Source organism: Mus musculus, chromosome 1, assembly GCF_000001635.26.
Source record: "Mus musculus strain C57BL/6J chromosome 1, GRCm38.p6 C57BL/6J".
NCBI classification, from domain to species: Eukaryota; Metazoa; Chordata; class Mammalia; order Rodentia; family Muridae; genus Mus; species Mus musculus.
This window is the reverse complement of record NC_000067.6, coordinates 174,398,259-174,470,347: the sequence shown is the minus strand read 5'-3', so window position 1 is coordinate 174,470,347 and position 72,089 is coordinate 174,398,259. Positions and strand designations below refer to the sequence as shown.

The following is a 72,089-nucleotide window of genomic DNA, read 5'->3' as shown; positions in this document are numbered from 1 at the left end:
ATGTCCTCATTGCTGCCAATTTGGGGTTGGAGGTGGAGGAGGGGATGGGGCAGGAGACCCATATATAACATTGAGCTAGAAGACCCGTGGTGTTGGCTTCAACCATTTCTGACTTCCACTAAAATGCCTTTAAGAGACCTTTAAAAGTGTCCACTAAAAAGAATGAATGTACCTTTTACTGACAGCTGTAGGCTCTGCATATGTAATCTCCTTACAGTCTCATATGGAACAGGTGAATTTGCCTTCTCCCTCTTAATATAGAAAGTGGATCCTCAATGCTTCGTTTGCAAATAAGCATCACGTATTTAAACAGTGCCTAGAAAGTCAGACTATGTCACCAAAACATCAGTGACTGTAGCTGTTTTCCACCCTGTACTCTCTTCCACCTAGCCAGGCTTTGAGGGAATGCAGTGAGCACCCTCTAGTGGTACCATAGGGCAAATGTCCTGTATTTGCTAAAGGAACAGACATGCTTTGATTTCCAGGACTCAATGGGCACCCACGAGTACCAGGGACTCTGACACTTCTTGAATCATGTTATAACACACACACACACACACACACACACACACACACACACACACACACGTGCATGCACGCGCACCAAACATTCTGCATTTCATTGAGGTATCTATAAAGGCAGACTCATCAATACATCCTGTCAGTGCTCACAGACCAAGTCATTACTCATTGTTCTCAACTTGGCCAACTGGTTGCTCTTTCCTTTTTCTCCTTCTGCCACATAGAATGACATTTATTTATGTGGCTGAAACTACCTAATCCTATTTGATGCTCCTGCCTTGCTATCAGTTTACCAGGACACAAGATGGATAGTGTCCCTTTCAGCACCCCGTATTGATTTAAATACTGGGGGAGGCGTCATGACTCAAAAAGAGACTGGTTCTAGCCCAGCCTTTCGGGCATCAGTAACAAGGTTTGGAGACAGCTTACCATATTGCTTTAAATGTGTATTCCACTTTTGTGGCTTGATTTCGTGACACTCCGGAAAAAGTTTGGCCAAAAGCTTCTTACTATACCTTTTCATTGGATAAGCTGTTTTTATTGTTACTGAAATGAGATCAGTACTTTCTATGACTAGCAATTGCTATTCTTGTATTGTATATGGGACATGCATCCTAATCCATGTTCAGAATGAGAACCTTACGGGAGCTGTTGGCTCAGACACTTTCTGCCACAGCCTGTAGGGAGCAATCTCGGAGCTTTTAGTAACTCCCAGCACAGAGGAAACTGGAGTCCTAGAGCACACACCTGCAGGACCAGTCCTACTTAGTTGGCTCAAACATCTCAAGTTTTTTTTTCTCTTTCAATTCCAAATGTTCTCCCACCTTCAAAACCAAGTCATAGAAAGGACTGGCAACTTGTGCAAAGTGGAGTGAGTATAAAAACACTGCAGAAGTCTCCAAACACCTAGAGATCTTTGCATCCACAAGCAAAGGCTGCTGTGGATTCCCCACAATGGTAGACAATACCCATGAACGAACTAGAATCCCTGGGGAATAAACCAGGAATGGGTGGAGAGCAGTCTTCCTCTGAGATGGATGGTGGCATACATTGGGGTTTCAGTAACAAAGAAAGAAAACTTTAAAAGGCTGTAAAGGGTGAGACGGGCTACTGAAGAGTGTTCAATTCCTTGTAGGGTAGGTTCAGCAACTTTCAGCTGTGTGTGTGCAAATGCAGAGGGTAGTAACTAAGTCTAGAGACAGAGAAAACGTCAGGAAATAACAGTAATTGAAAGCTGAAGAGAATAGAGTGGGAGGAGAAGAGAAACACCACCAATCCTTGAGATGTAACCACATTACCAGCCTGTCATGCCACTGATGCTTTAGCACAGCCCATCCCTCTCCCCCCTTCCACCACAGTCTTCTTCTTTTGCTGCTGTTGTTGTTGTTTTGTTGAGTATGTATGGTGATAGCAGTTGCCTGTTAGTTAGAAATAGAACCCAGGCGCTTTATCTCTCTCTTTCTCCCCCTTTCTTTCCTTCCTCCTCCTCCATTCCCCCTTCTTTTGTTGTTCAAAGTCTGGCTTTGTAGACCTATCTGGCATCAATCTTTAGTTTCTTCTGGAACTGTAAGTGTCTACTACGATGGTGCTGCCCTTGTCTTTGGAGATAGTCTGAGATGTAATATATACCTCCAAGACACACGTTCAGGATGTAAGGTTGCATGAAAGAATGGGTCAGGCCATAGAACAGATAGTGTTAACTTTCACTCAGTAGAAGTGGAAAGCACAGGAGAAAGGTCCAGGGACAGCTGTGGAGGAAGAACTGGGTGTTAGTCTGTGCATTCATGGGTCATAAGGTCCTTTTGGATTCAAATGTCCTGGGGTAGACCAGATGTGATTAACTTGTGTTCTAGTTGTCTATATTTTCTTGTGATAAACACAACAGACAAAAGCAACTTGGGGGCTCTCATGAATAGAAGCCAAGTCAGGACCTGAAGCAAAGAACATGGAGAGCACTGCTCACTGGAGCTGAAGTGCTTTAAAGGAGTAACCACAGCAGTCTCATTATTGAGAGACTGAGGATTGTAGCTATTTGGCTCTAAGTCTGGGAGTCCCAGTGGTTCTCTCACATTGGAGAAGAAGACAACTCTATAGTTGCTGAGTTCTCACAGCTGGTGCTTTGTCTGTCCCAATCCAGTGCCACCAAACAGGAAGGTTCCTGGAGAGGTGCAGGTCACTGGAAGCCTGGTAAGGCTACCTCTGATATCAGCTAAGGAGACATTATTAACAGCAACATTATATATAACTCAATGAAGCCTGGAGGAAAGCCAAGCAAGCAAAAGATCAGAGATCAGCCCTTTTCTGTCTGGGCTGCTACCAGAAGTTGGCGCCCACACTAGGCTCTTCCCACATAAATTAAGGGAATGATGTCAGCTCATCAGGTTGATGCCACTCAGGTGATTCTAATTTGTGGTAAGTTAACATTAAAACCAATCATCAAAAACTGTTTGTAATTTCCAAGGTAAAATGAGGCATTATCTTAGTTAGGGTTTAACTGCTATGAAGGGACACAATGACCAAGGCAACTCTTATAAAGGAAACATTTAATTGGGGCTGTTGCTGTTAATTTCAGAGGCTTATTCCACTATCATTATGGTGGGAAGCATGGTAGCATCCAGGCAGACATGGTACTGGAGAAAAACTGAGAGTTCTACATCTTGATCCAAAGGCATCAGAAAAAGATTGTGTCATATTGGGTCTATGTTGAATGTAGGAGACACCAAAGCCTGTCCCCACAGAGACATACTTTCTCCAACAAGGCCACACCTCCTAATAGTACCACTTTCTGTGGGCCAAGCATTCAAACATATGAATCTATGGGGGGCCATTCCCATTCAAAGCATCACAGGCAGGTTCTTATCATAGTTTGTTTGGACTCAAGCTGCCTACCCATCTCCAAAGCCCACCCTGCCTTTCAGTTGGGGACAAATTCCATGCATCACCCACCTTTATCAGATCCCATTGATCTCGCCCACCAGGAGTCAGTGTCATACCGAAGAGTACTAAGGTTATGATCAAATGGGGGGTTCAGAATGAAAATTAATATGATGGACGTGGAAGAGGGTGGGAGAGAAGAGGAGTGATGTGTTTATGGTTTCTTGAAGTAATATGTTATAGGGAAGGTAAGGAAGAAAGGAGTTTACATAAAGCCCAAGCATCCCACTGGTTTGTTTCTGAGAAGTCCAGAGGTCTATGGAGAGCTTTAAAAAAGTCTTGGCTTAGCACGTGGATGTTTTATGCTTAATCTTATCTCACAAACCTTGCTTTTATACTCTTTTGCCACTGGTAACTAACTTTGAAGAAACAAGAGTTAATAGCAATTTAAAATTCATAATCTTAGTAGTTGCAGCAAATGGACACTAGGTGTCACTCATTTACCTTAACATAAGAAGTGGTTAGCATTTGTGCATGCTTTTTTTTTTTCTTTGCATCAGAAAGATCACTAAATTCCCAAGTTTTCAGAAGTTATGCCCATGAAAGTGTCACTATGGCATGTCCGATAAGTACTTCAAAGGGCCATCAGCAACAGTTTCATTTGAAACAATTGAGAAAAGGGAAGAGCAAAATAACAGAGTGAAAAAAGTGCCTTCAACTTCTGAATGGAAGAGTTACAGACAGAGTCAGTACGTGAAATGTTCCAGCTCAATGATAAGGTACTTGCCACGCTTGCATGAGGTCCTTACCTCAGATTCTGCAGAACACACACGAAGCCTGACATGGTAGCACATATATGTAATTCCAAAACTCCTACACCCAGTTGGGAGGTAGAGCCTGAGACATCCATTCATGGATGTTCATGACAGAAGCACAGGTGAGCAACAAGGAATGTTGCCTCAAACAAGATGGGAGATCAGGGAGGACAGGCAGGGTTATCCTTTGATTTCCAACATATATGTGCATTGTGGTGGGTGAGAATACATGCACACACACACAGACACACACACATTTGCATATATATGCATCTGTATAATTTATACACGTTTAAATTTAGATTCTGCATACGTGAGAAAATATTTTTATCCTTTGAGGCCTGGTGAAGTCTGGTAAACATGTGGTCTTTCCTTCTATTCATTTTCCTGAAAATGTCTTTATTTCAGTGTTTGTAACAGTAAAACTTTATTATATATAAATTAGTTACTCAGCTACAAAAGCCACTTATGGAAGAGGGGATGCATTTTGCCTCCTGGTTTGCAGGCACAGTGCATCACAGCAGATAAGGCATGTCAGTGGAAGCCAGCGTGGAGTGGTTTAGTCACATGGTATCCACAGTCTGGAAGCAGAGAGGGAGATATCAATGCTGGTGTTCATTTCGAGCTCTCTTTTCAAACCCTTTGCATTCAGTTTGGGATACCAGTCCATGGGATGATGCTGGGCACTTTCAAGGTGGGTCTCCGTCTTTGGTTAAACCTCTCTGAAATCCTTGCATAGACATACCCAGAAGTGATTCCAAACCTAGTCAAGTTGACCAAGAAGAACACTCATCCTGTGTACTTCATTTTCTTTATCAATTTATCTGCTAACACAGCCTTCTAGCTTGGTTTCAAATCAAGGAACCTGTCAATAGTGCACCAATATATGGGGCTACACAAGTACTCTATGCTGATTTACACAGAGTCGCTCAGGTATACACTTCAGGTCCAGTAGAGATGGATTTTAATGGTAGCAGCACCACCAGTACATAACAGTTTTTCCCTGCTTTCTTTTCAGTATTTGCTCCTGCTTTCTTGTTAATGGCCACTATAAACAGGGGAAATAGACCTCAGATCAGTCTTTTTGTGTTCACGAGATGCTCCAATAGTTGTAAAAATATTTATTGAGGCAGGCGGGAGGGAGGAGGGGGATAAAGGTCTTGTGTAGGGGAAATTGGGATGGGGATAACATTTGAAATGTAAATAAAGGAAAAAAAGGAAAAAAGAAAAAATATTTATAGTCCATCTGTGCTTCTTTCCTTAAGGACTGTCAACTAAATTCAATAATCCATCTTTTAAAAAAGATTTATTTTATTTTATGTGCCCGAGCATTTGTCTGCATGTATGTCCATATAACATATGCATGCCTGGTGCCCACAGAAGCCAGAGACCGTGTTGGATCACCTGGAACTGGAATTACAGACAGTTGTGAATTGCCATGTAGGTGTTGGAAATTAAATCCCTGGCCTTCTGCAAGCTTGGGGATGCTCATGGAAGAATAGGATGAAGGATTCTGGGCCCTGAAGAGAATAGGAACTCCACAGCAAGACCAATGGGGTCAACTAACCTGGACCCTTGAGACTCTCAGAGATTGAATCACCAATCAAAGAACATACTCAGGCTGGACCTAGGCCTCCCCACAGATATGTAGCAGATCTGCAGCTTGGTCTTCATAACAATAGCAAACAACTAGAAAAGAGGGGTGGGTATCCCAAAAGCTGTTGCCTGTATGTTGCTGTTGTTCTTTTAGCTGGAGTTATTTTCTGTGCTACTGGAGATTGTTTCCAAACGCCACCACATAAGCCTCAGCCATGAAGTGTTTTACATATATATTCCCCTATTATTTTCCAACTTATATTAAGGTTTATTGTCATTTTGCATTTTTTTGGCAAAGTGAGACAAATGGGTCTAGATTCATTCTTCAACATGCAGACATGTAATTTTTCTTATTACGAGTTCCTGAAGATACTCTTTCTCAAAGTACGTTTTCCATAACATTGTGGCATATTTATAATTAATATTTTAAATATAAAATTTAAATATTATAATATTTATAAACCACAAATTACGTGTAGTATTTATATAGTATTTAATTAAGAGACAAGAAGATGGACTTGTGGATAGAGATATAAAAGGAGCAACATAGGAACAAGAAAGAAAGCACATAGTTAGAGGGATAAGAAATAATAGGACAACGAGAACAAGGAAGGACAGCTATCCAGCCATTACAAACTTTCTTCTCCCCTTTCTGCAATGTTCCCTGAGCCTTAGGTCACAGTGAATATTGGAACTGGATTCCACAACTCTGCATTTTGATGGGTTTTGGATTTGGGGAACAGTCTCTGTTGCAAAGAGAGGTTTCCACAATGAGGGTAAAGATTACATTTATCTGTGAGCATAGGGCAAAAAAATTTATTGATTGCTGTAAGGGATTATGTCTTGCGCGCGCTCGACTCGACCAGCAAGAACGACGCTGCAACAGGATCCTTCTGCACACGTTTATTTGGAGAGCTTGATTGCAGAGGCGAAAAGACTTTTTGCCCAGAGCTGGTGCTGCTTTTATAGGCCTAGGAGAGGCGTGTCTCATACCCTGATTGGTTATGCACTAAGCCTCATTTGCATGTTCCTCATCTGATTGGCTACTCTCTCTCAGTACCTCACAGAGCCTCATTATCATACCTCATTTGCATGTCTCACATCTGATTGGTTATACTCTCAGTACCTTACAGAACCTCATTATCATGCCTGGGCCAGGCAGTGTTTTTGCAAAAAACTTTACTGCATATGTACACATTGGTTGTTTGTCCAATCTTATGCATGGTGGCCAGCAGTAGTCAGTGCCACTCAGCAACGGCACATGTGGCTTCCCACATCTCCCCCTGTTTGTTTTAATAAAATGAGGCTGGACTAGGCCTGTGCAATTATGCCCATCCGCCGTGGCTCCTGTTTTAGGTCGTTCCTCTAATGTCACAGCCTTACCCGTCATAGGGTAACCCTATCGCCACCGGGCCCCATGTCTTAGGTTGGACTGTGCACGAGGAAAGTTGCCCGTCTCTGGATACCGCAGTGCTGTGTGACAATAACTGCTAAATGACCTAGGGCGAACTCTGCAAAAGAGGCCAGCCAAAAATTGAATTAGTGGGGAAATCATGATCACCCTATTGATGAGCAAGGGCTGATCAATGATCGTTGAGTCTCTCTCATCTAATCTCATGCTGACTAATTCTTGAGCATAGATAACCAAATTTCAGGGGAGGAGCCGTTTTCAATAGCTAAAAGTGCCTGAGTTACAATCACCCTGTCACGTTTTTGTTGGGTTCTGAATTTGCATACCAACCAGAGCATGAACACCAGTCCACAGCATATGGCAGCACCAAACAAAATCACTCCCACCCATTCCTTAAAGTAAGAAAAAGCAGAGGTAAACCAAGAGGTAAAGTCTCCGAGGGTCACTGGTTCCACTCTGGTCCCATTAAGGTTCAGGATCTGCATCTGCAGTCTCGCCTGCAACCTCTCCAGCTCCTGCGACCAGTTCCCCTTCAGGTAATTCGATAGGTTTGTACTTTTAATAAAAGAATTATTAATATACTTATTGGGAGTAATGCACACATGCGATGTGGATGCCACACAACTCATTTGTATGACATCCATCATCCGTTCCATATTATGTTGTAAGATATCCACTCTCTGATTCACTAACATTAACCCTGAGGCGATATGAGAATCCACCTTTTGCAGGGTAAGCAATGCTTCAGACGATTTTTCTGCTATCTGACTTATGGTGTCAGCAGTATTAATTTGATGGGCCATTGCAGTTCCTGCGGTAACTGCTGATGCCGCGGACACCACAATGGCTGTAACAATGGCAGCTGTGATTCCAAAACCTCTCTTTTGCCGAATAAGACTCGTTATTGGGAACTTCTCTGGATCTGCCTCAACAGGCACAGGGACAAAGGTTGGTAGATGAACCACTAAGGCTAAGAATTTGGTTCCATTCCAGCATTGCGTCAAAAAACAAGTAACATTTGTACAATCTAACCATTCTGTATTATTTTGAAATTCAGCCAATATAAAGAAAAATGGAGGATTGACACAAACTTCTACTGGAGAAGTAGTCATATTTTTGATAATTCTATTAGTTGTCACATTATCTAAATGAGTAGAGGTATTGGAAAGAGTGGCAGAAACATTCAATATCTCATGAGAGGTTCCAGTCAGCAATGCAAAGGCTGACAGACTGGTACTAGCACCTGCCTCATTGCTTAAAATCCATTGGTAATATGGCCAAATATTTTCTTTCCCTGTAGCATCTCCTTTATCGTTCATTATAGCAAAATCTAGTGGGGGTGACAAAACAAAACCCTTTGCTATTTCATTCCGAGGAAAAATTTTTGATTGACAAGGTGAAAAAACTATAGGAAATGCGAGGTCCGGATGACACCAAGGCATGCTGCGTATAGCAGTAGCATTGCCAACAGGCCATCGTGATCTTTTGGGAATGGTCACCTTTCCCTTTATCATAATAGTGGTGATGTTTATAGGTGAAATTATATTATTTTCAACATCACCTGAGCCTGATTGCGCTCCTTGAGCAACTTGCATTAAAGCATTAAACAACACTCCAGAGCTCACCTTATTTTGGCTAATGGGATCTGCCCAATTAGAGATAATCTTTTTCTTTAAAAATATACAGGGTGTAAAAGGTTTATCCACATTATGCACAAAGCATAGTGTATAATTCAAATGAAAACTAGTACTATTATACACCCGTGGCTCTTGAGGAGTTTGTCGTGCACAAGGCGCATCCAAAAAACATTCCGTTGCAAAAAATAAAGGCAAGGTAGAAGAATTGGAATGTACCAGTAAAGGTACTGGCCATGATCTTACTATGGCCCACAAAGGTATACTTATCCCGGTCTCAATCATCAGGAGCAGGAGAATCATCTTGGGGTTCATCTTGCTCTTTCACGGTCCTTGTCAGTCGCGTTGGGACCCAAAGTGGATTTTCTTCACCCTGTGGAAAAACACAAATAGCTCCCCGGGATCTGATTAAGATAGGATCCGGGCCATACCATTTATTATCAAGGACATTTTTCCATTTGACCATTTCATTGGGTGATTGAGGCCATTGTCCGTGCCTTTCAGCTGGTGATCTTCCAGCATCATCCAATTTTAAAAAATTAAGAGTAAATATTGTAAGGGATAGAGCCATCTTTGGCGTCATAGCCTCTATTCCCCCTTTCTGTTTTTGCAAATATTGTTTCAGGGTGCGATGGGCTCTCTCAATTATGCCTTGGCCCTGTGGATTATAGGGCAATCCAGTAATATGTTTTACTTGCATTTGTTTGCAAAATTGGCTAAATTTAGAAGAAGTATATGCAGGACCATTATCTGTCTTTAACACTAGGGGCTTGCCCCATGCAGCCCAAGCCTCTAAGCAGTGAGATAGGACATGAACTGCTTTTTCCCCTGTCAAGGGAGAGGCATGTAGGACACCAGAACTGGTATCGATGGATACATGTAGATATTGTAATTTCCCAAAAGATGGGATATGCATGACGTCCATTTGCCAAACATCTAGGGGTTGCAATCCGCGAGGATTAGCACCCACGGAAGGTGCATTAACAAATTCTACACATTTACCACACTGTAGGACAATATTTCGGGCTTCGGATCGTTTGAGTTTAAACTTTTGTCGTAATGTAGAAGCAGGGACATGATAAAGTTGATGAAATTTCTTTGCACTTTCTATAGAACTTTGAATTAGGAAAACCACGTCTCTGGTGGCTGAGTCAGTAATTGCATTTCCCTTAACCATAGGTCCAGGTAAAGATGTATGTGCTCTAATATGTTGAATATAAAAGGGATGCTCACGCATCAAAATACAATTTTGTATTTTCATCAAAATTTCAGATACAGGACTGGACTGTTTAAAATTTCCGGCAGTCTCTAATGCTAGAACCGCGTTAACCACATAAATAGAATCAGAGATAATATTTATGGGCATAGGAAATCTTTTAAAGACTTCTAAAACCACCAAACATTCTACCAATTGAGGGGCTCCTGGTGTAAATTGCAACCTTACAGCCTTTTCATTGATTACATAACTTCCAACTCCTGTTTTGGATCCATCTGTATAAATATCAATGGCTCCCTTTATAGGGGTATTAGCTGTTACCTTTGGAAATATTACTGGATGCAATAACATAAAATGTAATAACGGATGTTTAGGATAATGATTATCAATTAAACCAGAATAACTGCATCTAAGAATGGCCCATTCATCTATAGTAGCACACAATATTTGCATTTGTGCGACAGTATAAGGGACAATTATGCTATCAGGCATTTTTCCAAAGTGAGTGATTGAAGTTTTTATCCCTTTATGGGCCATATTTGCTACCATGGTGGGATAATGCTCTATAGTTTTATTAGGGGATATATGTGGATGTATCCATACTAAAGGACCATTTTGCCATAACACAGCAGTTGGCAGATTGATGGTGCGTAATATGCATAGGCACAAAGGTTCTTGCTCATTTATACGAGTTAACTGTGCTGTTTGGATCGCCTTTTCCACTTTCCTAAGAACATCAGAAGCCTCAGGTGTTAATTGTCTCAATGAGGTAATATGTGAGTCTCCTTCTAGAATTTGAAATAAAGGTTTTAATTCCGAAGTAGGGATCCTTAAATAAGGTCTAATCCAATTTATATCTCCTAATAATTTTTGAAAATCATTTAGTGTCTTTAGATGGTCTTTTCTAATACTAATCTTTTGTGGGGTGACACATTGTAAAGTAATAGTGGCTCCTAGAAAATGACTAACATTAGACTGCTGTACCTTTTCTGGTGCAATACTCAAACCATTATTTTTTTAAAGTTTCATTAAGCAAGCCATAAGCTTGCTGTATACTTTCTTCTTCAGGTCCACAGATTACAATGTCGTCCATATAATGACAAATTTTTAAGGAGGGGAAACCATCCCTAACCGGTTGTAAAGCTTTTCCTACATATAACTGACATATGGTAGGGCTATTTGCCATTCCTTGGGGTAAAACCCGCCATTGGTACCTTTTATCAGGTTCCATATGATTAATAGAAGGCAAGGTGAATGCAAACCTAGGTTTATCTTTCTTATTTAATGGAATTGAAAAGAAACAATCCTTAATATCTACTACTATAATTCTCCAATCCTTAGGTAGAGCTGAGAGTAGGGAGAGTCCTTTTTGTACAGGACCCATAACTTGCATTTGTGCATTAATGGCTCTTAGGTCATGTAACAATCTCCATTTACCTGACTTTTTCTTTACAACAAAAATGGGGGTATTCCAGGGTGATTGAGTGGGTTCCACATGTCCCAGGTCTAATTGTTCTTGTACTAATTCTTTAGCTGCTTTTAACTTCTCAGAGGGTAAAAGCCATTGAGGCACCTACACCATGTCCTCCGTATGCTACGGAATGGGCAAAGGCTCTTCAGTGGCCCCTAGAAAAAACCCAGCCCTTTCTTGTCTGCCTTTTCTGTGGCTTTAACTGGTGAAATTCTACCTTGCAAAATTTTTTCCAAGACCTAGTCCAGGTATATATCCCATTCCTTTCATCATCTCCTTGCTTTTCTGAGAGTAATCATTAGTCAATATAAAGTTCATAGCTGATAACACATCTCTCCCCCATAAGTTTACAGGCAAAGGGAGTACATATGGTTGAAAAAGCCCTGTCCTTCCTTCTTTATCTTTCCATTGTAAGGATTTTGCACTTATAGTTGGGGTAGCCTCATATCCTAATCCTTGTAAGCTATGTGACGATTGATTAACAGGCCAAGAAGCAGGCCACCACTTACTAGATATAATGCTTTTATCTGCTCCTGTATCCATTATACCTTGAAAGGGTTTTCCTTCTATTTGTAAAGATATGTACTTTATTTTCAAACATACTCTTTCTACCCTTTGTACACTGCTTTTGCATATTACCTGTTTTCTTATGTTGTTTAGAATAACTCCAACCTTGGGTTTCCAATTTTAAGCTAACTTTCTGTTACAATCAAAAGGCTGCCTGCCCCTTTAAAAGCTCCATTTGCAATCAGCCTTCAGCAGGGCTTTTTCAGCTGTACTTGACTCCCAGCCACTGTGCAGCTAACTTGTCAATTTTTGCTGTGCAGACTGAGACTGCTTTTTTATTTTTCAACATGAAACACAGAACAACAATCATTCAATCATCCAAGCAAAAACAAACACGAGTTGACAGACATATAGACAATTTGGTGCACCAAAAAACAGAAAATAGAACACAGATATCCTATTCGAAGCTAAAAATATTTCCATAGGAGCCAGAGAGGAAGCAGGACGTCTCCCGTTTTCTGTCTGTCCCTAGGAGGGCTCTGAAATAGCTTATTTTCATTTTTTTCTCCTTCTTCTAGGAATTCTGCACAGTGGCTGCTTCTAATAGTTACTCCTCTTTCCCTGAGAGCTATCTTTAAGCCTTTGATGAAGGCTGCCTCTTTAGTCAAAGTCCTCGAGAGGAGGGTAAATTGACTTAATTTTTTGTTCTTCATTTTTTATATTATCCTTTATATCTTTATATTATCCTTTGTATCTTTACATTTTATATTATCCTTTGTATCTTTATATTTTAGCTTCCTTTCTTTTTCTCTTTTTATATTTCTTAAGTTACTTATTTTTCTGCGCGCGTCTTCTTTTTTCTTTCTCTCTGTTTCTGATATGCCTTCCTGGTACTCCTACAAAGTCGCTGCCCTTCCTTAACAGCTGGTCCCACACAAACCCAGCAACAACTACCAGACCCACTGCGTAAGAAAGCATACCTCTCAGAGACTTACCTTAATTTCTTTATACTTACCGGTACCACCGTTCCTCAGCTGAAGAGTTCTGAATCCACGCAGTTGAATCCTTCTCAGCAGTCTGTTTTGCAGGAACCTTTATTAACACCGCTCCCCAGCTGAAGAGTTCTGAATCCACGCCGGATCCTTCTCAGCAGTCTGTTTTACGGGAACCTTTATTAACCGCTCCTTCCCCGCGATGCAGTTCTGAATCCTCCCTGTAGTAGGGGGTCTTCGCTCGTGCCTGAAGATGTTTCTTGTCCCGGGTTTTCGGCACCACTTCTTGCGCGCGCTCGACTCGACCAGCAAGAACGACGCTGCAACAGGATCCTTCTGCACACGTTTATTTGGAGAGCTTGATTGCAGAGGCGAAAAGACTTTTTGCCCAGAGCTGGTGCTGCTTTTATAGGCCTAGGAGAGGCGTGTCTCATACCCTGATTGGTTATGCACTAAGCCTCATTTGCATGTTCCTCATCTGATTGGCTACTCTCTCTCAGTACCTCACAGAGCCTCATTATCATACCTCATTTGCATGTCTCACATCTGATTGGTTATACTCTCAGTACCTTACAGAACCTCATTATCATGCCTGGGCCAGGCAGTGTTTTTGCAAAAAACTTTACTGCATATGTACACATTGGTTGTTTGTCCAATCTTATGCATGGTGGCCAGCAGTAGTCAGTGCCACTCAGCAACGGCACATGTGGCTTCCCACAATTATGCTGGTTTAGTAAACTAGTGGTCATAGATACTCCTTCAATGACCATAACTTCACTAGTACTGAGTGGTAGCATGTAACAAAGTTGCAAATATATAATTATTTTATCTAACATCTATACTTTTTCTCAACCCTTAAATACAGACATGCAAACATTTGTTAAGAACATTTTACTATATGCTCTATATAACACAAAACAGGAGAATATATATGTATACAGTATATACATTAAATTTATGTAGTATCTATGTTAAGGGCATTTGTATAAACATATTTCATATCCTATAAGTCTTCTTATTGCTGTAACAACGTATCTGAATAGAGTTAAGGAAGGAAGAGTTGATTTGGGGACACTGTGTGTATGGTTAATCTTGGTGGGGCAGGTGTGGTCACAGGAGATGAATACTGGTGTTCCACTTCCTTTCTTTCTCAAACGTAGTGAAGGATCCAAGTCCTTGGATGATGCTACCACCATTTACAGTGGGTCTCCCCTATCAGTTAATCATCTCAGGGAATATTTACACACATGCCCAGAGTTCATAAGTCTATCCAAGTTGTCAGTGGATATTAAACATCACACAGACACACACACACACACACACACACACACACACACACACACACATACATACACAGAGTCTATTTTATAGGTATTTAAGCAACATGATCACTCAAACCCAAGATGAACAACTATAGTACCCGTGGACGTGTCAAAGTGAATGGAAAAAGCCCACAAGGCCTCAATCCTGCACAAATAGCTATAGGCAACAGAGGAAAGATAGGAATAGGAAAGGCAGCTCTTTCTAGGGAAGAGCACACCCATTAGATGTCCAGTGCCAAATGGTGAGTTCCAAAATCACACATGCTAGCAGCATGATACAGATTGAGCAGATTATATTTAGGAGTATATATGTATACACCCATACATAGATACCTGCATTAACAACTAGTGACAAAAGAGGCCATGAATTTGGAGGGGAGAAGGAAAGGCTATTATTCAGGGTTTGGAGTGAGGAAAAGGAAGGGAGAAATCTAATTATATTATAATCTCAAAAATTACAAAGTGAAAAATATTTCAAAACACATTTATTCCTGCATGATTATATGAAGCGGAGATAGTTTAAATACTCAGGAAATAAATAAGTGTAACCATAAAATATAGTATGGAATAAGTTTCCAATGGGGTGAAGCAATAGTGAGCTGGCAAAATTCCAATTATGGGATAGCTACAGTGCCTAGCTTCTCCCTGGATTTGTGCTAAGTCCTGCAGCACTGCTGGGCTTCAGTTTCCTGGCACTGAGGTGTTCTGTCTGCTCGCCAACAAAGATGAGTAGCTATGATATTATGCCTTTTATTTCCAGTGCCTGAGAGCTAAACTATTGGGTCCTCAAATCTATTTGAATCTTGCTAATGGATTAGATAAGGATGCTCTCATTCCATCAATATTTCAGCAAACTTTTCCTGAAAAGAGAGAGCTGGTAAATATTTTATGCATACTATAAGGTCTCTCCTGTATTCTGGTGTCTTTTATTGATAATCAATCAATGGATATGGCTGCCTCCCAGTGAAACTTTGTTTACAGGGTTAGAGGTATATGCAGGTCAGTGATAGACTCCTTACCTACCCTTCACTAGGCTTTGGGTTTGAAAACCAGTGCTGTAGAAAAAAATATTCTTTTTCTAATTGAAGTTATTTCATGGCATGATGAATATTTTAAACGGACTCAAAACAATAGAAAACAAAAACATAATAATAATAATTACTTTTATTGAAAATCAATTTTCCGTGCAATATATTCTGATCACGGTTTCCTTTTCTCTAATTCATCTGACATTTTCCATGTCTCACCACCCACCCAACTTCACACCATTTTTTCTCTCTCATAATGACTTTGAAAATCAGAGACTCACTATATAGCCCTGGATAACTTAGACCTCACAGAGTTCTGCCTGCCTCTGCTTTCCTTTTTAGTGCCGGGATTAGAGGCATGTGCCATCACATCCAGCAATAAGAGTGTTATTATAAAAACTTAAATCACAGCAAAACAATCAGTGAGTCACTGTTAGATAATATGTGGTCCAGTGCTAATCAATATGTTATTTAGATAATATGTGGTCCAGTGTTAATCAATATGGTATACGATCCATAATGAAACTTTAGGTTGAAAACAAAATATTATTATAAAGCTAGATTGATTAGCTTTGAAATTACTAAGGAACCTAATTAAGTATTTTATAGATTTTTAAATATTTTATTTATTTACATTACAGTCATTTCCCTCTCCTTGGTATCCCCTCCAACAGTTCCTCATCCCATTCCTCCTCCCTCTTGCCTCTGATATGGTGCTCCCCCCACACCACCAGGTCTCCCCCTTCTCTGGGGTCTCAAGTCCCTTGCGGATTAAGTGCATCTCTCACTGAGGCCAGAACAGGTAGACCTCTGCCAGGTATGTGCCATGGGTGTCTGTATGCGCCTGTTTGGTGGCTCAGTCTCTAGGAGCTTCCTGGGGTCTGGGTTAGGTGAGACTGCTGGTTATCTATGGGGTCGCTCTTCCTTTCAGCTTCTTCAATCCTTTCCTTAATTCAACCATAGGAGCCCCCGACTTCAGTCCAACGGCTGGGTGTAAGCATCTGCCTCTGTTTCAGTCAGCTGCTGGTAGGGCCTCTCAGAGGACAGCTGTGCCAGGCTCCCATCTGTAAGCACATCACAGCCTCAGTAATAGTGTCAGGCCTTGATGCTCTTCCCCTTCTTGAGATGGATTTCAAGTTGGGCTGGTCACTGCATCTCCTTTCCTTCAGTCTCTTCTTCATTTTTGTCCCTGCAGTTCTTTTAGCCAGGAACAATTCTGGGTCAGGAATTTTAACTCTGGGTTAGTAACCCTGTCTCTCTACTTGAGGCCCTATCTACTGGAGGTAGACTTTTCCAATTCCCTTTCCCCAGTGTTGAGCATTTTTGGCTAAGGTCACCCCCAATGAGTCCTGAGAGTTTCTCACCTCCCAGGTCTCTGATACTCTCTAGAGGGTCAAACCCTCCACGCCCCCACCCCACCCCCACCCCCGTCCCCAAGGCTGCTTATTTCCATACCCTCCCTCCTATATCTGATCCTGTTCCCCCTTTAGTCCCACCTTCCCACTCCCATCCAGGTCCCTCCCTCCTTCTGCGATCTTGAGTTCTTTATATATTTTGGATATTAGCTTTCTGTCAGATGTAAGGTTAGGGAAGAAGTTTTTTCCAAGTCTGTAGGTTGCTGGTTTGTTCTACTTTACCTTTCTTTTTTCTTTTTCTTTGTTCTTTGTTCTTTGTTCTCTGTCTCTGTCTCTCTGTCTCTGTCTCTCTCTCTCTCAGTCTTTTTTACCTTACAGAAGCTTCTCGGTTTCATGAGATCCCATTTATCAACTGTTGATCTGACCCACTGGTGCTCTGTTCTGGAAACTTTCACCTGTGCCAATGAGTTCGAGGCTCTTCCCCACCCCACTTTCTCCTCTATTAGATCCCATTTATCTGGTTTTATGTTGAGGTCCTTGACCCCACCTGAACTTGAGCTTTATGCAAGGTGGAGCTTTGTGCAAGGTGATAAATATGGGTCTATTTTAATGTCACCTCAGCTCTGAGAAGGAACTCATTACGTGGAGAATTGACATCTAAAACGAAAGAAAAAGAAAAAAGAATTTTCTCTTTTGCAGTACTATATATAGAAGAACTGTTTTGCTCTTTGATAAAATTAGCCACCATTCATTCAATTAAAAGTCGAGAAATTCATGAAGGAGAAAAGCTGTGTGCATTAATAGACTTTGTTCTTCTAAGTTCCCCTTGAAGTCTCTATTCTTAATTAAGCTTTCAGACTTTTTTTACCCAATGGCATGGGTCCAAAAACTTAATGAAATGTATCTCTAGGTTTCATAGGAATGAAACAACACCTAGAACAAACTCCCTTTAGAATTAAATGCCAGACTATTACAAGATGAGGGCCTAGAAAATCACCTTTGCACACAAATGGGAATAAGGAAGGCACAACAGAAAATGAGTTCTTAGGAATTGACAGCAAATTTTTAAATGGGTGAAACATACTTTTGAAACCAATTAAGTATTGTCATTTCTAAACTATGTATGCATGCATATTGTTTTGGGAGTGGAGGAGGCATTTATGCCATAAAGTAATGTTCTTTGTAAAAATCAATTAAAATTTTGTTATGTGTTGTAGGTATTTTGCCTGCATATGTTTGCCCACCATGCATGTTCCTGCTATCCATAGAGGCCAGAAAAGAGTATCAGATCCCCTGGTAATGAAGTTATAGACAGTTCTGAGCCTATTCTGTAGACTCTGGGTATCAAACCTGGGTCCTCTGTTAGTACAACCAGTGCTCTCGACTGTCGAGTCATCTCTCTCTAGCCCTATAATGTATGTTCTTAATTCAAGTATATAAAATTTTCTGTAGAAAATAGTACCATTCCTAATGGATTTATCAAAACAAGATTTTCAGTGATGGGAGATGACTTATGGAGTAAAGTGTTTTCTGTGGAGGAGTAGAAATTGTATTTCAGACCCCCAAATCCACAGAACCCAGGTAAATGTGGGAGCCCACTTGTTATGTCAGCATGTGGGAAGTGTCTGGGTTCAATAAGAAACCCTGACTCAGACATAAGGTGAAGAGCAACCGAGGAAGACACCTGCTTTCACCCTCAGGCCTACACACACACACACACACACACACACACACACACACACACACACACACACACACAAGCATACACACACACACACACACACACAAGCATACACACACACACACACACACACATACACACAGAGGAACATATATCCTCTCATCTATGCACACACACACACCCACACCACAATACATACACCATGCACACCCACACTATATACACATACACATGAAGACATACACCATGTACTTAAACTCCACACACACATACACAAACACAGACACACTACACATTTATACGTACTACATATAACACATATACAAATGTACACACGTTACACACATATACAGCATATACACATATACAAATGTACACGTTACACACACAAAAATTCTTTTTATAAAATGTTTCTAATGTTTTCTGAGTAATACATTTTTCTGTTGTCTCAAAGTATTAATAACAGACATGCTAATTTGGGGCAATAATATCATATACTTGAAATATTAATGTAGAGGCTTAATTTTTCAGCTATATCACCAATATTACTTGAAGCAACTCATTTGAACATACTTGCACGCACGCGCACACACACACACACACACACACACACACACACACACACACACACACACTACTTAATAGTGGTGCTGTTTATAGGTTCATAGTTGTGCAAAGTGAAGAATGGTAGATCCTGAAGACATTGTACCATGGACATTGTCTCTTGCTTGAGAAGAGCAATAGTTTTCTCCAAGCAGTCTCCCATTTCAGTATAGACAGCTTTTGAGAATAATGATATTCTATAATATGAACTTAGTGATAATTTATTAAGTATTTTGTGTCTAGTTATTCATCTGGGTATTTCCATTTCTTTTAATTTATTTGTTTTACACATTTATGAGGACTCAAAAGTTACTTTGCCAGAAAACCTCAGGTATTCCTAAAAAGATTTCTGTGAATTTCACCGGATTCAGCAAAAGTATTTTGAAATCAGGCCACTTTGGGGCTTTATCTACCTTCAGAACAAAAATAGCTGCTTGGAGGAAAAGCACTGTGTACAGTTAGACGATCCAGGAAGAATCCTACAGCTTGCTCACATTGTTACCCTGTTCTTTCCATTGTCACTAGTTCTTAATATATGTAGAAGTCTAGATTGATCATTTATTAAGAGTTTTTACTATTTAAAACATGTTGGAAAACCAACTATTTTAAAATATTTTTCAGGAAAAGACCCACAAAAAAAAAAAAGGAAAAGACCCACTAAAGTCCTTAGGATTTCATCTGTCCAAATTATGTATATGCCCTTATTATGTACTTCCTCTTACATATCATAGCATAAATCTAAATTTACATTTGCTAGTTACACAAATTCAATTTCCAAAACCTATTACATTTTGAGGTATTAAGATCAGAAATTCAATATATACTCTTCTGTAGAGCACAATTCATTCAGTAAATGCTATCTAAATAATTTTTATTTGTTATATTTATATTGTTCATATATCTTCCACCAAGGACTCAGTCTTTCAAATATACTTGAGAGGTCTGGGCAGATTGGCTCATGGGCAATGTCCTTGTTGCATAAGCAGGAGGACCTGAGTTTACATCTCCAGCATTTATATAAAAAAAACAGGTATTTATAATGCCAACTCTGGGAGGCAGAGCTAGGAGAACTCAGAAATTCTGGTCTATCCAATCATTGACCTCCAGATTCAGTGACAGGCAGTGTCTCAGAAATATGAAAAAGAAAAAAGAAAAAAGAAAAAACAAAAAACAAAAAGCAAAAAACAAGGGTAGTGGAAGGTAGTTGATGTTGCCTTCTGGACCCCACAAATGAATGCACTTATTCACACGCCACCCAATATTTGGACAGGTGATCATAGCATCTTCATGTACAAATTTATTTAAAAGGATTTTGAATGAAGTTGTAATATACGCTGTAAATATGTTTTGCTTTGTTTCGTTGAATTTTATGTATAATTTTTAAAAAGTCTTAGCAGTACTGTGTGGCTGATGAATAAATACAGTCCAACTTAGGAAATGCACAGTGGCCATCGACCTAAGTATACCAGAACAAAAATTTTAATTTTAATTTAACTTTATTTTTATTTTATGCATATGGGTGGTTTGTGTATGTCTGTGCACCATGTGCTTCATGTTGCCAGTGGAGGCTAGAAAAGGGCATTAGATCTCTTGAAACTGGACTAACAGAGGGTTGTGAACTCCCATGTGAGTGCTGGGAATTGAACTGAGGTTCTCTAGAAGCGTATCTAGTGCTCTTAACTGCTGAGCTATCGCTCCAGTGTGATTCTGTAAATTTTTTAACTACTAAAATCCCCATCTCCCCCAGAACCACTTCTATTGCAAAGTATAGTCTTTTTTAGGGCCATTTTTACATCACGATTTCTCAAACAGTATATGATGGGGTTGAGAAGGGGAACAACAACAGTGTAGAGAACTGACACCACTTTGTTTGAATTGTAGGCATACATGAGCTTAGGACGGGCATAAGTAAAAAGTGTTGTGGAGTAAAAAAGAGTTACAACTGTCAGATGAGAGGCACAGGTGGAGAAGGCCTTTTGACGACCCTGAGCTGACGGGATCTTGAGAATGGTGACAAGGATGATGGCATAAGATGTCACAACCACACAAAGAGGGACAGCAATGACCATGAGGGCCAAGAAGAAGTCTACTAGCTCTGCCTGAGAGGAGTCCTCGCAGGAGACATTGAGGAGTGGAGAGATATCACAGAAGTAGTGATTGATGTGTGGTGTGCCACAGTAGCGCAGTCGAGCTATGAAAACCATCTTGATCATGGCAGTCATGAGCCCACAGAACCAGCATCCCCCAGCCATTACTCCACAGAGCTGGTTGGTCATAATAACAGGGTAGCGTAGTGGATTGCAAATGGCTACATAGCGATCAAAGGCCATGACAGCAAGGAGTATGTACTCAGTGCAGACAAAGGTCACAAAGAAGTAAAGTTGTGTCATGCAGCCATTGAATGAGATGCTCTTGTCCTTGCTGAGGAAGTCTACCAGCATCTTGGGACTGATGACAGTGACATACCACATCTCTAGGAAAGAGAGGTGGCTTAGAAAGAAGTACATGGGCTTGTGCAGTTGCCCATCACTGCGTATGGCCAGGATGATGAGAAGGTTCTCTGCCAGTGTCAGCAGATAGGTTACCAGGAAGACAGAGAAGAGCAGAAACTGGAAGGCTGGTCGTGATGGAAATCCAAGAAGAACAAAATGTGTTGTCTCAGTCCAATTGTCTACTTGCAGACCCTTGATAACCATGGCTGGCTGTGTGCATAGGCAACGTCAGTTCCTTCTGTGTCCCAAGAACTACCCTGAGATTGATTAAACTGACAACCTGCCTCTAGCAATTAATCCTAATGAGAGCCTTCCTGCTTTTATGTATTTGTGTCTACTTGAATTATGAACTGAAACTCTTGAGCATCAATTAGGTATAGGGAGTCTGTATTTTGAGTTTTAAAATATTAGCTTATGAGGTGTGATTTGTCCAGGTCATAGAGCAGTACAATTAGACCTCTGGAGTCCAAGCACTGTGCTTTTTCAGCATATCACTGCTGGGCATAAGGCAGGCCCTTTGCATCTTTATATCACCCTTTCACTATGGTCAAAGCATCCCTTGTATCCCAGTGTAAGAGAAGTAGGAGATTCAGTTTCTCACTAGGTGTAATTTGTATGATGAGGAGGTTAGTTTCAGTCTCCTACTTATCTGCAAAATAGAGACAGATTTGTTTAACCTAAAGTATTACAAAGCAACAGTTGTACACACCTACAGGTTCATATCAAATAAAAGTGCTATATGAACACTTACAACCTTCTCAGAGGATAAAGTTGGATGAATAATTTGATGGACATTTCTTTCAATCCAATCCACTGTATAGCCATCTCGATGGACAATATGACAAATATAGGTTTAAACCCCACCCTTGTTGTTGTCTAGCTAAGAGAACATAGCATATAAGCTTTCAAAAATATTTGTTATTTTATTTTTAGGTAAGCATCATAGGATGCCATCTGCATTTTGTAAACATCAAATGGGATTTAGCATTTAAGTTCCTATAGGTATCTACTGCTATTTTTTCTTTTTTTTTTTTTAAATAATACTTTCTTTTTTTAATATTTATTTATTTATTATATGTAAATACACTGTAGCTGTCTTAGACACTCCAGAAGAGGCATCCGATTTCGTTACAGATGGTTGTGAGCCACCATGTGGTTGCTGGGATTTGAACTCAGGACCTTTGGAAGAGCAGTCGGTGCTCTTAACCCCTGAGCCATCTCACCAGCCCTGCTATTTTTTCAAAGCTACTGTTCTTAGGCCCAAATCAACACACATTTTCTTCTCTATAATTTGCCCCTCCCCATCTTACCAATAAGAAAACTGAAAAATGAAATGGTGAAAATGTCAGCTATTTGTTAATGGAAAAGGAGGAAGAAATTGACAGTTTTCTGAATGTTAAAGAACTCATTGATTTGGGAATGATAGTACAAAAATCTTTTCTGTTAGTAGGACTTCTTTTCTGGTACTTAAGCCAAGCATGGCCCCTCTCAAGGATGGGCTGAGACTTCCTCCAGAACTTCTCAGAACAGAAGCAGTCCCTGGTTTCCAGCACTTTTACAATTTGTCCTTTTTTTTTTCCTCCAGTCATTCCTGTTCCTTATTTCTCAACATCAATGTTTTTAGGGCATAAATATATAGAACAAATCAGAGAGGGCCATTTCCTGAAGCAATGGTCAAACAGAGAGGGGAGGGGGAAGAAAGAGAGAGGAGAGAGGAGAGAGGAGAGAGGAGAGAGGAGAGAGGAGAGAGGAGAGAGAGAGAGAGAGAGAGAGAGAGAGAGAGAGAGAGAGAGAGAGAGAGAGAGAGAGAAACTGCTGAGCAAATTTAACATTTGTTTTATGCTGGAATGCAATTTTCTTTAATTATTTTTGCATTTAATCATTTGTGGGTGTGCATGCATTCATGTGTGTGTGTGTGTTGAAGTCACAGGAAAATCTACATGAGTTTGTTCTGTCTTTTATTATGTGGATTCTGCAGATAGAACTCCAGTCATCAGAGATGAGGTGGCAAGAATCCTGCTGGCCCATCTCATTGATCCAGGATATAGTTTCATATGCGCATACATCTCCATGCATACATAAAAGCAAAAATGAGACATTGATGACCACAGTCTAATCTTCACTAGTAGAACTGTGGTGTCAGTAGGGATTACAAATGTGAGATTTAGGAGTCCTCAGATTTTTCTTCATCATCTTTTTTTCTTTTAATCTCTGAATTCAATTTCTATTTGTCTTTCTTTCTCTACATCTCCATTTAAATCATTCCTTTTCGACTAACAAGGGTTTGCGTTGCTGTTTGGGGGATGATTTTTGGTCTATGCTAGTATGTTTCAACTTCCAGATCCAAGTGCTTAGGTCAGTTACTGCACACATTTTTACATTCTAGAAAATGACAGGCAAACCAATGAGGCAGCATGCACTAGCTGGTGCCTATATGTATATGAGGTTCCTGATACATATGTAGCCAAGGACTGCTGGATCTGGCCTCAGTGATAGAAGACACACCTAACCCTCAAGAGATGTGAAGCCCCATGGAGTGGGGAGGTCCGGTGAGGTGGAGGTGTGAGGGGTGGTGGGGACATCCTCTTGGAGACAGGGGAGGCGGAATGGGATGAGGAACAGTTGGAGGGCAGATCGGAGAAGGATAGCGACTAGAGTGGAAAAAAAGATTAACTAATAATAAAAATAAAAGGAGAAAAGAACGTGTGTTATTCTGCAAGCATTTCCCATTGCCTCTAAAGAATCATAACAGACAATATAGTTCTAAGCTGGCTCTAGGATATCATCCAACACACAAAGAACACAAAGGAAATGCTTTCATTGAAACCATGTCACCCTCATTCCTTCCTCTTTGATACCCAACAGCAATAAAGATGTCCAGACACGTGTTCAGAACCAGAGATAAATTAACATAAGACACATGGAAAAATAGACAGAAGAGAGTATCAGACAGTATATCAGAGTCTGTCTGAACCATTTCTTCCTTATACCGTGAGTCTTAGCTCTGAGATCTTTAGTCATTGAGTAAAATTAATAATTAGAAGTGCAATATCGTTGCATTGAAACTCTAACCTATCATAGTAAATAGAGGTATAAACTATGGAATTAAACTATAATATTGGAATATATATAATTGTTGTATTTTGATCAGCAAGAAAATGAATACATGAACTGAGAGAATGTTTTATCAAAGATACACACAATGTAAATATACTAAGGAGTTGAGGCTCCAAATCTCCAGGGCTGGCTTGTTTGAATCACATCCTACCAGTTTCTGAGACTAGAGAGAGAGAGAGAGAGAGAGAGAGAGAGAGAGAGAGAGAGAGAGAGAGAGAGAGAGACTGTGACTTTCTTACTGAGTCGCCTCGCCTCCAGAGGGTGTTCTGCAGCAACCAAGTCCTGGGGAGGTTGTGTCCAATGCATGAAAGCATCACCACTGCTGAGAGCTGCCTCACTCTGCGTATCTGAAAGCACACTGATGCCATTCCCAGAGAACTCTGCAGTCAGGGACTTAGCAGGAATATGTGTCATGCTCCCCAATTGATCTAGGGAATGTTCAATATTTATCTCATAATGACACTGCTAGTAGCTTACTAGCCTCAGTGACAGAATTGAGATTAAATAATCAATATACAATTGCTTTAGTATATGTATATGTGAGGATAAATGGTATTAAGTGGGACACATACAAACATATATGATGTGTGTGTGTATGAGAGAGACAGAGAGAGGGAGAGAGAGACAGACAGACAGACAGACAGACACGCACACACACACAGAGAGAGAGAGAGAGAGAGAGAGAGAGAAAGAGAGAGAGAGAGAGAGAGAGAGAGAGAGAGAGAGAGAGAGAGAGAGAGAGAGAGAGAGAGAGAGAGAGAGAGAGAACCTCAGGCTCCTGTCTTAGCCTCAGGAGTGCTGTCGCCTTGGGTGTTTATGACCATCTCATTGTCTATGTTTTGAGACTGAACCTTAAGTTCTATCTTTAGTTTTCATAGAGCTCTATATGAGAAAAAAATTTAAGAAGTAATTAAAGGCCTGAAATGAGAATCAAGAGCTAGAGGAAATTCCCAAATAATAATATCATAAAATCAATGGTATTTATCTTTAGGATTTTTTCTTTCTAACAGAGAAGACGATTTAAGATGATTTAAGATGTTAGCGTTTTCTCTAAAGTTAAATGGCTATATGTTGCCAGAGTAGCCATTTGTTAATGATTATGTACCAGTCCCTAGTAATCTTCAATCTTGGTTATCTTACATATTTAATTAAATTAAATTAATTATACAACACAATGTCAGTTCTATGGGAAAATCACCTTAACTGATTGTTTTATTTCAATAGAATTATAAAAATGCATTGCACAACTTTTTTTTGCTTTATGTCTATTGTATACCTATAAATGTATGTATGGGTGTATGTGTGTATGTGTGTGTGTGTGTGTGTGTGTGTGTGTGTGTGTGTGTGTAGGTGTGAGCACGCATGCACAGAGAGACACACATAGCTAAAGAAGTAAAAGGGGGATGTTAAATATTAGCTACATGAATTTGGGGACTGCATGGAACCAGATAGTTTAAAAGATTTAAAACTCTTCCAAATTTATGAATAACAAGGCACTGACCAATGTTTCTACCCATCCTACAAGGGATGGAAGTTTCAGTACCTAAAACAATATCACCAATTAAGAAAGAGTCTGTGGTTGGAGGTCATAGCCTTTCTCTTCAGAACACAGAGATTGCACATTTTTGAGTCCATGATCTGTGTCCTGGGGTTGCATAGGATGTTGTTATTCTTTCACCAAAGCACCGATTTGCTTTCTGAAATCAGAACCATGCGTATCTAACATTCAAATGCCCCACCACGTCTGGTCAGCATAGGAACTCCGTCCAATTTCTAAATATAATTAGGGTCTTGGGTCTTTTTGTCTGAGATCATTCTTACAATGATACTTAGGCCATTTCATGAGAGTAAGACCAGAATGCTTCAAAAAGCACTTGTAGGGATTAAGGCTTTATTTTATCCTGAAGACAGGGTGGGGAGTAATACCTGCCCTTGAGCCTTCCACCAGTGAAGAGGAGAGGCTCTGCCTCTGATTTCCCAGAAGAGGGGTGGCAATGGTCTGCCTCTACAGGTAATTAACAAGAAAACCAGGATGATAATGCCCTTAGAAAGAAAAATGTTTTGTTGTTTGTGAGCAAATGATGGCCAGAAAAGAAATTTTATTTGGGCAAAATTCTTGAGATAGCAATTATTTTAAAATTTCCACATGAGCTCTGTGAGGATGGATTAGTGAAATTGTAGATAAGAATATCTCTACAGTGGGGACAACTAGTGAGAGATGTGACAGATAATCTATGCCCAGTCTAGTTTTTTACCAGGTCCCATAGGAAAGTAAGAGTAATGTATGCTAGTCTGAGGTAGACTATATGTCTTGAGTATTAAATGGCCAGACATTTTTAAATGGAAGAAAAACATCCCCGTGCTTCCAAATCAGTGTGAGGGGATACAATCCCAATGCAGCTCTCCTTTCACAGAATTCTTAGCAACAATTCTGGTTCAGGGCTTTAGTACGTAAGTTTGATTCAGGGCAGAATAATTAATTACCTGTCATATAGTGATCTCATCTGATTAGCTTAGTTTTTACTGAATTAGGTTTCAAAACTGTAGGGGGGGGGATATGCATACACCCCTAAACCACTCTAGTCTTTGTAACTTTTCAACACTACAGGATTTGTTTGCAATAATTATTTTCCCAAGAGAGGAAAGTGGCTAGAATCTCGTGATCTTATTTTGAACCCCATTAATCTGTAGCATATTCTAGGGTTTCTAGTTGAATATAAATGTGACTACATGATGCATTTTTGAACAATCGATACAGAGGAAGGGCAGACTTTCCTTCTACCTCTCCAGTACTATAAATAACAGTTAAATAGTCGTCTTCTACGAAGTGCAGTAGCTGGCCTCTTACTTGATAGCTGCTGCCCTTATTTAAAATAAAAAGCATGCACATATACTCACACCTCTAGTAGTCCTCATGCATGTATTCACCCTGGTGCTGTCACGTGTTATTCTCCCCCCTCCTTCTGAAGAAGGGAGGCTTGCACATCTACAGACCAGGATTCTGACTTTGTAAGTCAGTGGGTTTAGATGACACAACACATGGATTTTAGTAGGATAGGTGACACGGTAGCTGGCAGAGCCTTGTGCCCATTTTACCTAGAGTGGTTTTTCATAGGAAAAATTTGAAGCAACAGATTTAATGACACCCAACAGCTCCTAGTCCCTTGGATTTTTCCTAAGGCTTGACACAGCTGCTAAAGAGATTTCTGTTTAATTGCTCTGTATATATGTGACATTTCCTCCTTACCATGTTGTAACACTGCTCATCAAAGGCTCAAACAAGATAAACTATCTTTAAAGTAAATGAATTAAAAATCCTGATCAAGTCTCAATTTAAGAAAAGTAATCTTCAATTATTCCCTGCTTTTCTTCAAGAAAACAACTAAAATCTGAACAAATTCTCCTTTTGAAAACACAAGTTTTTTTTTTTTTTTCAACTGACCGTTTTTCTGGTGATGTAACTCTTTTCCTACCCGTCTTAAGGATCTCCAGACTGTGCTGAGAAATGAGGAGAAATCATGTAGATAGGAAGGAAGACATTGTTCACAGCCTAGATAGCTGCCCAAGTCTGTTTATTTATGAGCTGGAAGCAGGCACTGACCAAATGGAGCTATTTGTGCATCCCCTTGCTTTCCACATGATACTGGATGAGCAGAAACCAGCTCCCTCCTACCCTCGGGGGACCTCTCAAGAGACACAGTCTTAAGACAAGTATTTGGCCCTTCCAGAGCTCAAGGACATCCTGGGGGAATCATAGGGAAGAACCTAAGTGAGACCTCAGGTCACAGGAGGGACCTTAGAGTGGAAGTTCATGGCTTTGTCTTTCCAATCAGACTCCAGGGATATAGAAGGTGGAAGTAAAATTGTGTGTGTGTGTGTGTGTGTGTGTGATTCTTTTCCTGTAAACAGACTTAAAAATAATAAGTTCTTCCAAGGACAGATGATTATAATGTGAGCTATTTAGAAAAGTATGACATGTATTCATCCTTACTTGGGGATTTTGATATATGAGCATACACAGATTTTCAAACATCCAACACTCAGATACCATACTTATAATTGTTGCCTCTATACATGGCTGTTTCTTATGCATTAGTCTTGTATATACATTATATACATATATATCACATCCAGATGAAATATGTGTTTACAAAAGAAATCATAAGAACATGTTTGTATTTTGTCTTTTCATTTCAAGATAGTTTCAGGAAGCCTCTGGTATGAGTTTGGAAGTGTGTTCAGATCCATGTGGTGTTTTATAGGTTCACACAACTATAGCACCTAGGTACCTAGGGTACCTAGTCTATGAGCCATAGTCACAGCAGAACATGAGCAGGAACATGGCACCCACAATGAAGGGTCTCAACCAATGGAGGAGGCTGAACTTCTCTGGAGATGAGAAAGAAGTGGGGGCAGCCATTTAAAAATATTAGCAACAGTCCCAGATTAAAAGGTAATGGCTCATATGTCTAGGAGCAACTAGCAGTTATGCACCTTTATTTACTATTGCCATAAAACCCCCCCAAAGGAAACTCGGCCCTCCCGAGACAGGATGCTATGTTCTTCCTCTTTCAGTGGTCTTCAAGCTCACCACTGGTTCTTTGGTGGTGCTCTATCTTACTGATCCATGGGAGGAATAAAATCTGAATATATTACACAAAAATCTCAAATCAGCAAAAAAGTTATTAAAAACATTAAAATTAAAATTATTTATCAGTCTATAAGACTATAAACCAAATGTAAAGCAGTTTAATACAGAAATTAAAATGATCAAGCACATTTTCTAACCATAGTTTAAGAGTTGTTTTGACAAATGATCAATAGAATAGGTATATTGGTAAAAAAGTACAGAATGATGTTGAAAATGACAAAAGGGTGAACATTAATGAATCACACAAGGCGCTTAGAATGTGTTGACAAATGGATTAACTATAATTAAATAATTACACATTCCAATTTATCACCATTAAATTGTACATTATAAGATTATTATAATTTAATATATGTCTCTAGAATTTGAACCACATTGTCAACCGCAGTCTCTTAATTTAATCCTCGTGATTATTTCCTTAATGATAGCTATAGTGGTTCCAGGCATCAAATCTAAACTCAGAAGGTGAAAAACAAACAAACAAACACTACTGCTCTGTGCTAGCCTGATCTTCTCAAGAAGAGATCTCAAAAAAAAATACATACAAAAATTTAAAATAAAAAAAAATACATACAAAAATTTAAAATTAAAAAAAAAAAGAAAAGATCTCAGGATAGGGATGGAACTCTGTGTAGTGCTGGCCTAGCATTGTGTGAATCCCCTAGATTCAGGCCCTACTCCCACATAAAACAGGTATGGTGGCACACACCTACAGTCTGAATGCTCAGGAGGCAGAGACAGTTGAATCAGGTGTTCAAGGTCACTATTCATTACACAATGAATTTGAGGCCAAACAGGGATACATGAGACCTTTTCTCAAGCAAAATGGATTCAGAAGAGGGCTTTTCGATGTTCTGAAGCTGGAGTTATAGACAAGTGTGAGCCACCTGTGTGGGTTCTGAGAATTAAACTTGGGTCCTCTCCAAGAACTCCAAGTATCCTTAACTGCCAAACCATCTTTCCAGTTCCACATTTCCTTCATCAGTTGGTAATGAATTAATAGCAAGACCCTTGGATACTACACTTGAGTTAAATGCACACTGGGCAAAAATAACAGAATATTTTGAGACAAATATGAAAGAAATAGTAAGAAACCCATCAACATCAATTAATACATGTAAAAACCTTCTACACTTGGCATAAAACAATGCAAGAATATTCTCACTGGATAATGGGAATGCATGTCAAAAGGGAAGAGCAGTTTTCATATCAGATGGCATTGTCTGGCTCATTTTCATGTACAGTGAAAGCATACCTTTACGGGAGTATCAAGTATGGAAACAAGGCTAAAATGGCTAAGGAAAGAATGTTTTATGCTTGATATTCTAACAAAGGCTCGTGATACATTCTTATCCCTTTTAAGAGGAGAAACTTCTTAGAGGCCTAGCATTTGTGTGAACTTGTGTGTCCTTGTGTTTGGTACATAGACCTTAAGAATTGCAATATCCTCTTGGTGGATATTTTCTTTGATGAGTGTGGACAGTCTTTCCCTGATTAGTTTTGGTTTGAAGTCTGTTTTGTCAGATATTAAAATGACTACATTGGTTTGCCCAAGTCCAGTTGTTTGGAATATATTTTTTCTATTCTTTTACCCAGAGGTGATGTCTATCCTTGATGTTAAGATGTATTTCTTTGGATGCATCAGAAGAGTGGATCCCCCAAAGGAAGAGTTAGAGAAAGGACCAAAGGACCTGTAAGGGTTTCCAGCACCATAGGAGGAACAACAATATGAACCAACCAGTACTCCCAGAGCTTCCAGGGACTAAATCACCAATCAGAGATTACATATGGAGTGGCCCATGGCTCCAGCTGCATATTTAGCAGAGGATGGTATTGTTGGACATCAGTGAGAGGAGAGACTTTTGGTCCTGTGAGGGTTCAATGCTCCAGTGTAGGAGAATGCCAGGACAGGAAAGTGGGAGTAGGTGGCTTGATGAGCAGGAGGAGGGGGGATGGAATAGGGGTTTTTCAGACAGTAAACCAGGAAACGGGATAACATTTGAAATGTAAATAAAGAAAACATATAATTAAAAAAAAGAGAGAAATTCTTTGTATATATTGGATATTAACCCTCTATCAGATGTAGGATTGGTAAATACCTTTACCCAATGTGTTGGTTACCATTTTGTCCTATTGACAGTGTTCTTTGCCTTACAGAAGCTTTGCAATTTTATGAGGTCCCATTTGTCGATCCTTGATCTTAGAGCATAAGCCATTGGTGGTCTGTTCAGGAAAATTTCCTCTGTGTTCATATGTTCGAGGATCTTCCCACTTTCTCCTCTATAAGTTTCAGTGTTTCTGGTTTTATGTGGAGGTCCTTGATCCACTTGAACTTGAGTTTTGTACAAGGAGATAAGAGTGGGTCAATTTGCATGTTTCTATATGCTGACAACCAGTTGCACCAGCACCATTTGTTAAATATGCTGTCTTTATTTCCAGTGGATGGTTTTAGTTTCTTTGTCAAATATCAAGTGACCATATGTGTGTGGGTTCATTTCTGGGTCTTCAATTCTATTCCATTGATCTTTCTGCCTGTCTCAATACCATGCTTTTTTTTTTTTAATTTTATCACTATTGCTTTGTAATACTGCTTAAAGTCGGGGATGGTGATTCCCTCAGAAGTTCTTTTATTGTTGAGAATAGTTTTCATTATCCTGGGTTTTTTATTATTCCAAATGAATTTGCAAATTGTTCTTTCTAACTCTATTAAGAATTGATTTGGAATTTTTATGGGGATTGCATGGAATCTGTAGATTGCTTTTGGCAAGCAAGATGGACATTTTTTACTATATTAATCCTGCCAATCCATGAGCATGGGAGATCTTTCCATCTTCTGAGATCTTCTTCAATTTCTTTCTTCAGAGACTTGACTCAAGAAGTTAGACTCCTGAGAATCAAATAACCCTATTAAAAATGGGGTTAAGAGCTAAACAAAGAATTTTCAACTGAGGAATATCAAATGGCCCAGAAGCACCTAAACAAATGTTCAACGTTCTTAGTCATCAGGGAAATGCAAATCAAAACAACCCCGAGATTCCACCTCACACCAGTCAGAATGGCTAATATCAAAAATTCATGTGACAGCAGATGCTGGCAAAGACGTGGAGAAAGAGGAACACTCCTCCATTGCTGATGGGATTACAAGCTGGTACAACCACCCTGGAAATCAGTTTGGTGGTTCCTCAGAAAATTGGACATAATACTACCTGAGGACTCAGGTATATCACCCCTGGGCATATACCCAGAAGATGCTCCAATATGTAATAAGGACACATGCTCCACTACGTTCATAGCAGCCTTATTTATAATAGCTAGGAGCTGGAAAGAACACAGATGTCCTTCAACAGAAGAATGGATACAGAAAATGAGGTACATTTACACAATGGAATACTACTCAGCTATTAAAAACGATGAATTCACAATAGATACTACTAGATAGAACTAGAAAATATCATTCTGAGTGAGGTTACCCAATTGCAAAACAACACATATGGTATGCACTCACTGATAAGTGAATATTAGCCCAAAAGCTCAGAATATCTGAGATACAGTTCACAGACCATATGTAGCTCAAGAAGAAGGAAGACCAAAGTGTGGGTGCTTTATTTCTTCATAGAAGGAGAACGAAATTCTCACAGGAGCAAATATGGAGATAAAGTGTAGAGCAGAGACTGAAGGAAAGGCCATCTGGAGAATGTCCCTCCCTAGAGATTCAGCCCATATACAGTTACCAAACCCACACACTTTTGTGGATGTCAAGGAGTGCAAGCTGAAAGGAGCCTGATACAACTGTCTCCTGAGAGGCCCTGCCAGAGCCTTACAAATACAGAGGTGGATGCTCACAACTAACCACTGGACTGAGCACGGGGTCCTCAATAGAGGAATTAGAGAAAGGACTGAAGGATTTGAAGGGGTTTGCAACCCTATAGGAAAAACAACAATATCAACCAACCAGACCCCCTCCCTCACCCAGCACTCACAAGGGACTAAGCCATCAACAAAAGAGTAAACATAAGCCGGCTGCATATGTAGCAGAGGATGGCTGTGTCATGCATCAATGCGAGGAGAGGTCCTTGGTCCTATGAAGGATCAATAGATGCCCCAGTGTAGGGGAATTGAGGGTGGGGAGGTGGGTGGGTGGGTGGGTGGAGGAACACCCTCATAGAAGCAGGGAGAGGGAAGATGGGTTAGGGGATTTCTGGGGGAGGGAAATTAGGGAAAGGGGATAACATTTGAAATGTAAATAAAGAAAATATTCAATAAAAAAGCAAAAAGAAAAAAAAAGAAGAATGGATCCTGTTTTCTCATTCTTGTGTATTGTGTCCTATTCTGATGCATTTTTGCTATATCTTATTAATTATTATCTCTTAGGTGTCTGTCTATTTCCTAATGAGAGAGAGAAAGGGTGTGGATTTAGACTGGAGGGGAAGCAGGGAGGAACTGGGGGTAGTAAAGGGAAGCAAAAAACTAAGTAATATATATTGGATAAAACAAAATCTATTTTTAATAAATGAAAAAAAGAGAGGAAAAACTTCATTTACTCAACCCAATGACACCTTGGTATCATTTTGTAGTCTATAATTAGAAATGTTCAACTTATTATTCAGCTTACTACCTTTGCAAATAATTCCAAGGATTCCTGTATCTTTGCTTTCCATAAGTGTCTTAGAAAAATACAACTCCCTAATATTGAGTGAGTTTAGTACACAGTTCACCAGAGAGGAATACCTTTAGAAAGCTTAGATTGGTATTAACAATAAGATGATGATAATAATGAATCTTTAGCATTTAATGAATGTTTACTGTTAATTAGTTCTGTTATACTCCAGTTTTTCTTAGTATCTGCAACGCATGACTGAACTCTGTGCTTGGCATCAAAGGAGCTTGGAGAAACATATAGACTAGGAAACCAAAGAACACAACATAGTGGTAATAGGAGTCTCTCTTACAGGGAAAGACCAATTAAAGCTGGCAGCAGGCAAAACTGCTGCTCAAAATCTTAACTACAAAATATAATGTTGGTACAAAGGAGTGTAGCATCCACTTTGACTTCAACTCTATAAGAGCCAACACTGCTAAAGAACAGATCCATGTGTATGCCCAGCTTCTAGACCTCAGTGGAAATGATAGGGCAAGAGAAAAGTGATTGAAGGTAGGATTTCTTTCTTTCTTTCTTTCTTTCTTTCTTTCTTTCTTTCTTTCTTTCTTTCTTTCTTTCTTTCTTTCTTTCTTTCTTTCTTTCTTTCTTTCTTTCTTTCTTTCTTTCTTTCCTTCCTTCCTTCCTTCCTTCCTTCCTTCCTTCCTTCCTTCCTTCCTTCCTTCCTTCCTTCCTTCCTTCCTTCCTTCTTTCTTTCTTTCTTTCTTTCTTTCTTTCTTTCTTTCTTTCTTTCTTTCTTTCTTTCTTTCTTTCTTTCTTTCTTTCTTTCTTTCTTTCTTTCTTTCTCTTTTTAATTTACCCAGTTGGAGGTCAATTACAGATCTGTATCATTGGCAATATTACCTAGCAACATTTATCAGCTTTCTGAGCCATAACGGGTAGGAAATTAATCCCCAGTATCTATAAATAAATCTCTTCACAGAGAAGAAGAATTTTTTTTAATCCTTTACTTAGACACAGCACATTTATTTAGTATCCACCAGCTTGTCAGGGGCCAGCCCTGGTGTAGGGTTCTTCTTTCTTGTCAGTTCTTGAGTCAGCGGAGTGTCTGCAGAGGGTAAGACTTGGTCTTAACGAGAAATTCAGGGGTGAGACTTTGTCTAATGAGGTATTTAGGGTTGCTGTGTAATAAAAAGTTTACTTATATAAGTCTAAGTTACTATGCTATTGTAGCTGACCTGCCTTCTGTGTTCCTCTGAGTCCAGAGACTGCAGTCTCAGGCACTTAGCACCCCATCCTAAAACAGCAGGAGATTAAGTAAAGGATTCATTGCTAGAAACTTTTCCCTATTGCCCAGATGCCTCTTTCTTGTTGGGCTATGGGGAAGTTTGGAGTAATAAACTTCTATTGAACCAGAAGAGAATAACACTTGCAGAAAGAAAAACTTTTACATAAATGTATATGCATAATCTCACATAAATTCATATACAGACTCATGCATACTCATTTATAAATTTCTATTCAAACCCAGTTGGGCCAAACTTGCATGCATTCTCACAATTATATACTTACACACACACATGCATGCATTCTCACAACTACATACTTACACACACGTGAATACTTACATATGCATATGGAGCAAAATACCAAGCACTGGCATAGAAAGAACTCACTCATTCTGGATGAAAAATGAGCTCCAATCTTTATTGCACTGAGAAAGAAAAGGCCTCTACCCTTTTAATGCTAAATGAATTAAACCCATGCTTGTAAGAAAAAAGCTTTGTTTCTTTTAGTAAGACAAAGCCTACCTTGTCCTTACCATGGGATCTGTTCTGTCCAATGATAAGGAGAAGCCTGCCTGCTTCATCTGCTTTCTACAGCGCCTTCTTTTTTCCTCTTTCCCTCTGCATTCTGCACATTTCTAGTATTTTGTTCCTATAGTTTCTATGTTATTCCACTCTGTGTTCTCCTAATCTTCTTCTCTCCTGCTCTGATGTCACAACAATGCTCTTATTCTCAATGCCTTTTCTCTGAAAGCTATGCCTATACTCCTAAGATTTGCTTGAGTTTAGTTCTGTCTAAAATGTGTACTGTCTAAAAACTTCTCCTCAGCTCAGTTCCCTCTCACAGTTCCGTTTTTCTCAGTTCAGTTCCTCTCACCTCAGACCCTCTGTTCTGACTTCTCTCTTTGTCCTCAGCCCTTAAACATCTTTCAGAATACCTGATCACATGTTAAAAAGTTAATCAATAGTTCACACACAAAATCAAATCATAAATTGAAATAGAAGTTTACAACAGAACATTTACATTCATATCCTTTAGGAGTAATTATCTAGCTAAACATCCATCACCTGTCTCAGCTCCATAGGTTCACTGAAGGTTTAAAACCATAATTAAGTTATTAGTGAAGTTTTATATAGATAAACCCAGTCAATATTTTATCTTCTGTCCTAGCACCTATTATAAATCATTAGTTCCCTTTTTATGACCTTCAGTTAATTGTTTTATAACCTCTGGAATGTGCTCTGAGTAGGAGAAAGTCTGGTTACCATCTAAGAGCAATTAATTGGTGACACTTGGGAGACTGGCAGAGTTCTCATTGCAGTTTTGACTATCAGAATAGGACCTAATAAAAGTCCCACTATAAAAGAGCTTAATAATCACAGATATAATTTTTGGAATTCTTATAGGATCATAATTAAGACTTAAGTCGTCTATATGTCTATATAGCAACACTGCAAGACAGTACATCTTCGTAGATCTGCAGAGATCTGTCCAAACAGATGTGTTATTACTTAGTGATTGTTATGTATGTTTAATAATAACAGGAAAAGCAATCAATAGCAGCAATATTTCCTAAAATGAATCCCTTACAGCCTTGCTTAATAAGGACATACCTGTTGCAGATTATATAATAATCCAAAGCATTCCATTTTAGGATAATTACCTGGTAGTTACTAGCTTCTCCCATTATGGCTCCTGACACAAGCTCATAAGATAGTTGGTGTTATTTTCACGATGAAGAAGAGAAATTTTGAATAAGTATTTAAATTTCCTTGCCTATGATTGTATGATTCCTAAGTAGCAACTCTAGGATACAGCTGGTATTTGTTGTTTCTAGGGTTTGGAATTTTCACCATAAACTCCATGCTTTCTTTAAGTCTGTAACAAGGACTGCAATGGAAACTGAGTCACAGGGAGAGAAGAGTTTAAGGCTACTTTCAATTCTGCTATTTTATGTAGGTCAGAATAGTTTTTGCTGATTTCATAGATTATCCATAGTGTTTTTTGTTTGTTTATTTATTTATTTATTTGCTCAATGTCAATCCTTACTCCTAGATCAACACACACAGCCTGGCTTAGTATAGGAAAACCTACAGAGACAATCTGTGTGTATTGGGATGTGTTCAATTTCATGTTTATTTTATTCTTTTGTGTGCTCTACTGATTTGGTTCAATGTGCAAAAAAGCTTGAGTAAACAAATGTATAAAGCAGAATGAGGTGACATCGTGTCTAAAAAATTCAAACAGCTCCCCAAACCTCAAAACAATTTGGTAGAATATGTACACTTAAGGGGGCAAAGGTAAGACATCCCATTCAGAACAGACAAGTCTTTAGCTAGTCTCTGGATCTCAGCCATTTTCTTGTTTTTTATTGTTTTCTCTTCTCATTCTTTGACTAGGGGTAAAATTACAAGTATTTGATAAATATTGTGGTCCAGGCAGTAATAGGTGGCTGTACTGGCTGGTTTTGTGTGTCAACTTGACACAGGTTGGAATTATCACAGAGAAAGGAGCTTCAGTTGGGGAAGGGCCTCCATGTGATCCAGCTGTGGGGCATTTTCTCAGTTAGTGATCAAGTGGGAAAGGCCCCTTTTGGGTGGAGCCATCTCTGGGCTGGTAGTCTTGGGTTCTATAAGAGAGCAGGCTGAGCAAGCCAGGGGAGGCAAGCCAGTAAAGAACATCCCTCCATGGCCTCTGCATCAGCTCCTGATTTCTGACCTGCTTTAGTTCCAGTCCTGACTTCCTGTAGTGATGAACAGCAATGTGGAAATGTAAGCTGAATAAACCCTTTCCTCTGCAATTTGCTTCTTGGTCATGATGTTTGTGCAGGAATAGAAACTTGACTACGACAGTGGCCTTGATTAAAAGCTTTCTAACACATTTTGTTGACTACTTAATCAATATCCACTAAGCCAACCAACTTAATATCCTCCTGAGGTTCAAGAGAAGAAATCTCAAGGTATTTGGCCATCTTCATGTACGTGTGACTGAATACCAGTATCTTGACTGTTAATGGTTTTGAGAGCTGTAAAAATTAAGTCTATAAGAGTCCATGAAATTTAATCTTAGGTTGTATATAATATATACTTTTACACTTTTTAATGGAAGTAGAATTTGAGAATATAGATCTTTGAAGACCCTGTTATTTCAGATTTTTAGACATAAAATAATAAGCTCTATATAAAGCAGAGGATCTCAAACTGGTTGTGAAACAATTATTCTTAGGCAGTCTTGAAATTAATCATGGTAGGCTTATGACAGACATACCTGTTTAGAATCTTCACATATTTTAAGGAATCTTCAGTTTTTAAATAATTTTTTTATTAAAAATGTTTCACACAATATTTCTGGTCATGGTTTTTCCCTCCCCAACTCCTGCTATATCCTTATTTCCCCCCTACCCACCATAAAATCATTCTCTTTTCAATGTCTTTCTCCATGGAACCTTTCAAGGTAAAATCAAAGCAAACAGAAAATAAGTAAGACAAAACACAAGCAAACCAAAACCCCAAAGTGAAAAGGCATGACCTTAGGGAATGAATCTTCACTGGAAGCCTTCCACCACAGCGAATTCTTGTGTTTCTAATCCAACCTTAGTGTGCAAATGTCTATATACAATCAATGTTTTTTTTTGTTTTGTTTTGTTTTGTTTTTTAGTTTTGGTATGTATTAAGAGGTTCGCAGGCAGTATTTGAAATGTTGGCTAATTGACGTTTCCTCTAAGGCCATTCTGTGATTGATAATCAAATCCTTAGTACGAATTCTTTTCCTCTCTGCTGGGATCTGCCACACATCAATCTGGACCTTCCCTAGGATGGTGGCATCTTCCCAGTACCGTCTTTCTGAAGGCATCCTTCACCTCCTTGTTTCTCAAGCAGTAGATGGCTGGATTGAGGAATGGGACAATGACAGTGTAGAGCACAGAGATGATCTTGTTGTAGTTGAAGGTGTACATGGCTCGGGGTCGTGCATAGGTGAAGAGAGTGGACGAGTAGTAGATGACCACCACTGCCAGGTGGGAGGTGCAGGTGGAGAAGGCTTTGTGGCGTCCCTGGGCTGTAGGGATCCTCAGGATGGCTACAATGATGGCGGCATATGAGGAAACCACAGCCACTAGAGGCAACAGAATCATGACCAGCGCCAGCAGGAAGTCTACTAACTCGGCCTGTTCCTTGTCTGAACAAGTGAGGTTGAGCAGTGGAGAAATATCACAGAAAAAGTGGTTGATGATATTGGGCCCACAGTAGGATAACCTGGAAATGAAAAGCAGCTTCATCATGGAACTGAAGAACCCGCTGCCCCAAGAGGCAGCTGCTAGGCGAGTGGCCAGTCTGGGAGGCATGAGACTAGGGTAACGAAGGGGTTCACAGATAGCCAGGTAGCGATCATAGGCCATAACTGCCAACAGAACACACTCAGTGCAGGCTAAGGCAATAAAGAAGTAGAGCTGGGTCATGCAGCCTCCATAAGAGACTCTACCGTCCTGGGTAAGAAAGGCTCCCAAGAGTCTGGGAATAGTAACATTGATGTACCATAGTTCCAGGAAGGAGAGATGGCCGAGGAAAAAGTACATGGGGCGATGGAGGCTTGGGGTGAGCCAGATTGTCGAAACAATGAGTACATTTTCCAGTAACGTCAACAGATAAATTGCAAAAAAGAAAACAAAGAGGAGTGCCTGGAAGGGTCGAGAGGTAGGAAACCCCACCAAGACAAACTCCTCCACGTGGCTTCCGCTCAGATTTCTCATGGTGCCAGTCCACTTGAATGCCTGCAAAAGTAACAGGAATAAGAAAGGCTAAAAGGCAGGTGCATCGAAGCAATAACAGCCTCGAACAGGTTACACGCCTATAGATGTTCAACAATTCGGGAAATTACCAATTCTTACTAAATGTTTCCCCTTCCCTGTTCAGCTTCAAGGGAAACATTCTCAGTCTAGAAGACAATACTCGGTAACTAAAGACCCCCCCCCAGCCGCCCCTCCCCCATTAAGGATTCAGTGAATGCTCGCTTAGAGACTTTAGGATTGCTTTGTTATCTTCAGTCTTAGTTTTCAATCATTTTCAAAATCTATGCCCTTTCCCACCATGTTCATCGGATGAAACAAGAAAAGAAGGGCATCAAGGCAGATCCTTGGGACTTGTCACTGTAGAGAAATTGACTAGGAGATGGTGGAAACCCAGGGATTGCTGGAGCAACAGCGTAAGACAGCTCAGCAGGAAGAAGTTCATTACAGTTTGAGAAACAATCCAGTACAGAGATGAGGAGAAAGGAGCTTCATTTAATTTGTTTGAGGTCATTCCTTATGCCAGACTCACAATGTTTCATTCCTAGAACTAGTTTGATTGACTGCCCATGCCAGACAGAGTGGTCATTCTTGTCCTCCCTGCTACTCAGGAGAATGAGACAGGAAGATTGAAGCCAAGAATTCAGGACTAGCTTGGAGAACAAACTCAGATTTTCTATAAAAGAAATGTAACAGCTGTGTGTTATATTCACATAGTCACATGATCATGCATTCATACACACACATACACACACACACAGACACACACACATACACACACACAGAAACACATACACACACCCATACACAAATGTACACAAACATACAAACACACATACTCATACATGAGTATACACACACAAACATGCACACATACACTCATGCACACACATGTGTACAAACATGTATACACATACTCATACAAAACACACACTCTTGTGCGCACACACACACACAGAGAGAGAGAGAGAGAGAGAGAGAGAGAGAGAGAGAGAGAGAGAGAGAGAGAGAAAAGAGAGAGAGGCAGAAATACAACTAAAGCCAAGTGTATTGGGAAGCCAAAACAAAAGCTTCGCATGTTCTAATCCCTGGAACCTGTGGCTGTTACAAAAGCTGTGAAAATGTGATTGAATTAATAATGTAAATTAATAATTGTCATACGTTCAATGTCCCAGTGTAGGGGTATGCCAGGAAGGAGAAGCTGGAGTGGGTGGGTGGGTAGGAGAGTACCCTCCTAGAAACAGGGTAGGGGGATAGGATAAGGGGTTTTCAGAGGGGAAGCCAGGAAAGGGGACAGCATTTGAAATGTAAATTAAAGAAAATATCTAATAAAAATTCAAAAAATAATTGCCAAATGGAGAGATTGTCCTGAATTAACAAGGTGCCCTTTCATCCAATCCCAGGAGACTTTAAAGGAAGGCTAGAAGGGAATATGAGACTGGCCTACAGACGAGAAGACAACATAAAGATGGAACACAGATTTGAAGATGGGGCTGGTCTCAAGGACAATAATGATTTGGCTACAAACTAAGGGATGCCAAAAGCTACCAGAAGCTAGAAGAGCTAAAGAATAATTATCTCCCAAAGTTTCTAGAAGAATCATGGCTGTCCTAGTACCTTGACTTTAGAAAAGTGGTACAGACTTTGAACACGAAAGACTCTGAGAAGTAAATATAGTTTTGTACCACCATTACCATGGTAATGAAATGGTAGTGGCTACAGAAAACTGACAAGCCTACAAAGTAGGAGGTCATCCTGCTCTAGCTATCTGTTCGGCTATCCTGGTCTCCTATCAGTATTGCCAGATGCCTGACTTCTTCAACTGGCTGTTGGAAAAGTTTCAAATCTGACTTCAGATAGCTCATAAGGTTGACAGGAACATTCTGTATCAGTTGGATGTAAGCATGCAATATTGCTTCCTCAAAAAAGCTTTAAAAAAGTGACATGTCATGTTGTTAACTATTTTAATCAGACACTGAAATAGTTAAGGAACCCTAATCCCACCACATTGGGAAAACTAATCTAAATGAAACCACTATGTCACCTCTACAACCTACTCAATCTAAATATCGATGCTATGATTTCCATTAACACTTGTTTTAAATTATGTAAATGAGTACAAATAGTAATATTATCAATCATTATATCATAGGCCTTGCAATATAGGGCATTTTACAATATTTTCATAATTGCAGTTCTTTTATGAATTCCTCTGTATCTATGTGGGTTTTTTTTCTCTTTTTGTTGTTGTTTCTGTACTATTGAGACTACAAGTACTTATGAATGATTTTCCTCTAGATATCATATAATTAGCATATATTTAGCCCAAACAGTATAAATATCTGTCAACATTTGAAAAATTATATTAAACAAAATATGAAAATTTTATTGAAAAGCCATATTCTGTTAATGTGTTTTGTAGTTTTTTTATTCTTGTATGCAACCATGACTACATATTACCCCAAATGAGGAAGGTTCCAGTATCAGTCCCACTCTTGCATCTCACAGTAGAATGCTAAACACTGGTAAACCAAGTCCCCCAGGTGACACAATTACCCTGAGAATGAAAGTGGCTTTTCTGTAGCAATGACACCAAATTATTTCAACATTTTATTAGTTATATGCAGAAATTATACAGCAATATGTCATCAAAACTGTTCATATTGGTCTATTAGCTGACACTCCTTTAGCTTACAGGAAAATTTGCTACTTCGTTATCTGTCCTTCATTCTTTCTATGCTGACTGGCCCTGACACTCTTAGCTTATACTCTGGGGCAATTTCAGGCCATAACACACAATTATGCAACTCCTATCAAGAAGAAATTGGTTTTGAACAGGGAAGTTGGCAAGAGAAACAGCTCTTTCTCAAACAGATTGATTTTTGCAAGTGTTCAAAAGAAAGTTGAATGAGAATCAGGGGGCAATTCCTTTGATACTATCCCCTACCTTGATCTTGGGAAAAAATTTGTACCCCTGAGTGCCCATTAGCCTCAATTTCAAAAATGGTGAAATGACAGGCTAGATGCTTATGTGAGTTAGGAAAGCCTTCTAGCTTCTCCAAAGCATGGCATCGAAGTTCAGATACCAAAGAAGCCAGACTGGAGGGAGGTTTGCTGAGGAACACGGTTTCATTGCCCTGTTCCCAGTATACACAGTGGTATCTAAGAAGCAATAAGCTCCTAGCAAATGTCAGTGGAATAGATTTCAGTCCCATTTCTGTACACACACACACACACACATACACACACATTACATTATCTGACATAGCTTCATTCATATACATGTTTTATAAACTTAAAAATTGAGGAAAACACAAAACGTAATTGTTGTAGCACTGTATAAAATCTGGCTAAAATTTCAACTTGTCTAGGGTCATTTTTAAAATATAGAGGAAAAAAAGTTGGAAGTGACCTGAGAGTAGAAAGGAGTCCAGGAAACCTTTCTGTTCTCTTGGTCACAAGTTTGTTGACATTGCCTTGCTCCCAGAGCCCACCATGATGTCAGTCATCTGCTGACTTCAAGGCAAGCCAGCACCAGCACCAGGCTGTAGACTGCATTGGGCTCAATGGTGCCTATGGCTCTAACTCCCTCCCCTTCCTCAGTGACACTTAACATCCTCTTGAGTCTGGCAGCAGGATCTTGTTTGTTATTCAGATTGGCCAACGACATCCCCTCCAGGCAAGGCAAATTTGACCTGTGTTAAGAACTGGATATTTCCCTCTCTTTTCTACAGTCTGCTCTGTGAAAAGGCTGCCATACACAGACTCCTAAGGACAGGATTCAGGTTTCTTCCTCTGAGTCTTCTCTGTGTCTGCTGACCTCATGTTTCTCTCTCTCTCTCTCTCTCTCTCTCTCTCTCTCTCTCTCTCTCTGTTATTTTGTTTTATTTTTTGTTTTTTAAAATCTGTTTGCTCTCACTTCTGGGAACCCCTTACTTCTTCCCGCTTGCCCTCCAAGCATTTCATGATAACAGGGCTGCATCCTGCTGCTATCAGAACATGACAGGACAGATGAGCCTGAAGTTTCAACTGTCACGTTGACAATATCTTGAAATACACTCTTCTCATTTGGGGAATTGCATTCTAAGTAGAAATTAAGAGTGGTGTGTGTAGTGATAGTGGTGGGGCTTTGAGTATCCCTCCCAGTACATTTCCTTCTTGAGAATAATATGCCCAAAGAGTGAAACAATTCATTTAATAATAATAATAATAATAATAATAATAATAATAATAATAATAATAATAAAGCTTGGTGATTCCATAGATGTATGGACCTGAAAATACAAAAGCATCACTTGATCCAAATTGGCTATTTACAATAGCAAACCTGGCTGACTTCTCATCCAGCCCCATCTGCATGCTACAAGAGTGAAGTTTTAACAGCCTGTTTCTCTGTCTCTAAGGACACCTCAGCATAGGAAGTAAGCCTTCATCCAAAGACAGAAAACACAGCCCTCCACACAGAAACACTCTTTCCAGAGAAATCTAAGATTACTGGTTTTTCAGTTTTCCTTCACTTCTTCTGCTGATAGACACAAAGTGAATATTAATGCTCTATCAAACAATGTAGTGGATCTGTAACTGAGGAACACTGAAGTCACTGACCTAAAGGAGACATACCAATGGAACATATTAGCCTGCTGTAAGCTCTGAGAACTTCTTAGGTGCTGTCAATTCAACAATAAAGTGAGCCGAAGCACCTTGATCTCTATTTATGACTAACATAGAAACATGAATATTTTCTTTTAAAGATCATACAACTGGGACATTGTGGGTCCGATAATAACACAGATGATCTTGCTGTGCATTTATGGGAGCAAACTTCACTTCTGTCTTGTAGGTCCACCGGGGAAATGAGACAAAGAATAAATGTTCAGTTTTGTCAACTCATGAATGGCGGAGTTTATCAATGTCTTTTTAAAAGTAACATTTAAAATTTTCTGTATGTATATATTCATAATAGGTATGGCGTTAGGCCTGGGGATACTTTCCTGTAAACATACAAATGCCAGTTCTTGCCTCTCATCACTGTTCTTACCTTTTAAAGATTCTCCTTAAATTTTCTATCCTGTCCAATATCCTTACAGATCTACAGAGCTTTGATACTTTCTCACTTAAATATGTCCTGTATGAAATGTACATGGAACCACCGTAAGGTATTATGAGACCACAATTAGAATGGATATTATTGAAACAGGACATACACACACATCATGCACACTCATATGATTATATATACACAAAATAGAAAGTTATTAAAGTATGTAAGAGAGGAAAACTACCACTTCAGCAAAATAGAAAACATTAGCTGTCACAGGAAGACAAACACTGTATACATGGAAGCTAAAGATGCTAACGTCAAAGCAGCAGAGAATGAAGTAGGCTTTGCTAGCGGTGAGGAGGTATAGTGTAAAGGGAGATGGAGGAAGGTTGGATAGTGAATACCCAGCACGGTTTGATAGAAGCAATAGTATCTAATGTTCTACAGAACTGTGGGCTGACTATTGTTGACAACAACCTATTACCTATTTAATGAAAAACAATGGAAAGAGTTCAAAGTCTCCAAACACAATGACATGATAGGTAAATGATAATTATCCTTCTTAATCAATTTTTACACATTGTATACATGTGTTAAAGTATCACCTCATATTCTGAAATACAGTATCACTCCATTCCATTATAAAAATGTAAACATGTCTATACCCAAGAATATACATATAGTAGCAAACATTTTAAAAACATTTATTCTTTTTCATTTTCATAATTGTAAACACATAGGTTTAAGGTATCATAGTAGGGCACTCACTGATTAAGATTTACCGGAATTACTGGGCGGTGGTGGCGCACACCTTTAATCCCAGCACTTGGGAGGCAGAGGCAGGCGGATTTCTGAGTTTGAGGCCAGCCTGGTCTACAAGTGAGTTCCAGGACAGCCAGGGCTACACAGAGAAACCCTGTCTCAAAACAACAACAACAACAACAACAACAACAACAACAACAACAACAACAACAACAACGAGATTTACTGGAATTTAAGCAGCCTGGATTGTTGGGGAAAGTCAAGGGCTTTCTGACCTCATGAAAACTGTAAGGAATGATGAAGGGCCTGCGTAATGACACATTTTCTCTGAGATGCTCACCTCTCCTGTCTCCTGTTCTTTAGCTTCCTGTCTTCCACAGTCACTTTCTTCCCATCTTCTGGTATTTGATATGCCTGGTTCCTTATTAGAATTGTTAGAGTTATTTGTGGCAGGACAGGACAGAGCTTGAGCAGATTGGGCCACAAAGCCAACAAGAGTGTCAGTAGCCAGCTTTTATCAATTCAAATGTCTCTCCTCGGGAATATGGCCCCTTAAGACATATTGTCATGGTGACCTATGTTTCTCTAACAAGACTGTCCAAGTCTCATACCTCAGGGAATTTTTTTTTTCATATGGCAAAAGTGATAGTGGGAGGCCTAAAGGAACTTAGGCCTGCAGAAAGTAGAGTGTAACCTTCATGCTGCTTTTCCAATTCTAATGTCTAAGGGGCTGGAGAGGCAAAGAACTAGGAAACCTCAAGTCTCAGATTCTGCTGGGGAAAGGAGATGATGAACTAAGAGTTGTGGATGAATGGGTTCTCACAGACTCTATTTGGATTTTGAGGACATGGTTGTTTGTCAAACTTGTCCATCTTTGCATCTTACCATTTGTCCACCTATGGCTTGGATATGTATACTTTGTTTTCTTAACATAATTAAAAGATGAATGAGGGAAATGTCTTTTCCTGCTTATGTTTCTATTCCCCCAAGATCTGTTTCTAGATAAAACTGGCCTAGGAAGACAGATAGTGTAGACCTCAGATTAATAGGGGCACCGATGGCAGAGGTAACTGCAGACTGTCGGTGCTAGCTCTCACCTGAAGCAGTTTAAGAACGTGATGAATTTTTTTTTCTCCTACAGCTCTGGATTTCTTGACTGGTGTCATTGACACATGGCTTCTTGATTCTGTGGTCTGCTAAAGCTGTTGCGGATGAAGCAGCTTAGCTCTTGAGGTCCAGGCTAAGAATCCGAATCACTTATCTATCACGCCATGTTAAGGGAAGTGTGAGTTGTAAGAAACACATTCCCGATCTGCTCTGCAGTAATGAGGCCTTCCCGTGATTTCAGAACAGTAGATATGCTAACACAGCCCTGTGGTATAAGGACATCACTGCATGCAATGGGATTTACACACACCCACCCACCAGTAGTTTTGTTGATGATAAGGAAGCTGAAAAAATTCTTATCATTAAAGTAAGGCAGTGCTATTCAGGAGCCTATTATGATGCTGGTGTAAATGATCATAATACATTGCTAGTTTCCTGAAAGGTTAGTACATAAATTGTGTGTATTGTGTAGTTCATAATGACAACAAATGACTAACTGGCTTATTTACTTCACCATAACTCTAGAGTGTGTTTCTTTTATATATACATATATATTTAAAGCTAATAATGATAATAAACAACTATGCCAGTAGAGTTTGTGTGTTTTTTATATTACACTTTTGTCACTTTTATTTTTAGTGCTTGAGATTGAACTCGGGGCCTGAGACATGCTAAGCTTATATTATACTACCAAGCACCATCCCAGCCATTTTTATCTTAGAATTTTCTGATACATGTGCATAATGAAAATTTTTTTTTTTTTTCTGCATTGTGTGCCAGTCTCTCTCAGAAGCACTCTAGCAGACATTCCCAGGAATAATGCCATACCAGCCACTTGTTTATCTCTTAATCAGTTCAGTTGACACTGAAACTAACCATCAGAGGTATAACATGAAAGCACATCTTAGAAATAAGCCACTAGAGCATAATACCCCAGGTCTTCAGTATTGTCTACATGCATATGGATTTTTAATTTCACTCTTTAAAGATAAAATATTTCAAAAAGGTTTGTACAAGGAAAACTTATTAACAAGTTTCAGGTTACTGTAATGTATCTTTCACGGTCAGGTAGCTTTGTGAAACAAATTGAAGTCGATGCTTGTCAGCTTGGACATATTTTCATAATTCTTATTTTCTTTTTTTTTTTTTTTTTAGATTATAACATATTTTTTTTTCCATTTTTTATTAGGTATTTCGCTCATTTACATTTGCAATGCTATACCAAAAGTCCCCCATAGCCACCCACCCCCTCTCCCCTACCCACCCACTCCCCTTTTATGGCCCTGGCGTTCCCCTGTACTGGGGCATATAAAGTTTGCGTGTCCAATGGGCCTCTCTTTCCAGTGATGGCCGACTAGGCCATCTTTTGATGCATATGCAGCTAGAGTCAAGAGCTCCGGGGTACTGGTTAGTTCATAATGTTGTTCCACCTATAGGGTTGCAGATCCCTTTAGCTTCTTTGGTACTTTCTCTAGCTCCTTCATTGGGGGCCATGTGATCCATCCAATAGCCGACTGTGAGCATCCACTTCTATGTTTGCTAGGCCCAGGCATACTCTGACAAGAGACAGCTATATCAGGGTCCTTTCAGCATAATCTTGCTAGTGTATGCAATGGTGTCAGCATTTGGAAGCTGATTATGGGATGGATCCCCGGATATGGTAGTGTCTACATGGTCCATCCTTTTATCTCAATATAAATAGGATGCACGTTGCACCTATGGCAGCCTCAGATGGCTTTCCTTTTCCGCATCTCTTGATTAATTTATACCATCTAGGCTTATACAATTACTTAAAGTTACCTAATGGAGTGTTTATCAGACTATGCAGCTCTTGTTAAGTGATGAACAGCTACTGTCCTTTTTGACAGATTAGATGGGACTATAAGGAACCAGAGATTTATACTTATGTTTGAGATTTAGCCCAATGATTCTCAACCTTCCCAATACTGTGATTCATTAATATTTCAGTTCCCCATGTTGTGGTGTCCCCCCAGTCATAAAATACTACTTCATAACTATAATTTGTACTGTCAGAATAGTAATGTAAATATCTGATATGCGGGATATCTGATATGCAACCCCTGTGGAAAGGGTTGTTTGGTTTTCAAAGGGGTCTTGAGCAGAGATTGAGAACCTCTGCTTAGCCTAATGAAGAAGGACGATGACAGCTCTCAGAAAGACATAGGTAAAGCACAAGAGAAAATCAGTGGGGTCTGTCTGACATCCTGAGTGTAAGGAAGAGGTAGACACATGCTGTCATTGCTTACAAATGTGAACTTGGGTCCTAGATTTAATAACTGTAAAGGATCGGATTTGCTATGCTTAACTAGAGGAAGAGGGGCTATGACTGAGAAGGATGGTGGGATGAAAAGGAAAAAGTGAGCCAGCGAAGGATGAACAAGAAATATTTGAATAAATGACTTTGACTGACAGAAGTATAAGAGACCAGAATTTATCCGGAAGAGGAAATCACGGGACTTACAAAAGGACAAAAGTCTAGCGGTGTGTTCTGGGAGTTAAAAGACTAGATATTTCTTTATTATTATTAGTTATTCCATTCATTTATATCTCAAATGATATCCCACTTACCGCAAAAGCACCATACCATATTCACCCTCTGCTCCCTCCTCTTTGCCTCTATGAGGGTGCTCCTCCACCCCCACACTCTCTCCTGCCCCTCTGCTTCAGTATCCCCCTATGCTGAAGCACCAAACCTTCAGCGGACCAAGGGCCTCCCCTTCCATTGCTGCCAAGCAAGGCCATCCTCTGCTACATATATATTTGGAGTCATGGATTCCCTCCCTGTACACTCCTTGGTTGCTGGTCCCTGGGAGCACTGGGTGGTCTGGCCAGCTGATGATGTTCTTCCTATGGGGTTGCAATCCCTTCAGCTCCTCCAGCCCTTCTGCTAGCTCCCTCATGGGGTCTCTGAGCTCTGTCTGAAGGTTGGCTTCAAGCATCCACATCTGCATTGGTCAGTTGCTGGCCTGACCTCCCAAGGAGCATTCATACCAGGTTCCTGTCAGCAAGTGCCTCTTGACCACAGCAACAGTATAGGATTTGGTGTCTGCAGACAGGATGGATCCCCAGGTGGGGCAGTTCCCGGATGGCCCTTCCTTCAGTCTCTGCTCCATTTTTTTGTTCTCTTTCTTCCTTTGGACAGGAAAATATCTGGGTTAAAACTTTGAGATGGGTGGGCACTCCCATCCCTTGACCGGGGGTGTGCCTATCTGCTGGAGGTGGTCTCTACAGATTTTACCCCCCACCCCACCCCCTTCTCTGCTCATTTCGGCTAAAGGCATCCTTTTTGGGTCCTGGGAACCTCTCTTTTTTCTGATGTATGGAACCTTCCAGTGGCTATCTCCAGTTCCTCATCTCCCCGTTACATATTTTTATTCGATTTCCTGACCCTCTGTACAGGTGCGGATGTGCACAAATGGGAGGAAGATTTTTCGGGAATTAAACAGGTAGAACTACTTTAAACTTTTCCCTGTAGTTACAATAATATGAAACTCCCTTTTACTGGACATTTATGATAGTGTCCTATGATTCACACTGTGGGATTTGGTCTAAGATCTCCATGGAAACCTCTCTATACATATCTAGATTGCAGACATAATAAATGGTACAGTGGTTGGCCATAGACCTCTTCTCACCTTCTTGCACGATGAAAGTCATTCAAGATAATTTATAATTCTTGGCACAATTTAAACAACATGCAAGCATTAGTCTATATTGTTTTTTTTTTAATTTAGATTTTAAGGTATTTATTGCTGTATGTATTGTTTTACTGTTTTTTCACAGACTTTTTAAAATTTAAATTACTTCTTTTTCATTTATTTTTAAAATTTCATGTAATACTTATGGGCATTCTGTCTGTGTATATGTTTGTATATCACATATGTTCCTGGTACCAGGGCAGGACAGAAAAAAAAATCTTTGCAACACAAGATGACTACAATCTGAACTGACAAGACTGTAAGTGATAGCTTCAGCAAGAGAGATTTTTTTTTTTTTAATGTGACTTCAGCTATCAGTTGCTCTCTGTTAGCCATTCTCTCTGGACTTCTGGAAGGTGCTGTGTGCTATATAAAGAAACAAGAGTGTCAGCACCACAGCATTGAAATGTTCCGTCTATGTTGCCTCTAGTGAGGGACTTACACAAAGGAGGATAACACTATGGAAGATACATTTGAAAAGAGGGAGGAGAGGGAGGGAGAAAGGGAGGGAGGGAGGGAGGGAGGGAGGGAGGGAGAGAGAGAGAGAGAGAGAGAGAGAGAGAGAGAGAGAGAGAGAGAGAGAGAGAGAGAGAGAGAGAGAGAGAGAGAGAACTGAGAGACAGGAAATAAAATACGAGAGAGAGGCCAAAGCTGCTATTAGTATAGCAACTCATGCTCATGGAACAAACACATCCCAGTAGGGCAAGACTCTGATATGATGAAGCATCCATCTCCTTGTGGATGGAGTAGGACCTCCACGAAAGATTATTTCATCAGGTTCCGCCTCTTCAAGACCTTCCCCTTCCATCTCAACTCTGACATACTGAGAAAAGAGAATAAACTTTTGAAACACAAACCTCTGGGACTAAGTTGTGTACAAACAATGGAGGACTGTTTTATAGTGGCATTTAAGGTTCTGCTTATTTTGGATTTACATTTTTAAATAGTCTCCCTTTAAAATAAAATAATAGAAGAAAAAACAAAAACACACACATATATTTTTGTTTTGAATATTCATAGTTACCTTTATCCATAATACCTTTTATGTAAAGCTTTGGATAATATTTTATATATTATTGAAAAATGTATACATGTATAAAATGTGTGCTGATAATATCACTCCCTCCAGAGTCCTCTGGGATCTCCCAACATGCTTCCCCTCCGACCATCATGCCTTCTTTCTTTTTAGAACTAATAACCCACTAAGTCCAATTAGTGCTGCCCACATATGCATAGGTGTGGGGCAGTCCACTGGGAATTGAGCAAGCTGGAGTGGTGACACTCCCAAAGGTATGCGATGCTTCTTCCCTTAGAAGTCATCAGCTGGCAATAGCTTCTTAGTTAAAGGTGAGACCCTGCGAGCCCCGCCCAGTCTGTGTTGCAGTTCTGATTGGCTTGATCTTGTGCAGATGTTCTGATCTTGTGCCGCCCAACAAAGCTGCCATAAGTTCCTGTGTGCTATATCCATGGCATATCCCAAGGACAGACTTTCAACACATTTCTCCCAGTCCTAGCTCATGTACTACTTATATTTCCTCTTCTGTATTCTGAGCTTTGGATGAGGGAGCCTGATAGAGTTGACCATCTAAATTTGAGCAAATAGTGTCATATAGTTTCAGTAGTTGGTTTTTTTCTCTTATTAAAAATAGATGTTTTTCTCATGTAAAATATTCTGATTATGGTTCCCCTCCCTCTACTCTGTCCACTTCTTTTCCACCTTTATTTCTATTCAGATCAACTCCCTTTCTGTTTCTAGTTAGAAAATAAACGGATTTTTAAGGGACAATAGTATATAATAATATAAGATAAAATTAACACATCAGAATTGGGCAAAACAAACAAACAGAAGGAAAAGAACCCAAGAGAAGGAACAGCAACAACAAACAAGCAGAAATCCATTCCCTCAAATTCAGGAATAAAAATACTAAGTGAAACCTGTCATATACATGCCAAGAACTTGGACCAGATCCATGTAGATAAGTGTGTGTGCTTCCTCAATCTCTGTGAGTTCCTATGACTTTTGATCGTGTTGATTTAGAGGGCTTCATTTACATGTTGTTCTCCATTGTCTCTGGACTTTATATTCTTTCTGCTTCTTCTTCAGCAGGGCTCCCGAGCCTTGAGGGAAGAGATTTAATTGGAGACATTACTTTCAGAGCTGAGCATGTCAAGGTATCTCACTCTCTGAATGATGGTCTCACTATGGCTCTCTCTATTTGTTCTTTTCTGCTTCAGGTGGAAGCTTCTCTGATGATGGCTGAGCAAGGTACAGATCTGTATAGTAGAATGTCATTAGGAGTCATTTTATTGCTACTTTAAAAAAAATAAAAGAACAGTAGTATTTGGATTTTCCCTAGGACCCTGGGTTATGTAGTCTCAAGTTCATGGTCACTCAAGCAGTGTCAAGTATGGGCTTCATCTTGTGGAGTGGGCTTTCAGACAAATCAGATATTGGTTGGTTACTCCCACAGATGTAGAGCTGCCGTCATACTAGCATATATTGCAGACACTACCCCACTGTAGATCAAAGGATTTGTGGCTGGGTTGGTGTTTCTGTTTATTCTTTGGTAGCATGCAGACTACTTTCCTCTATCAAAGAATCTAGTATATAGGGGTGAAGGCTTTATGTAGGTACTTGCTTGACCTTTCCATGTTCATTGAGTTTGTAAGTATTGTCTTCAGCAATGGTGCCTGGCAGGTAGTCTGCTAAGAGCAATCTACAGTATTGACAAGAGCCTGCATTGTTTGTGGATTCACACTGAACCCTTTGATCTGGCTACTTTAAGGGATTTATTTATTCCCCTTTAAGGACCTCCATCATACTCATAAAGCTTGTTTTAAGATCTCTCTGTCTTGTGCTTTAGCTTTGTTGAAGTGCTCAGGGCTTGTTGTGGTAGAGTTGCTCGACTTTAGTGGATACATCTTATCCTGGCTGTGTTTTTTTCTTGGAGTCTAGGCATGTAGGTTTTGGAAGATTGGAATTATGGGTACTGATACCTGGTCTTGTCTTTATTGGGTGAGTATTTTGTTCCTTGGTTTCTTTTGCAATCATTGTCTTGTAAGAGAGTGTGGTGGCAGCTTTATTGCCTATAAGAAAACTCTTATGAGATCCTGATAACTTTGGATTCCAGGGAAAATGTGCTTCCAGATATTGGAAGGTGACACTTGGGGGATGGTCTGTCAGTGGGCTGAGGGAGTCAACAGGATGGAAGAAAACAAGGTGTTCAATTAGGATATGCTTAATTGTCCGGAAATGGAGGTGGAGAATAGGAGATGACAAAGCAAATGTTCTACTACAGAGCTAGTGAAGAGACTAAAAAATTGAAAGTGGAGGAATGCAAGGATCTCTGCAGTCACTTTACGGCTTCGCTGGCTAGAGAGGTCTGCCAGTTAGAGTCAATGGATAGAATACAGCAATATGTTGGGCAAATGAAGTTTGGAGGAGATATGTATGATGCATTGGAGATGAGAGTCAGGGAGGGGAAGGGAGGATGCAGCAGATGGCTGCTACAGAGTCAGGGATAAGACTGGGGAATTGGTTTTGGAGGAGTTGAGGGAGAGGTAAAGACCTGCAGTTAGCACCTGCTTCTATGGCTGGAGTCCAAGTTTCAGTAATTTGACCAATTATTAACCTCGATATCAACCCCTATTCCCTGTGAAGAGCAAGTTCTTTGGTTAAGTTTGAGAATATCTCTATTTATGGGTATAAACATAAATATTTAGAAGATAGTTTAACAGCATAGGCATTTAGCCAAACAACAGTACAAACATTCACCCTCCTAAGCATAGGTCCTCCTTGTTTAAAAAAACGTTTTCACCATAGTTAGACTAACAGAAATGAAATACCTCCTGTATGGGGCAATGAGCTTTGCACAGGCAGCCTAGTCCCAAGTCAAGCACAGGCTCTGAACCCTGGTGACCCAGTAGGTGACTTCTGCCTGCATGGGACAGTAGGTGTTTGCCAGTGCCCCCTTGGGGCCCTGGCTCCTGTAGCAGCTATAGCATCCCACATCTCCCCTTACCCCTGCAGAGAAGTGTGTGACCATCAGCCAAGTAGGGCAACGCCCCAAGTCCTTGGTATTCTGCCTGGACTCCACCACCACAGCAACAGCCAGTAGGCTGGACCCACTATAAAAGAGGCTGTTTATGCCCTCCTTGTTCTCTTACTCCTGCTTCTCACTGGCTTCTCTTTTGTCCTCTTGCTCCCCCTCTCCCTGCATTCCCTTTGCCCCTCTCTCCACATGGTCATGGCTGGCCTCTACTTCCCTACTCTTTCCCTCTCTCTGTCTTTCTACAATAAATGCCTTAAAACCATGGCCTGCCTCTTCTCTTTGCGATCTGCAGTGTTGAAGCAATGGAGCAAGTGTTCCTCTAAAGAGTCAAGACTAATCTCCTTCAGGGATCCCTCCCTGTATTCTCAGGCATGACTACTGAATCAAGTTCCCCTCCTGAGCAAGCCTAGGACTCCCCTCCCTGCTGGAGGGAGCCAGAGCTCCCTCCTCCTGCCCTTTTCCCCTCGGCCCTGGGTGAAGAGCCTACCCTAGGTCCCCCCCTGCTTCGTTCTCATCTCTTCCGCAGCATGCAGAGGCATCTGGGATGTCCAGGAGCCTGAGAACCTGTCTTCTTTGACCTCTGTGCAGGCCAGGGGACCCTGAGTCAACTTCAGCAGTTCCACCGGGACCCCAGACTGTGCCTTCCCCATCCCCGGAGTGGGGTCCTGGGACTTCTCACATCCCAACACCCACCCAGTGCCACCTGGGGTATGCACAGTCAAACTTCCTACATCCCGCCTTGCCCAGTGGCTCCAGTTCTGGACCCAATACAGGACCCCACTTTAAACCCACACTCCTATACTGGCTGGTTTTGTGTGTCAACTTGATACAAGATGGAGTTATCACAGAGAAAAGAGCCTTCCTTGAGGAAATGCCTCCAGGAGATCCAGCTGTAAGGTATTTTTTCAATCAGTGAGCAAGGAGAGGAGGGCCCAGCCCACTGTGGGTGCTGCCATCCCTTGGGGTGGTAGTCCTGGGTTCTATAAGAAAGCAAGATGAGCAAGCCATGGGAAGAAATCCAGTAAGCAGCATCCCTCCATAGCCTCTGAATCAGCTTCTGCCTCCAAGCTCTTGCTTTGTGTGAGTTTCTGGCTTGACTTCCTTTGATGATGAACAACAATGAGGAAATATAAGCTGAATAAAAAACCTTTCCTCCCCTACTTGTTTCTTGGTCAAGATGTTTTGTGCAGGAGTACAAACTATGACTAAGGCACCTCCTTTGGAACAGTTCTTGAGTCCAGTTAGAGAGTGGTTGGTTGTCCCATAGTCATCAGATGTCCCATACAACACCAGTAGGCACATCTTGCCTCTTAGTTCAGTATTATAAGTAATGTAAACACACTAAATTTTTTACTAAATTTTTTTCAGACTCTAGTAATCACTGACCTATGTTAAGATAGTCTTTTTAAGTTCCTACACATGCGAGTAAATACATGGCTTTTGCTTCTCTACATTTTATTGTAATCCTCCATTTCCAGTTCTAGATTTAAATATAGTATCATCTACCTACATCATGAGTGAGTAAATACTATTTATTTCAAGACATTTATATTCCTTGGATTAAAAATAAAACACAGTTTCAGTAATAGAAACAACTTAAAATAACATCATTAATGCTTACTTTTTTTAAAAAACAGGTTGAGCACAGCAAATGTGTTCTGAACAGGATTCCATGCAAAGCAAGAGTCACCATAGCTAGTGGTGACCTCAATGAACTGTTAAGTGAGACTATTTTCTTTCTTTTTAAAAAACATTTATTTTAAATCCTGACCACAGTTTTCCCTCCTTCCTCTCTTTTCATTCCTTCTCCCCATCTCTCCTCTGCCCCCGTCCACTCCTCCTGAGTTTCTTTTTAGTTCAAGCCAGTCATGGCATATCAAGTTGCAGTAAAACTAGGCACCTCTTCTAGACAGGAAGCCTAGACAGGAAACTCAGTATGATGAAAGCGTCCCAAAAGCAGGCATCAGAGTCAGAGAAAGCTCCTGCTCCCACTGTTAGGAGTCTCACAAGAAGACAAAGCTACATAGCTCTAGCATATTGTAGAGCGCCTACTCAAACCCAAGCAGGATCCTTGGTTGGCTGACCAGTCTCTGTGAAACCCTATGGGGTGAGATTAGTTGATTCTGTGGGTTTTCCTGTGATGCCCTTGACCCCTTTGGCTTCTACAGTACTTCATCCCCCTCTTCTGCAGGATTTTTCAAGCTCTGTCTAATGTTTGGATGTAGGTCTCTGCATCTGTTTCCATCAGTTGCTGGGTGAAGCTTCTCTGATGACAGTTGGGCTAGACATCAATCTATGAGTATAATAGAATATCATTAGAAATCATTTTATTGACGTTTTTCTCTTGCCCTTTGTGTTTGGTTCTATCAGGGGTCTCTGGCATATCCAACCTCTGGTTCCTGGATCTCTGGGGTCATTGGATGAGTTCTCCCTCCTGGCTTGAGCCTCAAGCTGGAACAGTCATTGGTTAGCCACTAACAATTTCTGTGTCACCTTTATTCCAGCACATCTTCATAGGCAGTAAAAATTGCATGTTGAAAGGTTTGTGACTGAGATGGTATGCCAATCTCTCCATGGGAAGACTTGCCTGGCTACAGAAAATGGTTGGTTCAGGCTTTGTATCCCCTATTGCTAGGAGTCTTAAACTAGGGTCACCCTCACAGAGTCCTGGGAGTTTCTATTGCCTTAGGCTTCTAGCTTGTCCCAGAGATGATCCACCCCATTCCAGTTGTCTCGCCATGTACTCTCCAGTCCTTCCACGATTGATTCCCTCCTTCCCATCCCACCACCCCTATCCAGTTCCTTCTCCCTGTCCACTCACAAGGACTATTCCGTTTTCTCTTCTCAGTGAGATTTATATGGCTCCCATGAGTTTTCCTTGTTATTTAACATCTTAAGGTCTGTGGCTTGTAGCATGATTATTCTATTCTTACTGCTAATATTCACTTATAATTTAGGACATACTGTATTTGTATTTCTGGGTCTGTTTTTTTTTTCTTTTTTTCTTCAAGACAGGGTTTCTCTGTATAGCCCTGGCTGTCCCGGAACTCACTTTGAAGACCAGGCTGGCCTCGTACTCAGAAATCCACCTGCCTCTGCCTCCCAAGTGCTGGGATTAAAGGTGTGTGCCACCACCGTCTGGCGGGTTTGTTTTACTCAGGGTAATTTTCTACTTTCATCCATTTGTTAGCACATTTCATGATGTCATTGATTTTTATAGCTGAATAATTCTTCATTGTGAAAATGTACCTGGACTGGCTGTTTTGTGTGTGTGTGTGTGTGTGTGTGTGTGTGTGTGTGTGTGAACTTGACACAGGCTGGAGTTATCACAGAGAAAGGGGCCTCTCTTTTTTTTTTTTCCATTTTTTATTAGGTATTTCGCTCATTTACATTTGCAATGCTATACCAAAAGTCCCCCATAGCCACCCACCCCCTCTCCCCTACCCACCCACTCCCCTTTTATGGCCCTGGCGTTCCCCTGTACTGGGGCATATAAAGTTTGCGTGTCCAATGGGCCTCTCTTTCCAGTGATGGCCGACTAGGCCATCTTTTGATGCATATGCAGCTAGAGTCAAGAGCTCCGGGGTACTGGTTAGTTCATAATGTTGTTCCACCTATAGGGTTGCAGATCCCTTTAGCTTCTTTGGTACTTTCTCTAGCTCCTTCATTGGGGGCCATGTGATCCATCCAATAGCCGACTGTGAGCATCCACTTCTATGTTTGCTAGGCCCAGGCATACTCTGACAAGAGCCAACTATATCAGGGTCGAAAGGGGCCTCTCTTGATGAAATGCCTCCATAAGATCTAGCTGTAAGGCATTTTCTCAACTAGTGACCAAGGGTGGTGGGCCCCTTATAGGTGGTACCATCCCTGGACTAGTAGTCTTGGGTTTTATAAGAAAGCAAGCTTGTTGCAGATAATTGAGACCAATTGTATTTGTTGTTAATTCTGTTCTCCTGTGAGGGGCTGTGAACAAGGAATGAGTCAGCACTCAGGTGATTTCTGTAAAGCTTCTTCCCACCTTAATTTATAAATAAAGGCTAGAGCCAGTGAGAGAACAGAGGAGGAAGAAGAAGGAAAGTGGAGCAGAAGCACCTAGCCTGGAGAAACCACGAGTTCTAAGGGGTCTCTTATATGGGGAAGATGGTAATGTATTGGTAGATCTGCCCAATCTAGGTGCACAGCATGTATCATATTAACTGAGTTGTGTTTTTATAACCTGGGCTTATTTGGGCTGGAGATTTACTGCAACACAAGTTGAGCAAGCCAGGAGAAGCAAGCCAGTAAGTAACATCCCTCCATGGCCTCTGCATCAGCTCCTGCTTCCTGACCTGCTTGAGTTCCAGTCCTGACTTCCTTTGGTGATGAACAGCAACACAGATGTGTAAGCTGAACAAACCCTTTCCTCCCCAACTTCTTCTTGGTTATGATGTTTGTGCAGGAATAGAAACTCTGACTAACACAGTGCCATATTTTCTTTATTCATTTTTCAGTTGAGAAACATCTAGGTTGTTTCCAGTTTCTGGCTATTATAAATAAAGCTGCTATGAACAAGGTTGAGCAAGTGTCCTTGTAGAAGGATGGAACATCTTTTGGGTATATGCTCAGGAGTGGTATATCTGGGTGTTGAGGTAAGTCGAGTCTCAATTTTCTGAGAAATTGCCAGATTGATTTCAAAGTAGCTATACAAGTTTGCACTCCCACCAGCAATGGAGAAGTGTTTCCCCTTGCTCTTCATTCTCACCAGTATGTTTTGTTCACTGTGAATCAGATGCAGAGATCTGGTTGAAGTCCATACATTGGCATTGTCAAGATATTTGGAGCATCTCCTATCTCTATGATGTGTAAAAATTCATTTCCATCATGTCTGATTTGTTAATAAAAAGCCGATTCAGTTTATAGCTGGCAAGAAAAGAATTGGATGGGACTTCTTCTCCCAGTCAAGGGATTATGAGCAAAAAGAGAGAAGAGGAGAGGAGATGGACCAGGAGCTATTGCCATGATCAGATCACCATGAGTACACACATGGAGTAAAGTGAGGCAGGAAAAGACTCAAATTGTAAGTAAAGCCCCACATGGCTGGGAAGTAGACAGCTTAGGAAGGTTAGAATAGCTCAGAACCTGCCCAGTTTAGCTGCCTTGCAGCTTGTTAATAAATAGATTTGTTCTCGGTGCCATTTATCTGGAGCTAAAATAGGCTAGACCATGCAAAGAAATGCCTTATCTTTATTTGGGAACAAATAGGGTAAAGAACAGGCCCCATAATTAACTGTACAAACTGTTAATTGTGTCTTTGATCTTAGTCACTCTGACAGGTTAAGATATAATCTCATAACTAAGGGTGTTTAACATTTCTTTTGGTTCGTCTTGGTTATTTGAGATCCCTCTATGGAGAATTCTCTGTTTAGTTCTGTACCCCATTTTTAATTGGCTTGTTTGTCTTATTAATGTCTGTTTTCTAGAGTTCTTTATATGTTTTGGATATCATTCCTTTGTCAGATATGGGGTAGGTGAAAAACTTCCTCTGTTCTGCAGGCTACCATTTTTTCCTTTTTGTGGTGTCCTCTGCCTTGCAGAAGTTGTTTTGTTTTGTTTTAGGATTCATGGGCCTCATTTGTTAGTTGTTGAGCTTAGTGCCTGCACAATTGGTATTCTGTTTAGGAACTCTCCTGTGTCAATGGGTTCAAGACTGTTCACTGCTTTCTATTCTATCAGGTTTAGTGTATCTGGTTTTATGTTGAAGTCTTTGAAACATTTGGTCGTGTGTTTTGTGTAGGGTGATAAATATGGATCTATTAGCATTCTTCTACATGCAGAAATCCAGTTAGATCAGCACCATTTATTGAAGATGCTTTCTTTTCCCCAAAACCATTTTTGGCTTCTTTGTCAAAAATCAAGTGTCTGTGGTGGGTTTGTGGGTTTATTTCTGGGTCTTCAATTAGATTGCATTGACCCATCTGCCTTTTCTATACAAATACCACACAGTTTTATTACTACTCCTCGGAAGTAAAGCTTGAAATAAAGACTAATGATACCTCCAGAAGTTCTTTTATTATTCAGGATTGTTTCAGCTATACTGAGTTTTTGTTGTTGTTGTTTTGTTTTTACATACAAAGTTGAAAATTTTTCCTTCAAAATCTGTTAAGAATTGTGTTGGAATTTTGATGGAGATTATATTGAATCTGTAGGTTGTGTTTGGTAAAATGGCCATTTTCAGTATGTTAATCCATGAGAATTGAAGATCTTTCCATCTGATGATATCTTCCTGAATTTCTTTCTTCAGAGACATGAAGTTCTTGTCATACAGATCTTTCACTTACTTGTTTAGTGTTGCACCAAGATATTTTCTATTATTGTGGCCATTGTGAAGGATATTATCTTCCTAACTTCTTTCTCTGCCTGTCTAACTTTTGTATAATGGAGGGCTAGTGATTTGTATCCAGCCTTCTTCCTTTCCAGTTGTAACCCATTGATCTTTAGTTGTCAAATTTTTCTAGCTAGAACTTCAAGAGCTATATTGAAGATACAGGGATAGAATAGACATCCTTGTCTTGTCCCTGATTTTAGTGGACTTGCTTTAAGTTTCTCTCCATTTAAACTGATGTTGGCGATTGGCTTGCTGTATATTGCCTTTATTATGTTTAGGTATGTACCTTGTATTGCTGATCTCTCTAAGACTTTTTAGACAAAGGGTTGTTGGGCTTTGTCAAAGACTTTTGAACATCTAATGAGATGATCATATAGTTTTTTTTATTTTAGTTTGTTTATATGGTGCATTACTTTCATGGATTTTCATATATTATTCCATCCCTGCATCCGTGAAATATAGTCTATGGATGAAGCCCTCTTAATCATGGTGGATTATCTCTTTGATGTGTTTTTGGATTCTGTTTGTATTTTATTGAGTATTTTTGCATCAATATTTATGGAGAAAATTACTCTGAAATTCTTTCTTTTTAATGCCTTGGGTTGGTTTAGGCATCAAAGTGACTGGGGGCTCAGAGAATGAGTTTGGTTGTTCTTTCTGTTTCTATTTTGTGGAATAATTCAAAGAGTATTGGTGTTAGCTTCTCTTTGAAATTCTGGTAGAATTCTGTTCTACAACCACCCAGCACTAGGCTTTATTTGGTAGGGAGACTTAAATGATGGGTTCTGTTTCCTTAGGGCTTTTACTCCTATTTATAGTGTTTATCTCACCTTAATTTAACTTCAGTAAGTGGTACTGTCTTAGTTAGGGTTTTACTGCTCTGAACAGACACCACGACCAAGGCAAGTCTTATAAAAACAACATTTTATTGGGGCTGGCTTACAGGTTCAGAGGTTAAGTCCATTATCATCAAGGTGGGAGCATGGCAGTATCCATTCAGGCATGGCACAGGCAGAGCTGAGAGTTCTACATCTTCATCCAAAGGCTGCTAGTGGAAGACTGACTTCCAGGCAACTAGGGTGAGGATCTTATGCCCACACCCACAGTGACACACCCATTCCAACCAGGTCACACCTATTCCAACAAGGCCACACCTCCAGATGGTGCCACTCCCTGGTATACAAGGATATACAAACCATCACAGGTACCTATTGAGTAAATTGTGAATTTCTTTTGGATTTTCCAATCTTGTGTGGTACAGTTTTTGAAGTAACATCAACTAGTGTTTGAATTTCCTGTGTGTGTTATGTCCCCCTTTCATTTATGATTTTGTTGATATTCTCTCTGACTTTTATCTAGCTCCAGTCAGGGTTTGTTAGTTTTGTTGATTTTCTCAGAGAATGCAACTTCTTTTTGTTCCAGTGTACTGAGTTTAGCCCTGAGTTTGATTATTTCCTGATGTCTATTTCTCTTGGATGTGTTTGCTTCCTTTTATTTTAGAGCTTTCAGCTGTGCTATTAGGATGCTAATATGATATATCACTCATTTTTTAATGAAGTCACAGTGCTATAACCTTGCTTCTTAGCGTTGCTTCTATTGTGTTTCATAAGTTGCAGTATGTGGTACCTTAATTTTCACTGAACTCTATGAAGTCTTTAATTTGTTACTTTATTTTCTCCTTGACCCTGTGGTCATTCAGTAGAGAGTTAGTTGTTCAGTTTCCATGAAAATTTAGACTTTCTGTTGTTTCTGTAGTTGTTGAAGTTCAGCTTGAATCTATGGTAATCTAATTCATGGTTTTTTTTTAAGATTTATTTATTCATTATATGTAAGTACACTGTAGCTGTCTTCAGACACTCGAGAAGAGAGAGTCAGATCTCGTTATGGACGGTTGTGAGCCATCATGTGGTTGCTGGAATTTGAACTCAGTACATTTGGAAGAGCAGTCAGTGCTCTTAACCGCTAAGCCATCTCTCCAGCCCCTCATGATTTTTAAATTTCTTTTTCAATTTTCCCGTATTTGCTGGCACTTGGGTTGTGACTGAGTATATGGTCAATTATAGAGAAGGTTCTTTGAGATTCTGAGAAGAATGTATATTCTTTTGTGTTTGGGTGAAAATTTCTGTAGTTCCAGTTTCAGCTCATTTGAGTCATCATATCTGTTGGTTCCATTATTTCTCTGTTTAGTTTCTGTCTGATGACTGTGTTTACTAGTGAGAGTAGGGTGATGAAGCCTATTAATGTGTAAGTTTTTTTCCCCATTTTTATTAGGTATTTAGCTCATTTACATTTCCAATACTATACCAAAAGTCCCCCAAACCCACCCACGCCCACTCCCCTACCCACCCACTCCTCCTTTTTGGCCATGGCGTTCCCCTGTACTGGGGCATATAAAGTTTGCAGGTCCAATGGGCCTCTCTTTGCAGTGATGGCCGACTAGGCCATCTTTTGATACATATGCAGCTAGAGACAAGAGCTCCGGGGTACTGCTTAGTTCATATTTTTGTTCCACCTATAGGGTTGAAGTTCCCTTTAGTTCCTTGGGTGCTTTCTCTAGTTCCTCCATTGGGGGCCCTGTGATCCATTCAGTAGCTGACTGTGAGCATCCACTTCTGTGTTTGCTAGGCCCTGGCATAGTCTCACAAGAGACAGCTATATCTGGGTTCTTTCAGCAAAATCTTGCTAGTGTATGCAATGGTGTCAGCGTTTGGAAGCTGATCATGGGATGGATCTCTGGATATGGCAATCACTAGATGGTCCATCCTTTCTTCACACTTCCAAATTTTGTCTCTGTAACTCCTTCCATGGGTGTTTTGTTTCCTATTCTAAGAAGGGGCAAAGTGTCCACACTTTGGTCTTCGTTCTCTTGAGTTTAATGTGTTTAGCAAATTGTATCTTATATCTTGGGTATCCTAAGTTTCTGGGATAATATCCACTTATCAGTGAGTACATATTGTGAGTGTTCCTTTGTGATTGGGTTACCACACTCAGAATGATGCCCTCCAGGTACATCCATTTGCCTAGGAATTTCATAAATTCATTCTTTTTAATAGCTGAGTAGTACTCCATTGTGTAAATGTACCACATTTTCTGTATCCATTCCTCTGTTGAGGGGCATCTGGGTTCTTTCCAGCTTCTGGCTATTATAAATAAGGCTGCTATGAACATAGTGGAGCATGTGTCCTTATTACTGGTTGGAAGATCTTCTGGGTATATGCCCAGGAGAGGTATTGCTGGATCTTCCGGTAGTACTATGTCCAATTTTCTGAGGAACCGCCAGACTGATTTCCAGAGTGGTTGTACAAGCCTGCAATCCCACCAACAATGGAGGAGTGTTCCTCTTTCTCCACATCCACGCCAGCATCTGCTGTCACCTGAATTTTTGATCTTAGCCATTCTGACTGGTGTGAGGTGGAATCTCAGGGTTGTTTTGATTTGCATTTCCCTGATGATTAAGGATGTTGAACATTTTTTCAGGTGCTTCTCTGCCATTCGGTATTCCTTGGGTGAGAAATCTTTGTTCAGCTCTGAGCCCCATTTTTTAATGGGGTTATTTGATTTTATGGAGTCCACCTTCTTGAGTTCTTTATATATATTGGATATTAGTCCCCTGTCCAATTTGGGATAGGTAAAGATCCTTTCCCAATCTGTTGGTGGTCTTTTTGTCTTATTGACGGTGTCTTTTGCCTTGCAGAAGCTTTGCAATTTTATGAGGTCCCATTTATTGATTCTCGATCTTACAGCACAAGCCAATGCTGTTCTATTCAGGAATTTTTCCCTGTACCCATATCTTCGAGGCTTTTCCCTACTTTCTCCTCTATAAGTTTCAGTATCTCTGGATTTATGTGGAGTTCCTTAATCCACTTAGATTTGACCTTAGTACAAGGAGATAGCAATGGATCAATTCGCAATCTTCTACATGATAACAGCCAGTTGTGCCAGCACCATTTGTTGAAAATGCTGTCTTTTTTCCACTGGATGGTTTTAGCTCCCTTGTCAAAGATCAAGTGACCATAGGTGTGTGGGTTCATCTCTGGGTCTTCAATTCCATTGGTCTACTTGTCTGTCTCTATACCAGTACCATGCAGTTTTGATCACAATTGCTCTGTAGTACAGTTTTAGGTCCGGCATGGTGATTCCACCAGAGGTTCTTTTATCCTTGAGAAGAGTTTTTACTATCCTCGGTTTTTTGTTATTCCAGATGAATCTGCCGATTGCCCTTTCTAATTCGTTGAAGAATTGAGTTGGAATTTTGATGGGGATTGCATTGAATCTGTAGATTGCTTTTGGCAAGATGGCCATTTTTACAATGTTGATCCTGCCAATCCATGAGCATGGGAGATCTTTCCATCTTCTGAGATCTTCTTTAATTTCTTTCTTTAGAGACTTGAAGATCTTATCATACAGATCTTTCCCTTCCTTAGTTAGAGTCACGCCTAGTTATTTTATATTATTTGTGGCTATTGAGAAGGGTGTTGTTTCCCTAATTTCTTTCTCAGCCTGTTTGTCCTTTGTGTAGAGAAAAGCCATTGACTTGTTTGAGTTAATTTTATATCCAGCTACTTCACTGAAGCAGTTTATCAGACTTAGGAGTTCTCTGGTGGAATTTTTAGGGTCACGTATATATACTATCATATCATCTGCAAAAAGTGATATTTTGACTTCTTACTTTCCAATTTGTATCCCCTTGATCTCCTTTTGTTGTCTAATTGCTCTGGCTAGGACTTCAAGTACAATGTTGAATAGGTAGAAAGAGAGTGGACATCCTTGTCTAGTCCCTGATTTTAGTGGGATTGCTTCAAGCTTCTTACCATTTACTTTGATGTTGGCTACTGGTTTGCTGTATGTAGATTGCTTTTATCATGTTTAGGTATGGGCCTTGAATTCCTGATCTTTCCAAGACTTTTATCATGAATGGGTGTTGGATTTTGTCAAATGCTTTCTCAGCATCTAATGAGATGATCATGTGGCTTTTGTCTTTGAGTTTGTTTATATACTGGATTACGTTGATGGATTTCTGTATATTGAACCATCCCTGCATCCCTGGGATGAAACCTACTTGGTCAGGATGGATGATTGTTTTGATGTGTTCTTGGATTCGGTTAGCAAGAACTTTATTGAGGATTTTTGCATCAATATTCATAAGGGATATTGGCCTGAAGTTCTCTATCTTTGTGGGGTCTTTTTGTGTTTTAGGTATCAGAGTAATTGTGGCTTCATAGAATGAGTTGGGTAGAGTACCTTCTGTTTCTATTTTGTGGAATAGTTTGTGAAGAACTGGGATTAGATCTTCTTTGAAGGTCTGATAGAACTCTGCACTAAACCCATCTGGTCTTGGGCTTTTTTTGTTGGGAGACTATTAATGACTGCTTCTATTTCTTTGGGGGATATGGGACTGGTTAGATCATTAACCTGATCTTGATTCAACTTTGGTACCTGGTATCTGTCTAGAAATTTGTCCATTTCATCCAGGTTCTCCATATTTGTTGAGTATAGCCTTTTGTAGAAGGATCTGATGGTGTTTTGGATTTCTTCAGGATCTGTTGTTATGTCTCCCTTTTCATTTTTGAATTTTTTAATTAGAATGCTTTCCCTGTGCCCTCTAGTGTGTCTGGCTAAGGGTTTGTCTATCTTGTTGATTTTCTCAAAGAACCAGCTCCTCGATTGGTTGATTCTCTGAATAGTTCTTCTTGTTTCCACTTGGTTGATTTCACCCTTGAGTTTGATTATTTCCTGCCTTCTACTCCTCTTGGGTGAATTTGCTTCCTTTTGTTCTAGAGCTTTTAGGTGTGTTGTCAAGCTGCTAATGTATGCTCTCTGTAATTTCTTTTTGGAGGCACTCAGAGCTATGAGTTTTCCTCTTAGAAATGCTTTCATTGTGTCCCATAAGTTTGGGTATGAAATGGCTTCATTTTCATTGAACTCTAAGAAGTCCTTAATTTCTTTCTTTATTCCTTCCTTGACCAACGTATCATTGAGAAGAGTGTTGTTCAGTTTCCATGTGAATGTTGGCTTTCTATTATTTATTTTGTTATTGAAGATCAGCCTTAGTGCATGGTGATCTGATAGGATGCATGGGACAATTTCAATATTTTTGCATCTGTTGAGGCCTGTTTTGTGACCTATTATGTGGTCAATTTTGGAGAAGGTACCATGAGGTGCTGAGAAGAAGATATATCCTTTTGTTTTAGGATAAAATGTTCTTTAGATATCTGTCAGATCCATTTGTTTCATAACTTCTGTTAGTTTCACTGTGTCCCTGTTTAGTTTCTCATTCAATGATCTGTCCATTGGTGAAAGCGGTGTGTTGAAGTCTCCCACTATTATTGTGTGATGTGCAATGTGTGCTTTGAGCTTTACTAAAGTTTCTTTAATGAATGTGGCTGCCCTTGTATTTGGAGCATAGATATTCAGAATTGAGAGTTCCTCTTGGAGGATTTTACCTTCGATGAGAATGAAGTGCCCCTTCTTGTCTTTTTTGATGACTTTGGGTTGGAAGTCAATCTTATCAGATATTAGGATGGCTACTCCAGCTTGTTTCTTCATACCATTTGCTTGGAAAATTGTTTTCCAGCCTTTCATTCTGAAGTAGTGTCTATCTTTTTCTCTGAGATGAGTTTCCTGTAAGCAGCAAAATGTTGGGTCTTGTTTGTGTAGCCAGTTTGTTAGTCTATGTCTTTTTATTGGGGAGTTGAGACTATTGATATTAAGAGATATTAAGGAAAAGTAATTGTTGGTTCCTCTTATTTTTGTTGTTAAAGTTGGCATTCTGTTTTTTTGGCTGTCTTCTTTTAGGTTTGTTGAGGGATTTCCTTCTTGTTTTTTTCTAGGGCAAGGTTCCCGTCCTTGTATTGTTTTTTTTTTTTTTTTTTCTGTTATTATCCTTTGAAGGGCTGGATTCGTGGAAAGGTAATGTGTGAATTTGGTTTTGTCGTGGAATACTTTGGTTTCTCCATCTATGGTAATTGAGAGTTTGGCTGGGTATAGTAGCCTGGGCTGGAATTTGTGTTCTCTTAGTGTCTGTATAACATCTGTCCAGGCTCTTCTGGCTTTCATAGTCTCTGGTGAAAAATCTGGTGTAATTCTGATAGGCTTGCCTTTATAAGTTACTTGACCTTTTTCCCTTACTGCTTTTAGTATTCTATCTTTATTTAGTGCATTTTTTGTTCTGATTATTATGTGTCAGGAGTAATTTCTTTTCTGGTCCAGTCTATTTGGAGTTCTCTATGTTTCTTGTATGTTCATGGGCATCTCTTTCTTTAGATTTGGGAAGTTTTCTTCTATAATTTTGTTGAAGATATTTGCTGGTCCTTTGAGTTGAAAATCTTCATTCTCATCCACCCCTATTATCCGTAGGTTTGGTCTTCTCATTGTGTCCTTGATTTCCTGGATGTTTTGAGTTAGGATCTTTTTGCATTTTCCATTTTCTTTGATTGTTGTGCCGATGTTCTCTATGCAATCTTCTGCACCTGAGATTCTCTCTTCCATCTCTTGTATTCTGTTGTTGATGCTCGAATCTATGGTTCCAGATTTCTTTCCTAGGGTTTTTATCTCCAGTGTTGCCTCACTTTGAGTTTTCTTTATTGTGTCTACTTCCCTTTTTAGGTCTAGTATGGTTTTGTTCATTTCCATCACCTGTTTAGATGTGTTTTCCTCTTTTTCTGTAAGGACTTCTACCTGTTTGATTGTGTTTTCCTGTTTTTCTTTAAGGACTTGTAACTCTTTAGCAGTGTTCTCCTGTATTTCTTTAAGTGAGTTATTAAAGTCCTTCTTGATGTCCTCTACCATCATCATGAGATATGCTTTTAAATCTGGGTCTAGGTTTTTGGGTGTGTTGGGGTGCCCTGGACTGGGCGAAGTGGGAGTGCTGGGTTCTGATGATGGTGAGTGGTCTTGGTTCCTGTTAGTAAGATTCCTACGTTTACCTTTCGCCATCTGGTAATCTCTGGAGTTAGTTGTTATAGTTGACTCTGTTTAGAGATTGTTCTTCTGGTGATTCTGTTACCGTCTATCAGCAGACCTGGGAGACAGACTCTCTCCTCTGAGTTTCAGTGCTCAGAGCACTTTCAGCTGGTAAGCTCTCCTCTTACAGGGAAGGTGTGCAGATATCTTGTGTTTGGACCTCCTCCTGGCCGAAGAAGAAGGCCCAAAACAGGACCTTTCCCAGAAGCTGTGTTGCTTTGGCAGGTCCCTGAAGCTGTCAGCTTCTGTGGTGCACCCTCTCACCTGTTCAGACTAATTTCCTAAGTTCAGCGGATTCCAGGAACCAAGGTGGCACCCTCTGCTCCTGAGCAATGTGCAAGTTTTGATGTGTGATTTAAGCTTTAGTAATGTTTCTTTAACAAATGTGAGTATCTTTGCATTTGGGGCATAGTTGTTCTGAACTGAGACATGATCTTGGAAGTATTTTCTCTTGATGAGTATGGAACGTCCTTCACCATCTCTTTTGGCTAATTTTAATTGGAAATTTACTTCGTTAGATATCAGAATGACTAATCTAGATTTCTTCTTTTTTTTTCCTTTGTACATTAGAGATTTATTTAAATATTTTTCTACTGACATTTCTTTTTTTTAAAGTTATAATTTTCTTTTTTTTTAATTTATTTTTTATTAGGTATTTTCCTCATTTACATTTTCAATGCTATCCTAAAGTTCCCCCATAACCACCCCCCCCAATCCCCTACCCACCCACTGCCCCTTTTTGGCCCTGGTGGTCCCCTGTAATGGGGCATATAAAGTTTGCAAGTCCAATGGGCCTATCTTTGCAGTGATGACTGACTAGGCCATCTTTTGATACATATGCAGCTAAAGACAAGAGCTCCCGGGTACTGGTTAGTTCATATTGTTGTTCCACCTATAGGGTTGCAGTTCCCTTTAGCTCCTTGGGTAATTTCTCTAGCTCCTCAATAAGGGGCCGTGTGACCCATCCAATAGCTGACTGTGATCATCCACTTCAGTGTTTGCTAGGCCCCGGCATAGTCTCACAAGAGAGAGCTATATCTGGGTCCTTTCAGCAAAATCTTGCTAGTGTATGCAATGGTGTCAGCATTTGGAAGCTGATTATGGGATGGATCCCTGCATATGGCAATCACTAGATGGTCCATCCTTTCGTCACAGCTCCAAATTTTGTCTCTGTAACTCCTTCTATGGGTGTTTTGTTCCCATTTCTAAGAAAGGGTAGAGTGTCCACACTTTGGTCTTCGTTCTTCTTGAATTTCATGCGTTTGGCAAGTTGTATCTTATATCTTGGGTATCCTAAGTTTCTGGGCTAATATCCACTTATCATTGAGTACATATTGTGCGAGTTCCTTTGTGATTGGGTTACTTCACTCAGGATGATACCCTCCAGGTCCATCCATTTGCCTAGCAATTTCATAAATTCATTTTTTTAAATAGGTGAGTAGTATTCCATTGTGTAAATGTACCACATTTTCTGTATCCATTCCTCTGTTGAGGGGCATTTGGGTTAGTTCCGGCTTCTGGCTATTATAAATAAGGCTGCTATGAACATAGTGGAGCATGTGTTCTTCTTACCGGTTGGGACATCTTCTGGATATATGCCCAGGAGAGGTATTGCGGGATCCTCCGGTAGTACTATGTCCAATTTTCTGAGGAACCGCCAGACTGATTTCCAGAGTGGTTGTACAAGCTTGCAATCCCACCAACAATGGAGGAGTGTTCCCCTTTCTCCACATCCTCACCAGCATCTGCTGTCACCTGAGTTTTTGATCTTAGCCATTCTGACTGGAGTGAAGTGGAATCTCAGTGTTGTTTTGATTTGCATTTCCCTGATGATTAAGGATGTTGAACATTTTTTCAGGTGCTTCTCTGCCATTTGGTATTCCTCAGGTGAGAATTCTTTGTTCAGCTCTGAGCCCCATTTTTTAATGGGGTTATTTGATTTTATGGAGTCCACCTTCTTGAGTTCTTTATATATATTGGATATTAGTCCCCTATCTGATTTGGGATAGGTAAAGATCCTTTCCCAATCTGTTGGTGGCCTTTTTGTCTTATTGATGGTGTCTTTTGCTTTGCAGAAGCTTTGCAAGCTTATGAGGTCCCATTTATCGATTCTTGATCTTACAGCACAAGCCATTGCTGTTCTATTCAGGAATTTTTCCCCTGTACCCATATCTTCGAGGCTTTTCCCTACTTTCTCCTCTATAAGTTTCAGTGTCTCTGGTTTTATGTGGAGTTCCTTAATCCACTTAGATTTGACCTTAGTACAAGGAGATAGAAATGGATCAATTCACATTCTTCTACATGATAACCGCCAGTTGTGCCAGCACCATTTGTTGAAAATGCTGTCTTTTTTCCACTGAATGGTTTTAGCTCCCTTGTCAAAGATCAAGTGACCATAGGTGTGTGGATTCATCTCTGGGTCTTCAATTCTGTTCCATTGGTCTACTTGTCTGTTGCTATACCAGTACCATGCAGTTTTGATCACAATTGCTCTGTAGTACAGTTTTAGGTCCGGCATGGTGATTCCACCAGAGGTTCTTTTATCCTTGAGAAGAGTTTTTACTATCCTCGGTTTTTTGTTATTCCAGATGAATCTGCCGATTGCCCTTTCTAATTCATTGAAGAATTGAGTTGGAATTTTGATGGGGATTGCATTGAATCTGTAGATTGCTTTTGGCAAGATGGCCATTTTTACAATGTTGATCTTGCCAATCCATGAGCATGGGAGATCTTTCCATCTTCTGAGATCTTCTTTAATTTCTTTCTTTAGAGACTTGAAGTTCTTATCATACAGATCTTTTACTTCCTTAGTTAGAGTCATGCCAAGGTATTTTATATTATTTGTGACTATTGAGAAGGGTGTTGTTTCCCTAATTTCTTTCTCAGCCTGTTTGTCCTTTGTGTAGAGAAAAGCCATTGACTTGTTTGAGTTAATTTTATATCCAGCTACTTCACTGAAGCAGTTTATCAGACTTAGGAGTTCTCTGGTGGAATTTTTAGGGTCACGTATATATACTATCATATCATATGCAAAAAGTGATATTTTGACTTCTTATTTTCCAATTTGTATCCCCTTGATCTCCTTTTGTTGTCTAATTGCTCTGGCTAGGACTTCAAGTACAATG

The 72,089-nt window shown here is 40.0% G+C and overlaps 2 protein-coding genes across 2 annotated transcripts; both read right to left on the bottom strand.

Annotated features, from left to right (window-relative positions):
• Positions 1–20,745: 20,745 nt before the first annotated feature.
• Olfr220 (olfactory receptor 220) lies at positions 20,746–21,723 on the bottom strand. The gene has a single exon (NM_207694.1). It carries the CDS (start codon positions 21,721–21,723, stop codon positions 20,746–20,748), a length of 978 nt encoding a protein of 325 aa, NP_997577.1.
• A 17,240-nt stretch (positions 21,724–38,963) lies between these two features.
• Positions 38,964–39,918, bottom strand: Olfr414 (olfactory receptor 414). Its single transcript, NM_146761.2, has one exon. The coding sequence runs from the start codon at positions 39,916–39,918 to the stop codon at positions 38,965–38,967; it is 954 nt and encodes a 317-aa protein (NP_666972.2). The 3' UTR covers position 38,964.
• Between the last annotated feature and the right edge of the window lie 32,171 nt (positions 39,919–72,089).

Bases quoted from the DNA above. Each gene is read 5' to 3' on its own strand.
- Olfr220 (NM_207694.1), bottom strand. From the start codon at position 21,723: ATGGTTATCAAGGGTCTGCAAGTAGACAATTGGACTGAGACAACACAT.
- Olfr414 (NM_146761.2), bottom strand. From the start codon at position 39,918: ATGAGAAATCTGAGCGGAAGCCACGTGGAGGAGTTTGTCTTGGTGGGG.